Genomic DNA, 72,089 nt, shown 5'->3' with positions numbered 1-72,089 from the left:
GACAGTGAAACCCTATGTCAGAGACACTGAGAAGAAGCCCCAACGTTCCTTCCAGTCATTTTCAGTGTGGGTGCCTTCTCCACGTGGTTCCTGGTTTCACTGCAGCTCTGAAGAGAATGTTAGCAAAGAGGTAACCGGGACACTGAAAACTGTACTCAAAGACAGGGAGAGCAAGCTCTACATTACTTTCTTGGCACTTTGGATGTGGGACATACAGCGAGATGTTTGCTGCTTTTGCGTTTGTCTGTTGGGAGATTTACAGCACAAAGATATCTAGTTGATTTGAAGCAGTTCCGAGAAAGTCTAAACATAATCCCCACTTTTGCCTCCTGGCATTTTCCATGTGGGAGATATAGCAGGATGTATATTGGTTTTGAGGACAACTCAATGGACAGTGTGGGCAGAAAAGTTCCTGGCTCCTTGAATGCCGTTTCTGGAGACACTGCGATCAATGCGGGAGATATGTCAAGATGTGTGTTGGTTTTGAGGACGGCTCTCTGGAGAGTCTTAGCAAAGAGGTCACACGGATAATCAGAGCAATTCTCAGAGACACTGAGACCAAGCTCCACAATTCCTCCTGGCACTTTCCCTGTAGGAGATACCGCAAGATGTTTCTGTATATTGGGCACTGCGCTCTGCAGGGTGTTAGCAGAGACTTTCCCGGGACAGTGAAACCCGACATCAGAGACACTGAGAAGAAGCCCCAATGTTCCTTCCAGGCATTTTCAGTGTGGGTGCCTTCTCCACGTGGTTCCTGGTTTCACTGCAGCTCTGAAGAGAATGTTAGCAAAGAGGTAACCGGGACACTGAAAACTGTACTCAAAGACAGGGAGAGCAAGCTCTACATTACTCTCTTGGCACTTTGGATGTGGGACATACAGCGAGATGTTTGCTGCTCTTACATTTGTCTGTTGGGAGATTTACAGCACAAAGATATCTAGTTGATTTGAAGCAGTTCCGAGAAAGTCTAAACATAATCCCCACTTTTGCCTCCTGGCATTTTCCATGTGGGAGATATAGCAGGATGTATATTGGTTTTGAGGACAACTCAATGGACAGTGTGGGCAGAAAAGTTCCTGGCTCCTTGAATGCCGTTTCTGGAGACACTGCGATCAATGTGGGAGATATGTCAAGATGTGTGTTGGTTTTGAGGACGGCTCTCTGGAGAGTCTTAGCAAAGAGGTCACACGGATAATCAGAGCAATTCTCAGAGACACTGAGAACAAGATCGAGAATTCCCTCTTGGCACTTTCCCTGTAGGAGATACCGCAAGACGTTTCTGTATATTGGGCACTGCGCTCTGCAGGCTGTTAGCAGAGACTTTCCCGGGACAGTGAAACCCGACATCAGAGACACTGAGAAGAAGCCCCAATGTTCCTTCCAGGCATTTTCAGTGTGGGTGCCTTCTCCACGTGGTTCCTGGTTTCACTGCAGCTCTGAAGAGAATGTTAGCAAAGAGGTAACCGGGACACTGAAAACTGTACTCAAAGACAGGGAGAGCAAGCTCTACATTACTCTCTTGGCACTTTGGATGTGGGACATACAGTGAGATGTTTGCTGCTTTTGCGTTTGTCTGTTGGGAGATTTACAGCACAAAGATATCTAGTTGATTTGAAGCAGTTCCGAGAAAGTCTAAACATAATCCCCACTTTTCCCTCCTGGCATTTTCCATGTGGGAGATATAGCAGGATGTATATTGGTTTTGAGGACAACTCAATGGACAGTGTGGGCAGAAAAGTTCCTGGCTCCTTGAATGCCGTTTCTGGAGACACTGCGATCAATGCGGGAGATATGTCAAGATGTGTGTTGGTTTTGAGGACGGCTCTCTGGAGAGTCTTAGCAAAGAGGTCACATGGATAATCAGAGCAATTCTCAGAGACACTGAGAACAAGCTCCACAATTCCTCCTGGCACTTTCCCTGTAGGAGATACCGCAAGATGTTTCTGTATATTGGGCACTGCGCTCTGCAGGGTGTTAGCAGAGACTTTCCCGGGACAGTGAAACCCTATGTCAGAGACACTGAGAAGAAGCCCCAATGTTCCTTCCAGTCATTTTCAGTGTGGGTGCCTTCTCCACGTGGTTCCTGGTTTCACTGCAGCTCTGAAGAGAATGTTAGCAAAGAGGTAACCGGGACACTGAAAACTGTACTCAAAGACAGGGAGAGCAAGCTCTACATTACTCTCTTGGCACTTTGGATGTGGGACATACAGCGAGATGTTTGCTGCTTTTGCGTTTGTCTGTTGGGAGATTTACAGCACAAAGATATCTAGTTGATTTGAAGCAGTTCCGAGAAAGTCTAAACATAATCCCCACTTTTGCCTCCTGGCATTTTCCATGTGGGAGATATAGCAGGATGTATATTGGTTTTGAGGACAACTCAATGGACAGTGTGGGCAGAAAAGTTCCTGGCTCCTTGAATGCCGTTTCTGGAGACACTGCGATCAATGAGGGAGATATGTCAAGATGTGTGTTGGTTTTGAGGACGGCTCTCTGGAGAGTCTTAGCAAAGAGGTCACATGGATAATCAGAGCAATTCTCAGAGACACTGAGAACAAGCTCCACAATTCCTCCTGGCACTTTCCCTGTAGGAGATACCGCAAGATGTTTCTGTATATTGGGCACTGCGCTCTGCAGGGTGTTAGCAGAGACTTTCCCGGGACAGTGAAACCCTATGTCAGAGACACTGAGAAGAAGCCCCAATGTTCCTTCCAGTCATTTTCAGTGTGGGTGCCTTCTCCACGTGGTTCCTGGTTTCACTGCAGCTCTGAAGAGAATGTTAGCAAAGAGGTAACCGGGACACTGAAAACTGTACTCAAAGACAGGGAGAGCAAGCTCTACATTACTCTCTTGGCACTTTGGATGTGGGACATACAGCGAGATGTTTGCTGCTTTTACATTTGTCTGTTGGGAGATTTACAGCACAAAGATATCTAGTTGATTTGAAGCAGTTCCGAGAAAGTCTAAACATAATCCCCACTTTTCCCTCCTGGCATTTTCCATGTGGGAGATATAGCAGGATGTATATTGGTTTTGAGGACAACTCAATGGACAGTGTGGGCAGAAAAGTTCCTGGCTCCTTGAATGCCGTTTCTGGAGACACTGCGATCAATGAGGGAGATATGTCAAGATGTGTGTTGGTTTTGAGGACGGCTCTCTGGAGAGTCTTAGCAAAGAGGTCACACGGATAATCAGAGCAATTCTCAGAGACACTGAGACCAAGCTCCACAATTCCTCCTGGCACTTTCCCTGTAGGAGATACCGCAAGATGTTTCTGTATATTGGGCACTGCGCTCTGCAGGGTGTTAGCAGAGACTTTCCCGGGACAGTGAAACCCGACATCAGAGACACTGAGAAGAAGCCCCAATGTTCCTTCCAGTCATTTTCAGTGTGGGTGCCTTCTCCACGTGGTTCCTGGTTTCACTGCAGCTCTGAAGAGAATGTTAGCAAAGAGGTAACCGGGACACTGAAAACTGTACTCAAAGACAGGGAGAGCAAGCTCTACATTACTCTCTTGGCACTTTGGATGTGGGACATACAGCGAGATGTTTGCTGCTTTTGCGTTTGTCTGTTGGGAGATTAACAGCACAAAGATATCTAGTTGATTTGAAGCAGTTCCGAGAAAGTCTAAACATAATCCCCACTTTTGCCTCCTGGCATTTTCCATGTGGGAGATATAGCAGGATGTATATTGGTTTTGAGGACAACTCAATGGACAGTGTGGGCAGAAAAGTTCCTGGCTCCTTGAATGCCGTTTCTGGAGACACTGCGATCAATGAGGGAGATATGTCAAGATGTGTGTTGGTTTTGAGGACGGCTCTCTGGAGAGTCTTAGCAAAGAGGTCACACGGATAATCAGAGCAATTCTCAGAGACACTGAGACCAAGCTCCACAATTCCTCCTGGCACTTTCCCTGTAGGAGATACCGCAAGATGTTTCTGTATATTGGGCACTGCGCTCGGCAGGGTGTTAGCAGAGACTTTCCCGGGACAGTGAAACCCGACATCAGAGACACTGAGAAGAAGCCCCAATGTTCCTTCCAGGCATTTTCAGTGTGGGTGCCTTCTCCACGTGGTTCCTGGTTTCACTGCAGCTCTGAAGAGAATGTTAGCAAAGAGGTAACCGGGACACTGAAAACTGTACTCAAAGACAGGGAGAGCAAGCTCTACATTACTCTCTTGGCACTTTGGATGTGGGACATACAGCGAGATGTTTGCTGCTTTTGCGTTTGTCTGTTGGGAGATTTACAGCACAAAGATATCTAGTTGATTTGAAGCAGTTCCGAGAAAGTCTAAACATAATCCCCACTTTTGCCTCCTGGCATTTTCCATGTGGGAGATATAGCAGGATGTATATTGGTTTTGAGGACAACTCAATGGACAGTGTGGGCAGAAAAGTTCCTGGCTCCTTGAATGCCGTTTCTGGAGACACTGCGATCAATGTGGGAGATATGTCAAGATGTGTGTTGGTTTTGAGGACGGCTCTCTGGAGAGTCTTAGCAAAGAGGTCACACGGATAATCAGAGCAATTCTCAGAGACACTGAGAACAAGATCGAGAATTCCTCCTGGCACTTTCCCTGTAGGAGATACCGCAAGATGTTTCTGTATATTGGGCACTGCGCTCTGCAGGGTGTTAGCAGAGACTTTCCCGGGACAGTGAAACCCTATGTCAGAGACACTGAGAAGAAGCCCCAACGTTCCTTCCAGTCATTTTCAGTGTGGGTGCCTTCTCCACGTGGTTCCTGGTTTCACTGCAGCTCTGAAGAGAATGTTAGCAAAGAGGTAACCGGGACACTGAAAACTGTACTCAAAGACAGGGAGAGCAAGCTCTACATTACTTTCTTGGCACTTTGGATGTGGGACATACAGCGAGATGTTTGCTGCTTTTACATTTGGCTGTTGGGAGATTTACAGCACAAAGATATCTAGTTGATTTGAAGCAGTTCCGAGAAAGTCTAAACATAATCCCCACTTTTGCCTCCTGGCATTTTCCATGTGGGAGATATAGCAGGATGTATATTGGTTTTGAGGACAACTCAATGGACAGTGTGGGCAGAAAAGTTCCTGGCTCCTTGAATGCCGTTTCTGGAGACACTGCGATCAATGCGGGAGATATGTCAAGATGTGTGTTGGTTTTGAGGACGGCTCTCTGGAGAGTCTTAGCAAAGAGGTCACACGGATAATCAGAGCAATTCTCAGAGACACTGAGACCAAGCTCCACAATTCCTCCTGGCACTTTCCCTGTAGGAGATACCGCAAGACGTTTCTGTATATTGGGCACTGCGCTCTGCAGGGTGTTAGCAGAGACTTTCCCGGGACAGTGAAACCCGACATCAGAGACACTGAGAAGAAGCCCCAATGTTCCTTCCAGGCATTTTCAGTGTGGGTGCCTTCTCCACGTGGTTCCTGGTTTCACTGCAGCTCTGAAGAGAATGTTAGCAAAGAGGTAACCGGGACACTGAAAACTGTACTCAAAGACAGGGAGAGCAAGCTCTACATTACTTTCTTGGCACTTTGGATGTGGGACATACAGCGAGATGTTTGCTGCTTTTGCGTTTGTCTGTTGGGAGATTTACAGCACAAAGATATCTAGTTGATTTGAAGCAGTTCCAAGAAAGTCTAAACATAATCCCCACTTTTGCCTCCTGGCATTTTCCATGTGGGAGATATAGCAGGATGTATATTGGTTTTGAGGACAACTCAATGGACAGTGTGGGCAGAAAAGTTCCTGGCTCCTTGAATGCCGTTTCTGGAGACACTGCGATCAATGCGGGAGATATGTCAAGATGTGTGTTGGTTTTGAGGACGGCTCTCTGGAGAGTCTTAGCAAAGAGGTCACACGGATAATCAGAGCAATTCTCAGAGACACTGAGACCAAGCTCCACAATTCCTCCTGGCACTTTCCCTGTAGGAGATACCGCAAGATGTTTCTGTATATTGGGCACTGCGCTCTGCAGGGTGTTAGCAGAGACTTTCCCGGGACAGTGAAACCCTATGTCAGAGACACTGAGAAGAAGCCCCAATGTTCCTTCCAGTCATTTTCAGTGTGGGTGCCTTCTCCACGTGGTTCCTGGTTTCACTGCAGCTCTGAAGAGAATGTTAGCAAAGAGGTAACCGGGACACTGAAAACTGTACTCAAAGACAGGGAGAGCAAGCTCTACATTACTCTCTTGGCACTTTGGATGTGGGACATACAGCGAGATGTTTGCTGCTTTTGCGTTTGTCTGTTGGGAGATTTACAGCACAAAGCTATCTAGTTGATTTGAAGCAGTTCCGAGAAAGTCTAAACATAATCCCCACTTTTGCCTCCTGGCATTTTCCATGTGGGAGATATAGCAGGATGTATATTGGTTTTGAGGACAACTCAATGGACAGTGTGGGCAGAAAAGTTCCTGGCTCCTTGAATGCCGTTTCTGGAGACACTGCGATCAATGCGGGAGATATGTCAAGATGTGTGTTGGTTTTGAGGACGGCTCTCTGGAGAGTCTTAGCAAAGAGGTCACACGGATAATCAGAGCAATTCTCAGAGACACTGAGACCAAGCTCCACAATTCCTCCTGGCACTTTCCCTGTAGGAGATACCGCAAGATGTTTCTGTATATTGGGCACTGCGCTCTGCAGGGTGTTAGCAGAGACTTTCCCGGGACAGTGAAACCCGACATCAGAGACACTGAGAAGAAGCCCCAATGTTCCTTCCAGTCATTTTCAGTGTGGGTGCCTTCTCCACGTGGTTCCTGGTTTCACTGCAGCTCTGAAGAGAATGTTAGCAAAGAGGTAACCGGGACACTGAAAACTGTACTCAAAGACAGGGAGAGCAAGCTCTACATTACTTTCTTGGCACTTTGGATGTGGGACATACAGCGAGATGTTTGCTGCTTTTGCGTTTGTCTGTTGGGAGATTTACAGCACAAAGATATCTAGTTGATTTGAAGCAGTTCCGAGAAAGTCTAAACATAATCCCCACTTTTGCCTCCTGGCATTTTCCATGTGGGAGATATAGCAGGATGTATATTGGTTTTGAGGACAACTCAATGGACAGTGTGGGCAGAAAAGTTCCTGGCTCCTTGAATGCCGTTTCTGGAGACACTGCGATCAATGCGGGAGATATGTCAAGATGTGTGTTGGTTTTGAGGACGGCTCTCTGGAGAGTCTTAGCAAAGAGGTCACACGGATAATCAGAGCAATTCTCAGAGACACTGAGAACAAGATCGAGAATTCCTCCTGGCACTTTCCCTGTAGGAGATACCGCAAGATGTTTCTGTATATTGGGCACTGCGCTCTGCAGGCTGTTAGCAGAGACTTTCCCGGGACAGTGAAACCCGACATCAGAGACACTGAGAAGAAGCCCCAATGTTCCTTCCAGGCATTTTCAGTGTGGGTGCCTTCTCCACGTGGTTCCTGGTTTCACTGCAGCTCTGAAGAGAATGTTAGCAAAGAGGTAACCGGGACACTGAAAACTGTACTCAAAGACAGGGAGAGCAAGCTCTACATTACTCTCTTGGCACTTTGGATGTGGGACATACAGCGAGATGTTTGCTGCTCTTACATTTGTCTGTTGGGAGATTTACAGCACAAAGATATCTAGTTGATTTGAAGCAGTTCCGAGAAAGTCTAAACATAATCCCCACTTTTGCCTCCTGGCATTTTCCATGTGGGAGATATAGCAGGATGTATATTGGTTTTGAGGACAACTCAATGGACAGTGTGGGCAGAAAAGTTCCTGGCTCCTTGAATGCCGTTTCTGGAGACACTGCGATCAATGTGGGAGATATGTCAAGATGTGTGTTGGTTTTGAGGACGGCTCTCTGGAGAGTCTTAGCAAAGAGGTCACACGGATAATCAGAGCAATTCTCAGAGACACTGAGAACAAGATCGAGAATTCCCTCTTGGCACTTTCCCTGTAGGAGATACTGCAAGACGTTTCTGTATATTGGGCACTGCGCTCTGCAGGGTGTTAGCAGAGACTTTCCCGGGACAGTGAAACCCGACATCAGAGACACTGAGAAGAAGCCCCAATGTTCCTTCCAGGCATTTTCAGTGTGGGTGCCTTCTCCACGTGGTTCCTGGTTTCACTGCAGCTCTGAAGAGAATGTTAGCAAAGAGGTAACCGGGACACTGAAAACTGTACTCAAAGACAGGGAGAGCAAGCTCTACATTACTCTCTTGGCACTTTGGATGTGGGACATACAACGAGATGTTTGCTGCTTTTGCGTTTGTCTGTTGGGAGATTTACAGCACAAAGATATCTAGTTGATTTGAAGCAGTTCCGAGAAAGTCTAAACATAATCCCCACTTTTGCCTCCTGGCATTTTCCATGTGGGAGATATAGCAGGATGTATATTGGTTTTGAGGACAACTCAATGGACAGTGTGGGCAGAAAAGTTCCTGGCTCCTTGAATGCCGTTTCTGGAGACACTGCAATCAATGTGGGAGATATGTCAAGATGTGTGTTGGTTTTGAGGAAGGCTCTCTGGAGAGTCTTAGCAAAGAGGTCACACGGATAATCAGAGCAATTCTCAGAGACACTGAGAACAAGATCGAGAATTCCCTCTTGGCACTTTCCCTGTAGGAGATACCGCAAGATGTTTCTGTATATTGGGCACTGCGCTCTGCAGGGTGTTAGCAGAGACTTTCCCGGGACAGTGAAACCCGACATCAGAGACACTGAGAAGAAGCCCCAATGTTCCTTCCAGTCATTTTCAGTGTGGGTGCCTTCTCCACGTGGTTCCTGGTTTCACTGCAGCTCTGAAGAGAATGTTAGCAAAGAGGTAACCGGGACACTGAAAACTGTACTCAAAGACAGGGAGAGCAAGCTCTACATTACTCTCTTGGCACTTTGGATGTGGGACATACAGTGAGATGTTTGCTGCTTTTGCGTTTGTCTGTTGGGAGATTTACAGCACAAAGATATCTAGTTGATTTGAAGCAGTTCCGAGAAAGTCTAAACATAATCCCCACTTTTCCCTCCTGGCATTTTCCATGTGGGAGATATAGCAGGATGTATATTGGTTTTGAGGACAACTCAATGGACAGTGTGGGCAGAAAAGTTCCTGGCTCCTTGAATGCCGTTTCTGGAGACACTGCGATCAATGAGGGAGATATGTCAAGATGTGTGTTGGTTTTGAGGACGGCTCTCTGGAGAGTCTTAGCAAAGAGGTCACATGGATAATCAGAGCAATTCTCAGAGACACTGAGAACAAGCTCCACAATTCCTCCTGGCACTTTCCCTGTAGGAGATACCGCAAGATGTTTCTGTATATTGGGCACTGCGCTCGGCAGGGTGTTAGCAGAGACTTTCCCGGGACAGTGAAACCCGACATCAGAGACACTGAGAAGAAGCCCCAATGTTCCTTCCAGGCATTTTCAGTGTGGGTGCCTTCTCCACGTGGTTCCTGGTTTCACTGCAGCTCTGAAGAGAATGTTAGCAAAGAGGTAACCGGGACACTGAAAACTGTACTCAAAGACAGGGAGAGCAAGCTCTACATTACTCTCTTGGCACTTTGGATGTGGGACATACAGCGAGACGTTTGCTGCTTTTGCGTTTGTCTGTTGGGAGATTAACAGCACAAAGATATCTAGTTGATTTGAAGCAGTTCTGAGAAAGTCTAAACATAATCCCCACTTTTGCCTCCTGGCATTTTCCATGTGGGAGATATAGCAGGATGTATATTGGTTTTGAGGACAACTCAATGGACAGTGTGGGCAGAAAAGTTCCTGGCTCCTTGAATGCCGTTTCTGGAGACACTGCGATCAATGAGGGAGATATGTCAAGATGTGTGTTGGTTTTGAGGACGGCTCTCTGGAGAGTCTTAGCAAAGAGGTCACACGGATAATCAGAGCAATTCTCAGAGACACTGAGACCAAGCTCCACAATTCCTCCTGGCACTTTCCCTGTAGGAGATACCGCAAGATGTTTCTGTATATTGGGCACTGCGCTCGGCAGGGTGTTAGCAGAGACTTTCCCGGGACAGTGAAACCCGACATCAGAGACACTGAGAAGAAGCCCCAATGTTCCTTCCAGTCATTTTCAGTGTGGGTGCCTTCTCCACGTGGTTCCTGGTTTCACTGCAGCTCTGAAGAGAATGTTAGCAAAGAGGTAACCGGGACACTGAAAACTGTACTCAAAGACAGGGAGAGCAAGCTCTACATTACTCTCTTGGCACTTTGGATGTGGGACATACAGCGAGATGTTTGCTGCTTTTGCGTTTGTCTGTTGGGAGATTTACAGCACAAAGATATCTAGTTGATTTGAAGCAGTTCCGAGAAAGTCTAAACATAATCCCCACTTTTGCCTCCTGGCATTTTCCATGTGGGAGATATAGCAGGATGTATATTGGTTTTGAGGACAACTCAATGGACAGTGTGGGCAGAAAAGTTCCTGGCTCCTTGAATGCCGTTTCTGGAGACACTGCGATCAATGAGGGAGATATGTCAAGATGTGTGTTGGTTTTGAGGACGGCTCTCTGGAGAGTCTTAGCAAAGAGGTCACACGGATAATCAGAGCAATTCTCAGAGAAACTGAGAACAAGATCGAGAATTCCCTCTTGGCACTTTCCCTGTAGGAGATACCGCAAGACGTTTCTGTATATTGGGCACTGCGCTCTGCAGGCTGTTAGCAGAGACTTTCCCGGGACAGTGAAACCCTATGTCAGAGACACTGAGAAGAAGCCCCAATGTTCCTTCCAGTCATTTTCAGTGTGGGTGCCTTCTCCACGTGGTTCCTGGTTTCACTGCAGCTCTGAAGAGAATGTTAGCAAAGAGGTAACCGGGACACTGAAAACTGTACTCAAAGACAGGGAGAGCAAGCTCTACATTACTCTCTTGGCACTTTGGATGTGGGACATACAGTGAGATGTTTGCTGCTTTTGCGTTTGTCTGTTGGGAGATTTACAGCACAAAGCTATCTAGTTGATTTGAAGCAGTTCCGAGAAAGTCTAAACATAATCCCCACTTTTGCCTCCTGGCATTTTCCATGTGGGAGATATAGCAGGATGTATATTGGTTTTGAGGACAACTCAATGGACAGTGTGGGCAGAAAAGTTCCTGGCTCCTTGAATGCCGTTTCTGGAGACACTGCGATCAATGCGGGAGATATGTCAAGATGTGAGTTGGTTTTGAGGACGGCTCTCTGGAGAGTCTTAGCAAAGAGGTCACACGGATAATCAGAGCAATTCTCAGAGACACTGAGAACAAGCTCCACAATTCCTCCTGGCACTTTCCCTGTAGGAGATACCGCAAGACGTTTCTGTATATTGGGCACTGCGCTCTGCAGGGTGTTAGCAGAGACTTTCCCGGGACAGTGAAACCCGACATCAGAGACACTGAGAAGAAGCCCCAATGTTCCTTCCAGTCATTTTCAGTGTGGGTGCCTTCTCCACGTGGTTCCTGGTTTCACTGCAGCTCTGAAGAGAATGTTAGCAAAGAGGTAACCGGGACACTGAAAACTGTACTCAAAGACAGGGAGAGCAAGCTCTACATTACTCTCTTGGCACTTTGGATGTGGGACATACAGCGAGATGTTTGCTGCTTTTGCGTTTGTCTGTTGGGAGATTTACAGCACAAAGATATCTAGTTGATTTGAAGCAGTTCCGAGAAAGTCTAAACATAATCCCCACTTTTCCCTCCTGGCATTTTCCATGTGGGAGATATAGCAGGATGTATATTGGTTTTGAGGACAACTCAATGGACAGTGTGGGCAGAAAAGTTCCTGGCTCCTTGAATGCCGTTTCTGGAGACACTGCGATCAATGAGGGAGATATGTCAAGATGTGTGTTGGTTTTGAGGACGGCTCTCTGGAGAGTCTTAGCAAAGAGGTCACATGGATAATCAGAGCAATTCTCAGAGACACTGAGAACAAGCTCCACAATTCCTCCTGGCACTTTCCCTGTAGGAGATACCGCAAGATGTTTCTGTATATTGGGCACTGCGCTCGGCAGGGTGTTAGCAGAGACTTTCCCGGGACAGTGAAACCCGACATCAGAGACACTGAGAAGAAGCCCCAATGTTCCTTCCAGGCATTTTCAGTGTGGGTGCCTTCTCCACGTGGTTCCTGGTTTCACTGCAGCTCTGAAGAGAATGTTAGCAAAGAGGTAACCGGGACACTGAAAACTGTACTCAAAGACAGGGAGAGCAAGCTCTACATTACTCTCTTGGCACTTTGGATGTGGGACATACAGCGAGACGTTTGCTGCTTTTGCGTTTGTCTGTTGGGAGATTAACAGCACAAAGATATCTAGTTGATTTGAAGCAGTTCTGAGAAAGTCTAAACATAATCCCCACTTTTGCCTCCTGGCATTTTCCATGTGGGAGATATAGCAGGATGTATATTGGTTTTGAGGACAACTCAATGGACAGTGTGGGCAGAAAAGTTCCTGGCTCCTTGAATGCCGTTTCTGGAGACACTGCGATCAATGAGGGAGATATGTCAAGATGTGTGTTGGTTTTGAGGACGGCTCTCTGGAGAGTCTTAGCAAAGAGGTCACACGGATAATCAGAGCAATTCTCAGAGACACTGAGACCAAGCTCCACAATTCCTCCTGGCACTTTCCCTGTAGGAGATACCGCAAGATGTTTCTGTATATTGGGCACTGCGCTCGGCAGGGTGTTAGCAGAGACTTTCCCGGGACAGTGAAACCCGACATCAGAGACACTGAGAAGAAGCCCCAATGTTCCTTCCAGTCATTTTCAGTGTGGGTGCCTTCTCCACGTGGTTCCTGGTTTCACTGCAGCTCTGAAGAGAATGTTAGCAAAGAGGTAACCGGGACACTGAAAACTGTACTCAAAGACAGGGAGAGCAAGCTCTACATTACTCTCTTGGCACTTTGGATGTGGGACATACAGCGAGATGTTTGCTGCTTTTGCGTTTGTCTGTTGGGAGATTTACAGCACAAAGATATCTAGTTGATTTGAAGCAGTTCCGAGAAAGTCTAAACATAATCCCCACTTTTGCCTCCTGGCATTTTCCATGTGGGAGATATAGCAGGATGTATATTGGTTTTGAGGACAACTCAATGGACAGTGTGGGCAGAAAAGTTCCTGGCTCCTTGAATGCCGTTTCTGGAGACACTGCGATCAATGAGGGAGATATGTCAAGATGTGTGTTGGTTTTGAGGACGGCTCTCTGGAGAGTCTTAGCAAAGAGGTCACACGGATAATCAGAGCAATTCTCAGAGAAACTGAGAACAAGATCGAGAATTCCCTCTTGGCACTTTCCCTGTAGGAGATACCGCAAGACGTTTCTGTATATTGGGCACTGCGCTCTGCAGGCTGTTAGCAGAGACTTTCCCGGGACAGTGAAAACCTATGTCAGAGACACTGAGAAGAAGCCCCAATGTTCCTTCCAGTCATTTTCAGTGTGGGTGCCTTCTCCACGTGGTTCCTGGTTTCACTGCAGCTCTGAAGAGAATGTTAGCAAAGAGGTAACCGGGACACTGAAAACTGTACTCAAAGACAGGGAGAGCAAGCTCTACATTACTCTCTTGGCACTTTGGATGTGGGACATACAGTGAGATGTTTGCTGCTTTTGCGTTTGTCTGTTGGGAGATTTACAGCACAAAGCTATCTAGTTGATTTGAAGCAGTTCCGAGAAAGTCTAAACATAATCCCCACTTTTGCCTCCTGGCATTTTCCATGTGGGAGATATAGCAGGATGTATATTGGTTTTGAGGACAACTCAATGGACAGTGTGGGCAGAAAAGTTCCTGGCTCCTTGAATGCCGTTTCTGGAGACACTGCGATCAATGCGGGAGATATGTCAAGATGTGAGTTGGTTTTGAGGACGGCTCTCTGGAGAGTCTTAGCAAAGAGGTCACACGGATAATCAGAGCAATTCTCAGAGACACTGAGAACAAGCTCCACAATTCCTCCTGGCACTTTCCCTGTAGGAGATACCGCAAGACGTTTCTGTATATTGGGCACTGCGCTCTGCAGGGTGTTAGCAGAGACTTTCCCGGGACAGTGAAACCCGACATCAGAGACACTGAGAAGAAGCCCCAATGTTCCTTCCAGTCATTTTCAGTGTGGGTGCCTTCTCCACGTGGTTCCTGGTTTCACTGCAGCTCTGAAGAGAATGTTAGCAAAGAGGTAACCGGGACACTGAAAACTGTACTCAAAGACAGGGAGAGCAAGCTCTACATTACTTTCTTGGCACTTTGGATGTGGGACATACAGCGAGATGTTTGCTGCTTTTGCGTTTGTCTGTTGGGAGATTTACAGCACAAAGATATCTAGTTGATTTGAAGCAGTTCCGAGAAAGTCTAAACATAATCCCCACTTTTGCCTCCTGGCATTTTCCATGTGGGAGATATAGCAGGATGTATATTGGTTTTGAGGACAACTCAATGGACAGTGTGGGCAGAAAAGTTCCTGGCTCCTTGAATGCCGTTTCTGGAGACACTGCGATCAATGCGGGAGATATGTCAAGATGTGTGTTGGTTTTGAGGACGGCTCTCTGGAGAGTCTTAGCAAAGAGGTCACACGGATAATCAGAGCAATTCTCAGAGACACTGAGACCAAGCTCCACAATTCCTCCTGGCACTTTCCCTGTAGGAGATACCGCAAGATGTTTCTGTATATTGGGCACTGCGCTCTGCAGGGTGTTAGCAGAGACTTTCCCGGGACAGTGAAACCCTATGTCAGAGACACTGAGAAGAAGCCCCAATGTTCCTTCCAGTCATTTTCAGTGTGGGTGCCTTCTCCACGTGGTTCCTGGTTTCACTGCAGCTCTGAAGAGAATGTTAGCAAAGAGGTAACCGGGACACTGAAAACTGTACTCAAAGACAGGGAGAGCAAGCTCTACATTACTCTCTTGGCACTTTGGATGTGGGACATACAGCGAGATGTTTGCTGCTTTTGCGTTTGTCTGTTGGGAGATTTACAGCACAAAGCTATCTAGTTGATTTGAAGCAGTTCCGAGAAAGTCTAAACATAATCCCCACTTTTGCCTCCTGGCATTTTCCATGTGGGAGATATAGCAGGATGTATATTGGTTTTGAGGACAACTCAATGGACAGTGTGGGCAGAAAAGTTCCTGGCTCCTTGAATGCCGTTTCTGGAGACACTGCGATCAATGCGGGAGATATGTCAAGATGTGTGTTGGTTTTGAGGACGTCTCTCTGGAGAGTCTTAGCAAAGAGGTCACACGGATAATCAGAGCAATTCTCAGAGACACTGAGACCAAGCTCCACAATTCCTCCTGGCACTTTCCCTGTAGGAGATACCGCAAGATGTTTCTGTATATTGGGCACTGCGCTCTGCAGGGTGTTAGCAGAGACTTTCCCGGGACAGTGAAACCCGACATCAGAGACACTGAGAAGAAGCCCCAATGTTCCTTCCAGTCATTTTCAGTGTGGGTGCCTTCTCCACGTGGTTCCTGGTTTCACTGCAGCTCTGAAGAGAATGTTAGCAAAGAGGTAACCGGGACACTGAAAACTGTACTCAAAGACAGGGAGAGCAAGCTCTACATTACTTTCTTGGCACTTTGGATGTGGGACATACAGCGAGATGTTTGCTGCTTTTGCGTTTGTCTGTTGGGAGATTTACAGCACAAAGATATCTAGTTGATTTGAAGCAGTTCCGAGAAAGTCTAAACATAATCCCCACTTTTGCCTCCTGGCATTTTCCATGTGGGAGATATAGCAGGATGTATATTGGTTTTGAGGACAACTCAATGGACAGTGTGGGCAGAAAAGTTCCTGGCTCCTTGAATGCCGTTTCTGGAGACACTGCGATCAATGCGGGAGATATGTCAAGATGTGTGTTGGTTTTGAGGACGGCTCTCTGGAGAGTCTTAGCAAAGAGGTCACACGGATAATCAGAGCAATTCTCAGAGACACTGAGACCAAGCTCCACAATTCCTCCTGGCACTTTCCCTGTAGGAGATACCGCAAGATGTTTCTGTATATTGGGCACTGCGCTCTGCAGGGTGTTAGCAGAGACTTTCCCGGGACAGTGAAACCCGACATCAGAGACACTGAGAAGAAGCCCCAATGTTCCTTCCAGGCATTTTCAGTGTGGGTGCCTTCTCCACGTGGTTCCTGGTTTCACTGCAGCTCTGAAGAGAATGTTAGCAAAGAGGTAACCGGGACACTGAAAACTGTACTCAAAGACAGGGAGAGCAAGCTCTACATTACTCTCTTGGCACTTTGGATGTGGGACATACAGCGAGATGTTTGCTGCTCTTACATTTGTCTGTTGGGAGATTTACAGCACAAAGATATCTAGTTGATTTGAAGCAGTTCCGAGAAAGTCTAAACATAATCCCCACTTTTGCCTCCTGGCATTTTCCATGTGGGAGATATAGCAGGATGTATATTGGTTTTGAGGACAACTCAATGGACAGTGTGGGCAGAAAAGTTCCTGGCTCCTTGAATGCCGTTTCTGGAGACACTGCGATCAATGTGGGAGATATGTCAAGATGTGTGTTGGTTTTGAGGACGGCTCTCTGGAGAGTCTTAGCAAAGAGGTCACACGGATAATCAGAGCAATTCTCAGAGACACTGAGAACAAGATCGAGAATTCCCTCTTGGCACTTTCCCTGTAGGAGATACCGCAAGACGTTTCTGTATATTGGGCACTGCGCTCTGCAGGCTGTTAGCAGAGACTTTCCCGGGACAGTGAAACCCGACATCAGAGACACTGAGAAGAAGCCCCAATGTTCCTTCCAGGCATTTTCAGTGTGGGTGCCTTCTCCACGTGGTTCCTGGTTTCACTGCAGCTCTGAAGAGAATGTTAGCAAAGAGGTAACCGGGACACTGAAAACTGTACTCAAAGACAGGGAGAGCAAGCTCTACATTACTCTCTTGGCACTTTGGATGTGGGACATACAGCGAGATGTTTGCTGCTTTTGCGTTTGTCTGTTGGGAGATTTACAGCACAAAGATATCTAGTTGATTTGAAGCAGTTCCGAGAAAGTCTAAACATAATCCCCACTTTTGCCTCCTGGCATTTTCCATGTGGGAGATATAGCAGGATGTATATTGGTTTTGAGGACAACTCAATGGACAGTGTGGGCAGAAAAGTTCCTGGCTCCTTGAATGCCGTTTCTGGAGACACTGCAATCAATGTGGGAGATATGTCAAGATGTGTGTTGGTTTTGAGGAAGGCTCTCTGGAGAGTCTTAGCAAAGAGGTCACACGGATAATCAGAGCAATTCTCAGAGACACTGAGAACAAGATCGAGAATTCCCTCTTGGCACTTTCCCTGTAGGAGATACCGCAAGATGTTTCTGTATATTGGGCACTGCGCTCTGCAGGGTGTTAGCAGAGACTTTCCCGGGACAGTGAAACCCGACATCAGAGACACTGAGAAGAAGCCCCAATGTTCCTTCCAGTCATTTTCAGTGTGGGTGCCTTCTCCACGTGGTTCCTGGTTTCACTGCAGCTCTGAAGAGAATGTTAGCAAAGAGGTAACCGGGACACTGAAAACTGTACTCAAAGACAGGGAGAGCAAGCTCTACATTACTCTCTTGGCACTTTGGATGTGGGACATACAGTGAGATGTTTGCTGCTTTTGCGTTTGTCTGTTGGGAGATTTACAGCACAAAGATATCTAGTTGATTTGAAGCAGTTCCGAGAAAGTCTAAACATAATCCCCACTTTTGCCTCCTGGCATTTTCCATGTGGGAGATATAGCAGGATGTATATTGGTTTTGAGGACAACTCAATGGACAGTGTGGGCAGAAAAGTTCCTGGCTCCTTGAATGCCGTTTCTGGAGACACTGCGATCAATGAGGGAGATATGTCAAGATGTGTGTTGGTTTTGAGGACGGCTCTCTGGAGAGTCTTAGCAAAGAGGTCACATGGATAATCAGAGCAATTCTCAGAGACACTGAGAACAAGCTCCACAATTCCTCCTGGCACTTTCCCTGTAGGAGATACCGCAAGATGTTTCTGTATATTGGGCACTGCGCTCTGCAGGGTGTTAGCAGAGACTTTCCCGGGACAGTGAAACCCTATGTCAGAGACACTGAGAAGAAGCCCCAATGTTCCTTCCAGTCATTTTCAGTGTGGGTGCCTTCTCCACGTGGTTCCTGGTTTCACTGCAGCTCTGAAGAGAATGTTAGCAAAGAGGTAACCGGGACACTGAAAACTGTACTCAAAGACAGGGAGAGCAAGCTCTACATTACTCTCTTGGCACTTTGGATGTGGGACATACAGCGAGATGTTTGCTGCTTTTGCGTTTGGCTGTTGGGAGATTTACAGCACAAAGATATCTAGTTGATTTGAAGCAGTTCCGAGAAAGTCTAAACATAATCCCCACTTTTGCCTCCTGGCATTTTCCATGTGGGAGATATAGCAGGATGTATATTGGTTTTGAGGACAACTCAATGGACAGTGTGGGCAGAAAACTTCCTGGCTCCTTGAATGCCGTTTCTGGAGACACTGCGATCAATGCGGGAGATATGTCAAGATGTGTGTTGGTTTTGAGGACGGCTCTCTGGAGAGTCTTAGCAAAGAGGTCACACGGATAATCAGAGCAATTCTCAGAGACACTGAGAACAAGATCGAGAATTCCCTCTTGGCACTTTCCCTGTAGGAGATACCGCAAGACGTTTCTGTATATTGGGCACTGCGCTCTGCAGGCTGTTAGCAGAGACTTTCCCGGGACAGTGAAACCCGACATCAGAGACACTGAGAAGAAGCCCCAATGTTCCTTCCAGGCATTTTCAGTGTGGGTGCCTTCTCCACGTGGTTCCTGGTTTCACTGCAGCTCTGAAGAGAATGTTAGCAAAGAGGTAACCGGGACACTGAAAACTGTACTCAAAGACAGGGAGAGCAAGCTCTACATTACTCTCTTGGCACTTTGGATGTGGGACATACAGCGAGATGTTTGCTGCTTTTGCGTTTGTCTGTTGGGAGATTTACAGCACAAAGCTATCTAGTTGATTTGAAGCAGTTCCGAGAAAGTCTAAACATAATCCCCACTTTTGCCTCCTGGCATTTTCCATGTGGGAGATATAGCAGGATGTATATTGGTTTTGAGGACAACTCAATGGACAGTGTGGGCAGAAAAGTTCCTGGCTCCTTGAATGCCGTTTCTGGAGACACTGCGATCAATGCGGGAGATATGTCAAGATGTGTGTTGGTTTTGAGGACGGCTCTCTGGAGAGTCTTAGCAAAGAGGTCACACGGATAATCAGAGCAATTCTCAGAGACACTGAGACCAAGCTCCACAATTCCTCCTGGCACTTTCCCTGTAGGAGATACCGCAAGATGTTTCTGTATATTGGGCACTGCGCTCTGCAGGCTGTTAGCAGAGACTTTCCCGGGACAGTGAAACCCGACATCAGAGACACTGAGAAGAAGCCCCAATGTTCCTTCCAGGCATTTTCAGTGTGGGTGCCTTCTCCACGTGGTTCCTGGTTTCACTGCAGCTCTGAAGAGAATGTTAGCAAAGAGGTAACCGGGACACTGAAAACTGTACTCAAAGACAGGGAGAGCAAGCTCTACATTACTCTCTTGGCACTTTGGATGTGGGACATACAGCGAGATGTTTGCTGCTTTTGCGTTTGTCTGTTGGGAGATTTACAGCACAAAGCTATCTAGTTGATTTGAAGCAGTTCCGAGAAAGTCTAAACATAATCCCCACTTTTGCCTCCTGGCATTTTCCATGTGGGAGATATAGCAGGATGTATATTGGTTTTGAGGACAACTCAATGGACAGTGTGGGCAGAAAAGTTCCTGGCTCCTTGAATGCCGTTTCTGGAGACACTGCGATCAATGCGGGAGATATGTCAAGATGTGTGTTGGTTTTGAGGACGGCTCTCTGGAGAGTCTTAGCAAAGAGGTCACACGGATAATCAGAGCAATTCTCAGAGACACTGAGAACAAGATCGAGAATTCCCTCTTGGCACTTTCCCTGTAGGAGATACCGCAAGACGTTTCTGTATATTGGGCACTGCGCTCTGCAGGCTGTTAGCAGAGACTTTCCCGGGACAGTGAAACCCGACATCAGAGACACTGAGAAGAAGCCCCAATGTTCCTTCCAGGCATTTTCAGTGTGGGTGCCTTCTCCACGTGGTTCCTGGTTTCACTGCAGCTCTGAAGAGAATGTTAGCAAAGAGGTAACCGGGACACTGAAAACTGTACTCAAAGACAGGGAGAGCAAGCTCTACATTACTCTCTTGGCACTTTGGATGTGGGACATACAGCGAGATGTTTGCTGCTTTTGCGTTTGTCTGTTGGGAGATTTACAGCACAAAGCTATCTAGTTGATTTGAAGCAGTTCCGAGAAAGTCTAAACATAATCCCCACTTTTGCCTCCTGGCATTTTCCATGTGGGAGATATAGCAGGATGTATATTGGTTTTGAGGACAACTCAATGGACAGTGTGGGCAGAAAAGTTCCTGGCTCCTTGAATGCCGTTTCTGGAGACACTGCGATCAATGTGGGAGATATGTCAAGATGTGTGTTGGTTTTGAGGAAGGCTCTCTGGAGAGTCTTAGCAAAGAGGTCACACGGATAATCAGAGCAATTCTCAGAGACACTGAGAACAAGATCGAGAATTCCCTCTTGGCACTTTCCCTGTAGGAGATACCGCAAGATGTTTCTGTATATTGGGCACTGCGCTCTGCAGGCTGTTAGCAGAGACTTTCCCGGGACAGTGAAACCCTATGTCAGAGACACTGAGAAGAAGCCCCAATGTTCCTTCCAGTCATTTTCAGTGTGGGTGCCTTCTCCACGTGGTTCCTGGTTTCACTGCAGCTCTGAAGAGAATGTTAGCAAAGAGGTAACCGGGACACTGAAAACTGTACTCAAAGACAGGGAGAGCAAGCTCTACATTACTCTCTTGGCACTTTGGATGTGGGACATACAGTGAGATGTTTGCTGCTTTTGCGTTTGTCTGTTGGGAGATTTACAGCACAAAGATATCTAGTTGATTTGAAGCAGTTCCGAGAAAGTCTAAACATAATCCCCACTTTTGCCTCCTGGCATTTTCCATGTGGGAGATATAGCAGGATGTATATTGGTTTTGAGGACAACTCAATGGACAGTGTGGGCAGAAAAGTTCCTGGCTCCTTGAATGCCGTTTCTGGAGACACTGCGATCAATGAGGGAGATATGTCAAGATGTGTGTTGGTTTTGAGGACGGCTCTCTGGAGAGTCTTAGCAAAGAGGTCACATGGATAATCAGAGCAATTCTCAGAGACACTGAGAACAAGCTCCACAATTCCTCCTGGCACTTTCCCTGTAGGAGATACCGCAAGATGTTTCTGTATATTGGGCACTGCGCTCTGCAGGGTGTTAGCAGAGACTTTCCCGGGACAGTGAAACCCTATGTCAGAGACACTGAGAAGAAGCCCCAATGTTCCTTCCAGTCATTTTCAGTGTGGGTGCCTTCTCCACGTGGTTCCTGGTTTCACTGCAGCTCTGAAGAGAATGTTAGCAAAGAGGTAACCGGGACACTGAAAACTGTACTCAAAGACAGGGAGAGCAAGCTCTACATTACTCTCTTGGCACTTTGGATGTGGGACATACAGCGAGATGTTTGCTGCTTTTGCGTTTGGCTGTTGGGAGATTTACAGCACAAAGATATCTAGTTGATTTGAAGCAGTTCCGAGAAAGTCTAAACATAATCCCCACTTTTGCCTCCTGGCATTTTCCATGTGGGAGATATAGCAGGATGTATATTGGTTTTGAGGACAACTCAATGGACAGTGTGGGCAGAAAAGTTCCTGGCTCCTTGAATGCCGTTTCTGGAGACACTGCGATCAATGCGGGAGATATGTCAAGATGTGTGTTGGTTTTGAGGACGGCTCTCTGGAGAGTCTTAGCAAAGAGGTCACACGGATAATCAGAGCAATTCTCAGAGACACTGAGAACAAGATCGAGAATTCCCTCTTGGCACTTTCCCTGTAGGAGATACCGCAAGACGTTTCTGTATATTGGGCACTGCGCTCTGCAGGCTGTTAGCAGAGACTTTCCCGGGACAGTGAAACCCGACATCAGAGACACTGAGAAGAAGCCCCAATGTTCCTTCCAGGCATTTTCAGTGTGGGTGCCTTCTCCACGTGGTTCCTGGTTTCACTGCAGCTCTGAAGAGAATGTTAGCAAAGAGGTAACCGGGACACTGAAAACTGTACTCAAAGACAGGGAGAGCAAGCTCTACATTACTCTCTTGGCACTTTGGATGTGGGACATACAGCGAGATGTTTGCTGCTTTTGCGTTTGTCTGTTGGGAGATTTACAGCACAAAGCTATCTAGTTGATTTGAAGCAGTTCCGAGAAAGTCTAAACATAATCCCCACTTTTGCCTCCTGGCATTTTCCATGTGGGAGATATAGCAGGATGTATATTGGTTTTGAGGACAACTCAATGGACAGTGTGGGCAGAAAAGTTCCTGGCTCCTTGAATGCCGTTTCTGGAGACACTGCGATCAATGCGGGAGATATGTCAAGATGTGTGTTGGTTTTGAGGACGGCTCTCTGGAGAGTCTTAGCAAAGAGGTCACACGGATAATCAGAGCAATTCTCAGAGACACTGAGACCAAGCTCCACAATTCCTCCTGGCACTTTCCCTGTAGGAGATACCGCAAGATGTTTCTGTATATTGGGCACTGCGCTCTGCAGGGTGTTAGCAGAGACTTTCCCGGGACAGTGAAACCCGACATCAGAGACACTGAGAAGAAGCCCCAATGTTCCTTCCAGTCATTTTCAGTGTGGGTGCCTTCTCCACGTGGTTCCTGGTTTCACTGCAGCTCTGAAGAGAATGTTAGCAAAGAGGTAACCGGGACACTGAAAACTGTACTCAAAGACAGGGAGAGCAAGCTCTACATTACTTTCTTGGCACTTTGGATGTGGGACATACAGCGAGATGTTTGCTGCTTTTGCATTTGTCTGTTGGGAGATTTACAGCACAAAGATATCTAGTTGATTTGAAGCAGTTCCGAGAAAGTCTAAACATAATCCCCACTTTTGCCTCCTGGCATTTTCCATGTGGGAGATATAGCAGGATGTATATTGGTTTTGAGGACAACTCAATGGACAGTGTGGGCAGAAAAGTTCCTGGCTCCTTGAATGCCGTTTCTGGAGACACTGCGATCAATGCGGGAGATATGTCAAGATGTGTGTTGGTTTTGAGGACGGCTCTCTGGAGAGTCTTAGCAAAGAGGTCACACGGATAATCAGAGCAATTCTCAGAGACACTGAGACCAAGCTCCACAATTCCTCCTGGCACTTTCCCTGTAGGAGATACCGCAAGATGTTTCTGTATATTGGGCACTGCGCTCTGCAGGGTGTTAGCAGAGACTTTCCCGGGACAGTGAAACCCGACATCAGAGACACTGAGAAGAAGCCCCAATGTTCCTTCCAGTCATTTTCAGTGTGGGTGCCTTCTCCACGTGGTTCCTGGTTTCACTGCAGCTCTGAAGAGAATGTTAGCAAAGAGGTAACCGGGACACTGAAAACTGTACTCAAAGACAGGGAGAGCAAGCTCTACATTACTTTCTTGGCACTTTGGATGTGGGACATACAGCGAGATGTTTGCTGCTTTTGCGTTTGTCTGTTGGGAGATTTACAGCACAAAGATATCTAGTTGATTTGAAGCAGTTCCGAGAAAGTCTAAACATAATCCCCACTTTTGCCTCCTGGCATTTTCCATGTGGGAGATATAGCAGGATGTATATTGGTTTTGAGGACAACTCAATGGACAGTGTGGGCAGAAAAGTTCCTGGCTCCTTGAATGCCGTTTCTGGAGACACTGCGATCAATGAGGGAGATATGTCAAGATGTGTGTTGGTTTTGAGGACGGCTCTCTGGAGAGTCTTAGCAAAGAGGTCACACGGATAATCAGAGCAATTCTCAGAGACACTGAGACCAAGCTCCACAATTCCTCCTGGCACTTTCCCTGTAGGAGATACCGCAAGATGTTTCTGTATATTGGGCACTGCGCTCTGCAGGCTGTTAGCAGAGACTTTCCCGGGACAGTGAAACCCGACATCAGAGACACTGAGAAGAAGCCCCAATGTTCCTTCCAGGCATTTTCAGTGTGGGTGCCTTCTCCACGTGGTTCCTGGTTTCACTGCAGCTCTGAAGAGAATGTTAGCAAAGAGGTAACCGGGACACTGAAAACTGTACTCAAAGACAGGGAGAGCAAGCTCTACATTACTCTCTTGGCACTTTGGATGTGGGACATACAGCGAGATGTTTGCTGCTCTTACATTTGTCTGTTGGGAGATTTACAGCACAAAGATATCTAGTTGATTTGAAGCAGTTCCGAGAAAGTCTAAACATAATCCCCACTTTTGCCTCCTGGCATTTTCCATGTGGGAGATATAGCAGGATGTATATTGGTTTTGAGGACAACTCAATGGACAGTGTGGGCAGAAAAGTTCCTGGCTCCTTGAATGCCGTTTCTGGAGACACTGCGATCAATGTGGGAGATATGTCAAGATGTGTGTTGGTTTTGAGGACGGCTCTCTGGAGAGTCTTAGCAAAGAGGTCACACGGATAATCAGAGCAATTCTCAGAGACACTGAGAACAAGATCGAGAATTCCCTCTTGGCACTTTCCCTGTAGGAGATACCGCAAGACGTTTCTGTATATTGGGCACTGCGCTCTGCAGGCTGTTAGCAGAGACTTTCCCGGGACAGTGAAACCCGACATCAGAGACACTGAGAAGAAGCCCCAATGTTCCTTCCAGGCATTTTCAGTGTGGGTGCCTTCTCCACGTGGTTCCTGGTTTCACTGCAGCTCTGAAGAGAATGTTAGCAAAGAGGTAACCGGGACACTGAAAACTGTACTCAAAGACAGGGAGAGCAAGCTCTACATTACTCTCTTGGCACTTTGGATGTGGGACATACAGCGAGATGTTTGCTGCTTTTGCGTTTGTCTGTTGGGAGATTTACAGCACAAAGCTATCTAGTTGATTTGAAGCAGTTCCGAGAAAGTCTAAACATAATCCCCACTTTTGCCTCCTGGCATTTTCCATGTGGGAGATATAGCAGGATGTATATTGGTTTTGAGGACAACTCAATGGACAGTGTGGGCAGAAAAGTTCCTGGCTCCTTGAATGCCGTTTCTGGAGACACTGCGATCAATGCGGGAGATATGTCAAGATGTGTGTTGGTTTTGAGGACGGCTCTCTGGAGAGTCTTAGCAAAGAGGTCACACGGATAATCAGAGCAATTCTCAGAGACACTGAGACCAAGCTCCACAATTCCTCCTGGCACTTTCCCTGTAGGAGATACCGCAAGATGTTTCTGTATATTGGGCACTGCGCTCGGCAGGGTGTTAGCAGAGACTTTCCCGGGACAGTGAAACCCGACATCAGAGACACTGAGAAGAAGCCCCAATGTTCCTTCCAGGCATTTTCAGTGTGGGTGCCTTCTCCACGTGGTTCCTGGTTTCACTGCAGCTCTGAAGAGAATGTTAGCAAAGAGGTAACCGGGACACTGAAAACTGTACTCAAAGACAGGGAGAGCAAGCTCTACATTACTTTCTTGGCACTTTGGATGTGGGACATACAGCGAGATGTTTGCTGCTTTTGCGTTTGTCTGTTGGGAGATTTACAGCACAAAGATATCTAGTTGATTTGAAGCAGTTCCGAGAAAGTCTAAACATAATCCCCACTTTTGCCTCCTGGCATTTTCCATGTGGGAGATATAGCAGGATGTATATTGGTTTTGAGGACAACTCAATGGACAGTGTGGGCAGAAAAGTTCCTGGCTCCTTGAATGCCGTTTCTGGAGACACTGCGATCAATGAGGGAGATATGTCAAGATGTGTGTTGGTTTTGAGGACGGCTCTCTGGAGAGTCTTAGCAAAGAGGTCACACGGATAATCAGAGCAATTCTCAGAGACACTGAGACCAAGCTCCACAATTCCTCCTGGCACTTTCCCTGTAGGAGGTACCGCAAGATGTTTCTGTATATTGGGCACTGCGCTCTGCAGGCTGTTAGCAGAGACTTTCCCGGGACAGTGAAACCCGACATCAGAGACACTGAGAAGAAGCCCCAAGGTTCCTTCCAGGCATTTTCAGTGTGGGTGCCTTCTCCACGTGGTTCCTGGTTTCACTGCAGCTCTGAAGAGAATGTTAGCAAAGAGGTAACCGGGACACTGAAAACTGTACTCAAAGACAGGGAGAGCAAGCTCTACATTACTCTCTTGGCACTTTGGATGTGGGACATACAGCGAGATGTTTGCTGCTCTTACATTTGTCTGTTGGGAGATTTACAGCACAAAGATATCTAGTTGATTTGAAGCAGTTCCGAGAAAGTCTAAACATAATCCCCACTTTTGCCTCCTGGCATTTTCCATGTGGGAGATATAGCAGGATGTATATTGGTTTTGAGGACAACTCAATGGACAGTGTGGGCAGAAAAGTTCCTGGCTCCTTGAATGCCGTTTCTGGAGACACTGCGATCAATGTGGGAGATATGTCAAGATGTGTGTTGGTTTTGAGGACGGCTCTCTGGAGAGTCTTAGCAAAGAGGTCACACGGATAATCAGAGCAATTCTCAGAGACACTGAGAACAAGATCGAGAATTCCCTCTTGGCACTTTCCCTGTAGGAGATACCGCAAGACGTTTCTGTATATTGGGCACTGCGCTCTGCAGGCTGTTAGCAGAGACTTTCCCGGGACAGTGAAACCCGACATCAGAGACACTGAGAAGAAGCCCCAATGTTCCTTCCAGGCATTTTCAGTGTGGGTGCCTTCTCCACGTGGTTCCTGGTTTCACTGCAGCTCTGAAGAGAATGTTAGCAAAGAGGTAACCGGGACACTGAAAACTGTACTCAAAGACAGGGAGAGCAAGCTCTACATTACTCTCTTGGCACTTTGGATGTGGGACATACAGCGAGATGTTTGCTGCTTTTGCGTTTGTCTGTTGGGAGATTTACAGCACAAAGCTATCTAGTTGATTTGAAGCAGTTCCGAGAAAGTCTAAACATAATCCCCACTTTTGCCTCCTGGCATTTTCCATGTGGGAGATATAGCAGGATGTATATTGGTTTTGAGGACAACTCAATGGACAGTGTGGGCAGAAAAGTTCCTGGCTCCTTGAATGCCGTTTCTGGAGACACTGCGATCAATGAGGGAGATATGTCAAGATGTGTGTTGGTTTTGAGGACGGCTCTCTGGAGAGTCTTAGCAAAGAGGTCACATGGATAATCAGAGCAATTCTCAGAGACACTGAGAACAAGCTCCACAATTCCTCCTGGCACTTTCCCTGTAGGAGATACCGCAAGATGTTTCTGTATATTGGGCACTGCGCTCTGCAGGGTGTTAGCAGAGACTTTCCCGGGACAGTGAAACCCTATGTCAGAGACACTGAGAAGAAGCCCCAATGTTCCTTCCAGTCATTTTCAGTGTGGGTGCCTTCTCCACGTGGTTCCTGGTTTCACTGCAGCTCTGAAGAGAATGTTAGCAAAGAGGTAACCGGGACACTGAAAACTGTACTCAAAGACAGGGAGAGCAAGCTCTACATTACTCTCTTGGCACTTTGGATGTGGGACATACAGCGAGATGTTTGCTGCTTTTGCGTTTGTCTGTTGGGAGATTTACAGCACAAAGATATCTAGTTGATTTGAAGCAGTTCCGAGAAAGTCTAAACATAATCCCCACTTTTGCCTCCTGGCATTTTCCATGTGGGAGATATAGCAGGATGTATATTGGTTTTGAGGACAACTCAATGGACAGTGTGGGCAGAAAACTTCCTGGCTCCTTGAATGCCGTTTCTGGAGACACTGCGATCAATGCGGGAGATATGTCAAGATGTGTGTTGGTTTTGAGGACGGCTCTCTGGAGAGTCTTAGCAAAGAGGTCACACGGATAATCAGAGCAATTCTCAGAGACACTGAGAACAAGATCGAGAATTCCCTCTTGGCACTTTCCCTGTAGGAGATACCGCAAGACGTTTCTGTATATTGGGCACTGCGCTCTGCAGGCTGTTAGCAGAGACTTTCCCGGGACAGTGAAACCCGACATCAGAGACACTGAGAAGAAGCCCCAATGTTCCTTCCAGGCATTTTCAGTGTGGGTGCCTTCTCCACGTGGTTCCTGGTTTCACTGCAGCTCTGAAGAGAATGTTAGCAAAGAGGTAACCGGGACACTGAAAACTGTACTCAAAGACAGGGAGAGCAAGCTCTACATTACTCTCTTGGCACTTTGGATGTGGGACATACAGCGAGATGTTTGCTGCTTTTGCGTTTGTCTGTTGGGAGATTTACAGCACAAAGCTATCTAGTTGATTTGAAGCAGTTCCGAGAAAGTCTAAACATAATCCCCACTTTTGCCTCCTGGCATTTTCCATGTGGGAGATATAGCAGGATGTATATTGGTTTTGAGGACAACTCAATGGACAGTGTGGGCAGAAAAGTTCCTGGCTCCTTGAATGCCGTTTCTGGAGACACTGCGATCAATGCGGGAGATATGTCAAGATGTGTGTTGGTTTTGAGGACGTCTCTCTGGAGAGTCTTAGCAAAGAGGTCACACGGATAATCAGAGCAATTCTCAGAGACACTGAGAACAAGATCGAGAATTCCCTCTTGGCACTTTCCCTGTAGGAGATACCGCAAGATGTTTCTGTATATTGGGCACTGCGCTCTGCAGGGTGTTAGCAGAGACTTTCCCGGGACAGTGAAACCCTATGTCAGAGACACTGAGAAGAAGCCCCAATGTTCCTTCCAGTCATTTTCAGTGTGGGTGCCTTCTCCACGTGGTTCCTGGTTTCACTGCAGCTCTGAAGAGAATGTTAGCAAAGAGGTAACCGGGACACTGAAAACTGTACTCAAAGACAGGGAGAGCAAGCTCTACATTACTTTCTTGGCACTTTGGATGTGGGACATACAGCGAGATGTTTGCTGCTTTTACATTTGTCTGTTGGGAGATTTACAGCACAAAGATATCTAGTTGATTTGAAGCAGTTCCGAGAAAGTCTAAACATAATCCCCACTTTTGCCTCCTGGCATTTTCCATGTGGGAGATATAGCAGGATGTATATTGGTTTTGAGGACAACTCAATGGACAGTGTGGGCAGAAAAGTTCCTGGCTCCTTGAATGCCGTTTCTGGAGACACTGCGATCAATGAGGGAGATATGTCAAGATGTGTGTTGGTTTTGAGGACGGCTCTCTGGAGAGTCTTAGCAAAGAGGTCACATGGATAATCAGAGCAATTCTCAGAGACACTGAGAACAAGCTCCACAATTCCTCCTGGCACTTTCCCTGTAGGAGATACCGCAAGATGTTTCTGTATATTGGGCACTGCGCTCTGCAGGCTGTTAGCAGAGACTTTCCCGGGACAGTGAAACCCTATGTCAGAGACACTGAGAAGAAGCCCCAATGTTCCTTCCAGTCATTTTCAGTGTGGGTGCCTTCTCCACGTGGTTCCTGGTTTCACTGCAGCTCTGAAGAGAATGTTAGCAAAGAGGTAACCGGGACACTGAAAACTGTACTCAAAGACAGGGAGAGCAAGCTCTACATTACTCTCTTGGCACTTTGGATGTGGGACATACAGCGAGATGTTTGCTGCTTTTGCGTTTGTCTGTTGGGAGATTTACAGCACAAAGATATCTAGTTGATTTGAAGCAGTTCCGAGAAAGTCTAAACATAATCCCCACTTTTGCCTCCTGGCATTTTCCATGTGGGAGATATAGCAGGATGTATATTGGTTTTGAGGACAACTCAATGGACAGTGTGGGCAGAAAAGTTCCTGGCTCCTTGAATGCCGTTTCTGGAGACACTGCGATCAATGCGGGAGATATGTCAAGATGTGTGTTGGTTTTGAGGACGTCTCTCTGGAGAGTCTTAGCAAAGAGGTCACACGGATAATCAGAGCAATTCTCAGAGACACTGAGAACAAGATCGAGAATTCCCTCTTGGCACTTTCCCTGTAGGAGATACCGCAAGATGTTTCTGTATATTGGGCACTGCGCTCTGCAGGGTGTTAGCAGAGACTTTCCCGGGACAGTGAAACCCTATGTCAGAGACACTGAGAAGAAGCCCCAATGTTCCTTCCAGGCATTTTCAGTGTGGGTGCCTTCTCCACGTGGTTCCTGGTTTCACTGCAGCTCTGAAGAGAATGTTAGCAAAGAGGTAACCGGGACACTGAAAACTGTACTCAAAGACAGGGAGAGCAAGCTCTACATTACTCTCTTGGCACTTTGGATGTGGGACATACAGCGAGATGTTTGCTGCTTTTGCGTTTGTCTGTTGGGAGATTAACAGCACAAAGATATCTAGTTGATTTGAAGCAGTTCCGAGAAAGTCTAAACATAATCCCCACTTTTGCCTCCTGGCATTTTCCATGTGGGAGATATAGCAGGATGTATATTGGTTTTGAGGACAACTCAATGGACAGTGTGGGCAGAAAAGTTCCTGGCTCCTTGAATGCCGTTTCTGGAGACACTGCGATCAATGAGGGAGATATGTCAAGATGTGTGTTGGTTTTGAGGACGGCTCTCTGGAGAGTCTTAGCAAAGAGGTCACATGGATAATCAGAGCAATTCTCAGAGACACTGAGAACAAGCTCCACAATTCCTCCTGGCACTTTCCCTGTAGGAGATACCGCAAGATGTTTCTGTATATTGGGCACTGCGCTCTGCAGGGTGTTAGCAGAGACTTTCCCGGGACAGTGAAACCCTATGTCAGAGACACTGAGAAGAAGCCCCAATGTTCCTTCCAGTCATTTTCAGTGTGGGTGCCTTCTCCACGTGGTTCCTGGTTTCACTGCAGCTCTGAAGAGAATGTTAGCAAAGAGGTAACCGGGACACTGAAAACTGTACTCAAAGACAGGGAGAGCAAGCTCTACATTACTCTCTTGGCACTTTGGATGTGGGACATACAGCGAGATGTTTGCTGCTTTTGCGTTTGTCTGTTGGGAGATTTACAGCACAAAGCTATCTAGTTGATTTGAAGCAGTTCCGAGAAAGTCTAAACATAATCCCCACTTTTGCCTCCTGGCATTTTCCATGTGGGAGATATAGCAGGATGTATATTGGTTTTGAGGACAACTCAATGGACAGTGTGGGCAGAAAACTTCCTGGCTCCTTGAATGCCGTTTCTGGAGACACTGCGATCAATGCGGGAGATATGTCAAGATGTGTGTTGGTTTTGAGGACGGCTCTCTGGAGAGTCTTAGCAAAGAGGTCACACGGATAATCAGAGCAATTCTCAGAGACACTGAGAACAAGATCGAGAATTCCCTCTTGGCACTTTCCCTGTAGGAGATACCGCAAGACGTTTCTGTATATTGGGCACTGCGCTCTGCAGGCTGTTAGCAGAGACTTTCCCGGGACAGTGAAACCCGACATCAGAGACACTGAGAAGAAGCCCCAATGTTCCTTCCAGGCATTTTCAGTGTGGGTGCCTTCTCCACGTGGTTCCTGGTTTCACTGCAGCTCTGAAGAGAATGTTAGCAAAGAGGTAACCGGGACACTGAAAACTGTACTCAAAGACAGGGAGAGCAAGCTCTACATTACTCTCTTGGCACTTTGGATGTGGGACATACAGCGAGATGTTTGCTGCTTTTGCGTTTGTCTGTTGGGAGATTTACAGCACAAAGATATCTAGTTGATTTGAAGCAGTTCCGAGAAAGTCTAAACATAATCCCCACTTTTGCCTCCTGGCATTTTCCATGTGGGAGATATAGCAGGATGTATATTGGTTTTGAGGACAACTCAATGGACAGTGTGGGCAGAAAACTTCCTGGCTCCTTGAATGCCGTTTCTGGAGACACTGCGATCAATGCGGGAGATATGTCAAGATGTGTGTTGGTTTTGAGGACGGCTCTCTGGAGAGTCTTAGCAAAGAGGTCACACGGATAATCAGAGCAATTCTCAGAGACACTGAGACCAAGCTCCACAATTCCTCCTGGCACTTTCCCTGTAGGAGATACCGCAAGATGTTTCTGTATATTGGGCACTGCGCTCTGCAGGGTGTTAGCAGAGACTTTCCCGGGACAGTGAAACCCGACATCAGAGACACTGAGAAGAAGCCCCAATGTTCCTTCCAGGCATTTTCAGTGTGGGTGCCTTCTCCACGTGGTTCCTGGTTTCACTGCAGCTCTGAAGAGAATGTTAGCAAAGAGGTAACCGGGACACTGAAAACTGTACTCAAAGACAGGGAGAGCAAGCTCTACATTACTCTCTTGGCACTTTGGATGTGGGACATACAGCGAGATGTTTGCTGCTTTTGCGTTTGTCTGTTGGGAGATTAACAGCACAAAGATATCTAGTTGATTTGAAGCAGTTCCGAGAAAGTCTAAACATAATCCCCACTTTTGCCTCCTGGCATTTTCCATGTGGGAGATATAGCAGGATGTATATTGGTTTTGAGGACAACTCAATGGACAGTGTGGGCAGAAAAGTTCCTGGCTCCTTGAATGCCGTTTCTGGAGACACTGCGATCAATGAGGGAGATATGTCAAGATGTGTGTTGGTTTTGAGGACGGCTCTCTGGAGAGTCTTAGCAAAGAGGTCACATGGATAATCAGAGCAATTCTCAGAGACACTGAGAACAAGCTCCACAATTCCTCCTGGCACTTTCCCTGTAGGAGATACCGCAAGATGTTTCTGTATATTGGGCACTGCGCTCTGCAGGGTGTTAGCAGAGACTTTCCCGGGACAGTGAAACCCTATGTCAGAGACACTGAGAAGAAGCCCCAATGTTCCTTCCAGGCATTTTCAGTGTGGGTGCCTTCTCCACGTGGTTCCTGGTTTCACTGCAGCTCTGAAGAGAATGTTAGCAAAGAGGTAACCGGGACACTGAAAACTGTACTCAAAGACAGGGAGAGCAAGCTCTACATTACTCTCTTGGCACTTTGGATGTGGGACATACAGCGAGATGTTTGCTGCTTTTGCGTTTGTCTGTTGGGAGATTTACAGCACAAAGATATCTAGTTGATTTGAAGCAGTTCCGAGAAAGTCTAAACATAATCCCCACTTTTGCCTCCTGGCATTTTCCATGTGGGAGATATAGCAGGATGTATATTGGTTTTGAGGACAACTCAATGGACAGTGTGGGCAGAAAACTTCCTGGCTCCTTGAATGCCGTTTCTGGAGACACTGCGATCAATGCGGGAGATATGTCAAGATGTGTGTTGGTTTTGAGGACGGCTCTCTGGAGAGTCTTAGCAAAGAGGTCACACGGATAATCAGAGCAATTCTCAGAGACACTGAGACCAAGCTCCACAATTCCTCCTGGCACTTTCCCTGTAGGAGATACCGCAAGATGTTTCTGTATATTGGGCACTGCGCTCTGCAGGGTGTTAGCAGAGACTTTCCCGGGACAGTGAAACCCTATGTCAGAGACACTGAGAAGAAGCCCCAATGTTCCTTCCAGTCATTTTCAGTGTGGGTGCCTTCTCCACGTGGTTCCTGGTTTCACTGCAGCTCTGAAGAGAATGTTAGCAAAGAGGTAACCGGGACACTGAAAACTGTACTCAAAGACAGGGAGAGCAAGCTCTACATTACTCTCTTGGCACTTTGGATGTGGGACATACAGCGAGATGTTTGCTGCTTTTGCGTTTGTCTGTTGGGAGATTTACAGCACAAAGCTATCTAGTTGATTTGAAGCAGTTCCGAGAAAGTCTAAACATAATCCCCACTTTTGCCTCCTGGCATTTTCCATGTGGGAGATATAGCAGGATGTATATTGGTTTTGAGGACAACTCAATGGACAGTGTGGGCAGAAAACTTCCTGGCTCCTTGAATGCCGTTTCTGGAGACACTGCGATCAATGCGGGAGATATGTCAAGATGTGTGTTGGTTTTGAGGACGGCTCTCTGGAGAGTCTTAGCAAAGAGGTCACACGGATAATCAGAGCAATTCTCAGAGACACTGAGAACAAGATCGAGAATTCCCTCTTGGCACTTTCCCTGTAGGAGATACCGCAAGACGTTTCTGTATATTGGGCACTGCGCTCTGCAGGCTGTTAGCAGAGACTTTCCCGGGACAGTGAAACCCGACATCAGAGACACTGAGAAGAAGCCCCAATGTTCCTTCCAGGCATTTTCAGTGTGGGTGCCTTCTCCACGTGGTTCCTGGTTTCACTGCAGCTCTGAAGAGAATGTTAGCAAAGAGGTAACCGGGACACTGAAAACTGTACTCAAAGACAGGGAGAGCAAGCTCTACATTACTCTCTTGGCACTTTGGATGTGGGACATACAGCGAGATGTTTGCTGCTTTTGCGTTTGTCTGTTGGGAGATTAACAGCACAAAGATATCTAGTTGATTTGAAGCAGTTCCGAGAAAGTCTAAACATAATCCCCACTTTTGCCTCCTGGCATTTTCCATGTGGGAGATATAGCAGGATGTATATTGGTTTTGAGGACAACTCAATGGACAGTGTGGGCAGAAAAGTTCCTGGCTCCTTGAATGCCGTTTCTGGAGACACTGCGATCAATGAGGGAGATATGTCAAGATGTGTGTTGGTTTTGAGGACGGCTCTCTGGAGAGTCTTAGCAAAGAGGTCACATGGATAATCAGAGCAATTCTCAGAGACACTGAGAACAAGCTCCACAATTCCTCCTGGCACTTTCCCTGTAGGAGATACCGCAAGATGTTTCTGTATATTGGGCACTGCGCTCTGCAGGGTGTTAGCAGAGACTTTCCCGGGACAGTGAAACCCTATGTCAGAGACACTGAGAAGAAGCCCCAATGTTCCTTCCAGTCATTTTCAGTGTGGGTGCCTTCTCCACGTGGTTCCTGGTTTCACTGCAGCTCTGAAGAGAATGTTAGCAAAGAGGTAACCGGGACACTGAAAACTGTACTCAAAGACAGGGAGAGCAAGCTCTACATTACTCTCTTGGCACTTTGGATGTGGGACATACAGCGAGATGTTTGCTGCTTTTGCGTTTGTCTGTTGGGAGATTTACAGCACAAAGATATCTAGTTGATTTGAAGCAGTTCCGAGAAAGTCTAAACATAATCCCCACTTTTGCCTCCTGGCATTTTCCATGTGGGAGATATAGCAGGATGTATATTGGTTTTGAGGACAACTCAATGGACAGTGTGGGCAGAAAACTTCCTGGCTCCTTGAATGCCGTTTCTGGAGACACTGCGATCAATGCGGGAGATATGTCAAGATGTGTGTTGGTTTTGAGGACGGCTCTCTGGAGAGTCTTAGCAAAGAGGTCACACGGATAATCAGAGCAATTCTCAGAGACACTGAGAACAAGATCGAGAATTCCCTCTTGGCACTTTCCCTGTAGGAGATACCGCAAGACGTTTCTGTATATTGGGCACTGCGCTCTGCAGGCTGTTAGCAGAGACTTTCCCGGGACAGTGAAACCCGACATCAGAGACACTGAGAAGAAGCCCCAATGTTCCTTCCAGGCATTTTCAGTGTGGGTGCCTTCTCCACGTGGTTCCTGGTTTCACTGCAGCTCTGAAGAGAATGTTAGCAAAGAGGTAACCGGGACACTGAAAACTGTACTCAAAGACAGGGAGAGCAAGCTCTACATTACTCTCTTGGCACTTTGGATGTGGGACATACAGCGAGATGTTTGCTGCTTTTGCGTTTGTCTGTTGGGAGATTTACAGCACAAAGCTATCTAGTTGATTTGAAGCAGTTCCGAGAAAGTCTAAACATAATCCCCACTTTTGCCTCCTGGCATTTTCCATGTGGGAGATATAGCAGGATGTATATTGGTTTTGAGGACAACTCAATGGACAGTGTGGGCAGAAAAGTTCCTGGCTCCTTGAATGCCGTTTCTGGAGACACTGCGATCAATGCGGGAGATATGTCAAGATGTGTGTTGGTTTTGAGGACGTCTCTCTGGAGAGTCTTAGCAAAGAGGTCACACGGATAATCAGAGCAATTCTCAGAGACACTGAGAACAAGATCGAGAATTCCCTCTTGGCACTTTCCCTGTAGGAGATACCGCAAGATGTTTCTGTATATTGGGCACTGCGCTCTGCAGGGTGTTAGCAGAGACTTTCCCGGGACAGTGAAACCCTATGTCAGAGACACTGAGAAGAAGCCCCAATGTTCCTTCCAGTCATTTTCAGTGTGGGTGCCTTCTCCACGTGGTTCCTGGTTTCACTGCAGCTCTGAAGAGAATGTTAGCAAAGAGGTAACCGGGACACTGAAAACTGTACTCAAAGACAGGGAGAGCAAGCTCTACATTACTTTCTTGGCACTTTGGATGTGGGACATACAGCGAGATGTTTGCTGCTTTTACATTTGTCTGTTGGGAGATTTACAGCACAAAGATATCTAGTTGATTTGAAGCAGTTCCGAGAAAGTCTAAACATAATCCCCACTTTTGCCTCCTGGCATTTTCCATGTGGGAGATATAGCAGGATGTATATTGGTTTTGAGGACAACTCAATGGACAGTGTGGGCAGAAAAGTTCCTGGCTCCTTGAATGCCGTTTCTGGAGACACTGTGATCAATGAGGGAGATATGTCAAGATGTGTGTTGGTTTTGAGGACGGCTCTCTGGAGAGTCTTAGCAAAGAGGTCACATGGATAATCAGAGCAATTCTCAGAGACACTGAGAACAAGCTCCACAATTCCTCCTGGCACTTTCCCTGTAGGAGATACCGCAAGATGTTTCTGTATATTGGGCACTGCGCTCTGCAGGGTGTTAGCAGAGACTTTCCCGGGACAGTGAAACCCTATGTCAGAGACACTGAGAAGAAGCCCCAATGTTCCTTCCAGTCATTTTCAGTGTGGGTGCCTTCTCCACGTGGTTCCTGGTTTCACTGCAGCTCTGAAGAGAATGTTAGCAAAGAGGTAACCGGGACACTGAAAACTGTACTCAAAGACAGGGAGAGCAAGCTCTACATTACTCTCTTGGCACTTTGGATGTGGGACATACAGCGAGATGTTTGCTGCTTTTGCGTTTGTCTGTTGGGAGATTTACAGCACAAAGATATCTAGTTGATTTGAAGCAGTTCCGAGAAAGTCTAAACATAATCCCCACTTTTGCCTCCTGGCATTTTCCATGTGGGAGATATAGCAGGATGTATATTGGTTTTGAGGACAACTCAATGGACAGTGTGGGCAGAAAACTTCCTGGCTCCTTGAATGCCGTTTCTGGAGACACTGCGATCAATGCGGGAGATATGTCAAGATGTGTGTTGGTTTTGAGGACGGCTCTCTGGAGAGTCTTAGCAAAGAGGTCACACGGATAATCAGAGCAATTCTCAGAGACACTGAGACCAAGCTCCACAATTCCTCCTGGCACTTTCCCTGTAGGAGATACCGCAAGATGTTTCTGTATATTGGGCACTGCGCTCTGCAGGGTGTTAGCAGAGACTTTCCCGGGACAGTGAAACCCGACATCAGAGACACTGAGAAGAAGCCCCAATGTTCCTTCCAGGCATTTTCAGTGCGGGTGCCTTCTCCACGTGGTTCCTGGTTTCACTGCAGCTCTGAAGAGAATGTTAGCAAAGAGGTAACCGGGACACTGAAAACTGTACTCAAAGACAGGGAGAGCAAGCTCTACATTACTCTCTTGGCACTTTGGATGTGGGACATACAGCGAGATGTTTGCTGCTTTTGCGTTTGTCTGTTGGGAGATTAACAGCACAAAGATATCTAGTTGATTTGAAGCAGTTCCGAGAAAGTCTAAACATAATCCCCACTTTTGCCTCCTGGCATTTTCCATGTGGGAGATATAGCAGGATGTATATTGGTTTTGAGGACAACTCAATGGACAGTGTGGGCAGAAAAGTTCCTGGCTCCTTGAATGCCGTTTCTGGAGACACTGCGATCAATGAGGGAGATATGTCAAGATGTGTGTTGGTTTTGAGGACGGCTCTCTGGAGAGTCTTAGCAAAGAGGTCACATGGATAATCAGAGCAATTCTCAGAGACACTGAGAACAAGCTCCACAATTCCTCCTGGCACTTTCCCTGTAGGAGATACCGCAAGATGTTTCTGTATATTGGGCACTGCGCTCTGCAGGGTGTTAGCAGAGACTTTCCCGGGACAGTGAAACCCTATGTCAGAGACACTGAGAAGAAGCCCCAATGTTCCTTCCAGTCATTTTCAGTGTGGGTGCCTTCTCCACGTGGTTCCTGGTTTCACTGCAGCTCTGAAGAGAATGTTAGCAAAGAGGTAACCGGGACACTGAAAACTGTACTCAAAGACAGGGAGAGCAAGCTCTACATTACTCTCTTGGCACTTTGGATGTGGGACATACAGCGAGATGTTTGCTGCTTTTGCGTTTGTCTGTTGGGAGATTTACAGCACAAAGATATCTAGTTGATTTGAAGCAGTTCCGAGAAAGTCTAAACATAATCCCCACTTTTGCCTCCTGGCATTTTCCATGTGGGAGATATAGCAGGATGTATATTGGTTTTGAGGACAACTCAATGGACAGTGTGGGCAGAAAACTTCCTGGCTCCTTGAATGCCGTTTCTGGAGACACTGCGATCAATGCGGGAGATATGTCAAGATGTGTGTTGGTTTTGAGGACGGCTCTCTGGAGAGTCTTAGCAAAGAGGTCACACGGATAATCAGAGCAATTCTCAGAGACACTGAGAACAAGATCGAGAATTCCCTCTTGGCACTTTCCCTGTAGGAGATACCGCAAGACGTTTCTGTATATTGGGCACTGCGCTCTGCAGGCTGTTAGCAGAGACTTTCCCGGGACAGTGAAACCCGACATCAGAGACACTGAGAAGAAGCCCCAATGTTCCTTCCAGGCATTTTCAGTGTGGGTGCCTTCTCCACGTGGTTCCTGGTTTCACTGCAGCTCTGAAGAGAATGTTAGCAAAGAGGTAACCGGGACACTGAAAACTGTACTCAAAGACAGGGAGAGCAAGCTCTACATTACTCTCTTGGCACTTTGGATGTGGGACATACAGCGAGATGTTTGCTGCTTTTGCGTTTGTCTGTTGGGAGATTTACAGCACAAAGCTATCTAGTTGATTTGAAGCAGTTCCGAGAAAGTCTAAACATAATCCCCACTTTTGCCTCCTGGCATTTTCCATGTGGGAGATATAGCAGGATGTATATTGGTTTTGAGGACAACTCAATGGACAGTGTGGGCAGAAAAGTTCCTGGCTCCTTGAATGCCGTTTCTGGAGACACTGCGATCAATGCGGGAGATATGTCAAGATGTGTGTTGGTTTTGAGGACGTCTCTCTGGAGAGTCTTAGCAAAGAGGTCACACGGATAATCAGAGCAATTCTCAGAGACACTGAGAACAAGATCGAGAATTCCCTCTTGGCACTTTCCCTGTAGGAGATACCGCAAGATGTTTCTGTATATTGGGCACTGCGCTCTGCAGGGTGTTAGCAGAGACTTTCCCGGGACAGTGAAACCCTATGTCAGAGACACTGAGAAGAAGCCCCAATGTTCCTTCCAGTCATTTTCAGTGTGGGTGCCTTCTCCACGTGGTTCCTGGTTTCACTGCAGCTCTGAAGAGAATGTTAGCAAAGAGGTAACCGGGACACTGAAAACTGTACTCAAAGACAGGGAGAGCAAGCTCTACATTACTCTCTTGGCACTTTGGATGTGGGACATACAGCGAGATGTTTGCTGCTTTTGCGTTTGTCTGTTGGGAGATTTACAGCACAAAGATATCTAGTTGATTTGAAGCAGTTCCGAGAAAGTCTAAACATAATCCCCACTTTTGCCTCCTGGCATTTTCCATGTGGGAGATATAGCAGGATGTATATTGGTTTTGAGGACAACTCAATGGACAGTGTGGGCAGAAAACTTCCTGGCTCCTTGAATGCCGTTTCTGGAGACACTGCGATCAATGCGGGAGATATGTCAAGATGTGTGTTGGTTTTGAGGACGGCTCTCTGGAGAGTCTTAGCAAAGAGGTCACACGGATAATCAGAGCAATTCTCAGAGACACTGAGAACAAGATCGAGAATTCCCTCTTGGCACTTTCCCTGTAGGAGATACCGCAAGACGTTTCTGTATATTGGGCACTGCGCTCTGCAGGCTGTTAGCAGAGACTTTCCCGGGACAGTGAAACCCGACATCAGAGACACTGAGAAGAAGCCCCAATGTTCCTTCCAGGCATTTTCAGTGTGGGTGCCTTCTCCACGTGGTTCCTGGTTTCACTGCAGCTCTGAAGAGAATGTTAGCAAAGAGGTAACCGGGACACTGAAAACTGTACTCAAAGACAGGGAGAGCAAGCTCTACATTACTCTCTTGGCACTTTGGATGTGGGACATACAGCGAGATGTTTGCTGCTTTTGCGTTTGTCTGTTGGGAGATTTACAGCACAAAGCTATCTAGTTGATTTGAAGCAGTTCCGAGAAAGTCTAAACATAATCCCCACTTTTGCCTCCTGGCATTTTCCATGTGGGAGATATAGCAGGATGTATATTGGTTTTGAGGACAACTCAATGGACAGTGTGGGCAGAAAAGTTCCTGGCTCCTTGAATGCCGTTTCTGGAGACACTGCGATCAATGCGGGAGATATGTCAAGATGTGTGTTGGTTTTGAGGACGTCTCTCTGGAGAGTCTTAGCAAAGAGGTCACACGGATAATCAGAGCAATTCTCAGAGACACTGAGAACAAGATCGAGAATTCCCTCTTGGCACTTTCCCTGTAGGAGATACCGCAAGATGTTTCTGTATATTGGGCACTGCGCTCTGCAGGCTGTTAGCAGAGACTTTCCCGGGACAGTGAAACCCTATGTCAGAGACACTGAGAAGAAGCCCCAATGTTCCTTCCAGTCATTTTCAGTGTGGGTGCCTTCTCCACGTGGTTCCTGGTTTCACTGCAGCTCTGAAGAGAATGTTAGCAAAGAGGTAACCGGGACACTGAAAACTGTACTCAAAGACAGGGAGAGCAAGCTCTACATTACTCTCTTGGCACTTTGGATGTGGGACATACAGCGAGATGTTTGCTGCTTTTGCGTTTGTCTGTTGGGAGATTTACAGCACAAAGATATCTAGTTGATTTGAAGCAGTTCCGAGAAAGTCTAAACATAATCCCCACTTTTGCCTCCTGGCATTTTCCATGTGGGAGATATAGCAGGATGTATATTGGTTTTGAGGACAACTCAATGGACAGTGTGGGCAGAAAACTTCCTGGCTCCTTGAATGCCGTTTCTGGAGACACTGCGATCAATGCGGGAGATATGTCAAGATGTGTGTTGGTTTTGAGGACGGCTCTCTGGAGAGTCTTAGCAAAGAGGTCACACGGATAATCAGAGCAATTCTCAGAGACACTGAGAACAAGATCGAGAATTCCCTCTTGGCACTTTCCCTGTAGGAGATACCGCAAGACGTTTCTGTATATTGGGCACTGCGCTCTGCAGGCTGTTAGCAGAGACTTTCCCGGGACAGTGAAACCCGACATCAGAGACACTGAGAAGAAGCCCCAATGTTCCTTCCAGGCATTTTCAGTGTGGGTGCCTTCTCCACGTGGTTCCTGGTTTCACTGCAGCTCTGAAGAGAATGTTAGCAAAGAGGTAACCGGGACACTGAAAACTGTACTCAAAGACAGGGAGAGCAAGCTCTACATTACTCTCTTGGCACTTTGGATGTGGGACATACAGCGAGATGTTTGCTGCTTTTGCGTTTGTCTGTTGGGAGATTTACAGCACAAAGCTATCTAGTTGATTTGAAGCAGTTCCGAGAAAGTCTAAACATAATCCCCACTTTTGCCTCCTGGCATTTTCCATGTGGGAGATATAGCAGGATGTATATTGGTTTTGAGGACAACTCAATGGACAGTGTGGGCAGAAAAGTTCCTGGCTCCTTGAATGCCGTTTCTGGAGACACTGCGATCAATGCGGGAGATATGTCAAGATGTGTGTTGGTTTTGAGGACGTCTCTCTGGAGAGTCTTAGCAAAGAGGTCACACGGATAATCAGAGCAATTCTCAGAGACACTGAGAACAAGATCGAGAATTCCCTCTTGGCACTTTCCCTGTAGGAGATACCGCAAGATGTTTCTGTATATTGGGCACTGCGCTCTGCAGGGTGTTAGCAGAGACTTTCCCGGGACAGTGAAACCCTATGTCAGAGACACTGAGAAGAAGCCCCAATGTTCCTTCCAGTCATTTTCAGTGTGGGTGCCTTCTCCACGTGGTTCCTGGTTTCACTGCAGCTCTGAAGAGAATGTTAGCAAAGAGGTAACCGGGACACTGAAAACTGTACTCAAAGACAGGGAGAGCAAGCTCTACATTACTTTCTTGGCACTTTGGATGTGGGACATACAGCGAGATGTTTGCTGCTTTTACATTTGTCTGTTGGGAGATTTACAGCACAAAGATATCTAGTTGATTTGAAGCAGTTCCGAGAAAGTCTAAACATAATCCCCACTTTTGCCTCCTGGCATTTTCCATGTGGGAGATATAGCAGGATGTATATTGGTTTTGAGGACAACTCAATGGACAGTGTGGGCAGAAAAGTTCCTGGCTCCTTGAATGCCGTTTCTGGAGACACTGCGATCAATGAGGGAGATATGTCAAGATGTGTGTTGGTTTTGAGGACGGCTCTCTGGAGAGTCTTAGCAAAGAGGTCACACGGATAATCAGAGCAATTCTCAGAGACACTGAGACCAAGCTCCACAATTCCTCCTGGCACTTTCCCTGTAGGAGATACCGCAAGATGTTTCTGTATATTGGGCACTGCGCTCTGCAGGGTGTTAGCAGAGACTTTCCCGGGACAGTGAAACCCTATGTCAGAGACACTGAGAAGAAGCCCCAATGTTCCTTCCAGTCATTTTCAGTGTGGGTGCCTTCTCCACGTGGTTCCTGGTTTCACTGCAGCTCTGAAGAGAATGTTAGCAAAGAGGTAACCGGGACACTGAAAACTGTACTCAAAGACAGGGAGAGCAAGCTCTACATTACTCTCTTGGCACTTTGGATGTGGGACATACAGCGAGATGTTTGCTGCTTTTGCGTTTGTCTGTTGGGAGATTTACAGCACAAAGATATCTAGTTGATTTGAAGCAGTTCCGAGAAAGTCTAAACATAATCCCCACTTTTGCCTCCTGGCATTTTCCATGTGGGAGATATAGCAGGATGTATATTGGTTTTGAGGACAACTCAATGGACAGTGTGGGCAGAAAACTTCCTGGCTCCTTGAATGCCGTTTCTGGAGACACTGCGATCAATGCGGGAGATATGTCAAGATGTGTGTTGGTTTTGAGGACGGCTCTCTGGAGAGTCTTAGCAAAGAGGTCACACGGATAATCAGAGCAATTCTCAGAGACACTGAGAACAAGATCGAGAATTCCCTCTTGGCACTTTCCCTGTAGGAGATACCGCAAGACGTTTCTGTATATTGGGCACTGCGCTCTGCAGGCTGTTAGCAGAGACTTTCCCGGGACAGTGAAACCCGACATCAGAGACACTGAGAAGAAGCCCCAATGTTCCTTCCAGGCATTTTCAGTGTGGGTGCCTTCTCCACGTGGTTCCTGGTTTCACTGCAGCTCTGAAGAGAATGTTAGCAAAGAGGTAACCGGGACACTGAAAACTGTACTCAAAGACAGGGAGAGCAAGCTCTACATTACTCTCTTGGCACTTTGGATGTGGGACATACAGCGAGATGTTTGCTGCTTTTGCGTTTGTCTGTTGGGAGATTTACAGCACAAAGCTATCTAGTTGATTTGAAGCAGTTCCGAGAAAGTCTAAACATAATCCCCACTTTTGCCTCCTGGCATTTTCCATGTGGGAGATATAGCAGGATGTATATTGGTTTTGAGGACAACTCAATGGACAGTGTGGGCAGAAAAGTTCCTGGCTCCTTGAATGCCGTTTCTGGAGACACTGCGATCAATGCGGGAGATATGTCAAGATGTGTGTTGGTTTTGAGGACGTCTCTCTGGAGAGTCTTAGCAAAGAGGTCACACGGATAATCAGAGCAATTCTCAGAGACACTGAGAACAAGATCGAGAATTCCCTCTTGGCACTTTCCCTGTAGGAGATACCGCAAGATGTTTCTGTATATTGGGCACTGCGCTCTGCAGGGTGTTAGCAGAGACTTTCCCGGGACAGTGAAACCCTATGTCAGAGACACTGAGAAGAAGCCCCAATGTTCCTTCCAGTCATTTTCAGTGTGGGTGCCTTCTCCACGTGGTTCCTGGTTTCACTGCAGCTCTGAAGAGAATGTTAGCAAAGAGGTAACCGGGACACTGAAAACTGTACTCAAAGACAGGGAGAGCAAGCTCTACATTACTTTCTTGGCACTTTGGATGTGGGACATACAGCGAGATGTTTGCTGCTTTTACATTTGTCTGTTGGGAGATTTACAGCACAAAGATATCTAGTTGATTTGAAGCAGTTCCGAGAAAGTCTAAACATAATCCCCACTTTTGCCTCCTGGCATTTTCCATGTGGGAGATATAGCAGGATGTATATTGGTTTTGAGGACAACTCAATGGACAGTGTGGGCAGAAAAGTTCCTGGCTCCTTGAATGCCGTTTCTGGAGACACTGCGATCAATGAGGGAGATATGTCAAGATGTGTGTTGGTTTTGAGGACGGCTCTCTGGAGAGTCTTAGCAAAGAGGTCACATGGATAATCAGAGCAATTCTCAGAGACACTGAGAACAAGCTCCACAATTCCTCCTGGCACTTTCCCTGTAGGAGATACCGCAAGATGTTTCTGTATATTGGGCACTGCGCTCTGCAGGCTGTTAGCAGAGACTTTCCCGGGACAGTGAAACCCTATGTCAGAGACACTGAGAAGAAGCCCCAATGTTCCTTCCAGTCATTTTCAGTGTGGGTGCCTTCTCCACGTGGTTCCTGGTTTCACTGCAGCTCTGAAGAGAATGTTAGCAAAGAGGTAACCGGGACACTGAAAACTGTACTCAAAGACAGGGAGAGCAAGCTCTACATTACTCTCTTGGCACTTTGGATGTGGGACATACAGCGAGATGTTTGCTGCTTTTGCGTTTGTCTGTTGGGAGATTTACAGCACAAAGCTATCTAGTTGATTTGAAGCAGTTCCGAGAAAGTCTAAACATAATCCCCACTTTTGCCTCCTGGCATTTTCCATGTGGGAGATATAGCAGGATGTATATTGGTTTTGAGGACAACTCAATGGACAGTGTGGGCAGAAAAGTTCCTGGCTCCTTGAATGCCGTTTCTGGAGACACTGCGATCAATGCGGGAGATATGTCAAGATGTGTGTTGGTTTTGAGGACGTCTCTCTGGAGAGTCTTAGCAAAGAGGTCACACGGATAATCAGAGCAATTCTCAGAGACACTGAGAACAAGATCGAGAATTCCCTCTTGGCACTTTCCCTGTAGGAGATACCGCAAGATGTTTCTGTATATTGGGCACTGCGCTCTGCAGGGTGTTAGCAGAGACTTTCCCGGGACAGTGAAACCCTATGTCAGAGACACTGAGAAGAAGCCCCAATGTTCCTTCCAGTCATTTTCAGTGTGGGTGCCTTCTCCACGTGGTTCCTGGTTTCACTGCAGCTCTGAAGAGAATGTTAGCAAAGAGGTAACCGGGACACTGAAAACTGTACTCAAAGACAGGGAGAGCAAGCTCTACATTACTTTCTTGGCACTTTGGATGTGGGACATACAGCGAGATGTTTGCTGCTTTTACATTTGTCTGTTGGGAGATTTACAGCACAAAGATATCTAGTTGATTTGAAGCAGTTCCGAGAAAGTCTAAACATAATCCCCACTTTTGCCTCCTGGCATTTTCCATGTGGGAGATATAGCAGGATGTATATTGGTTTTGAGGACAACTCAATGGACAGTGTGGGCAGAAAAGTTCCTGGCTCCTTGAATGCCGTTTCTGGAGACACTGCGATCAATGCGGGAGATATGTCAAGATGTGTGTTGGTTTTGAGGACGGCTCTCTGGAGAGTCTTAGCAAAGAGGTCACATGGATAATCAGAGCAATTCTCAGAGACACTGAGAACAAGCTCCACAATTCCTCCTGGCACTTTCCCTGTAGGAGATACCGCAAGATGTTTCTGTATATTGGGCACTGCGCTCTGCAGGGTGTTAGCAGAGACTTTCCCGGGACAGTGAAACCCTATGTCAGAGACACTGAGAAGAAGCCCCAATGTTCCTTCCAGTCATTTTCAGTGTGGGTGCCTTCTCCACGTGGTTCCTGGTTTCACTGCAGCTCTGAAGAGAATGTTAGCAAAGAGGTAACCGGGACACTGAAAACTGTACTCAAAGACAGGGAGAGCAAGCTCTACATTACTCTCTTGGCACTTTGGATGTGGGACATACAGCGAGATGTTTGCTGCTTTTGCGTTTGTCTGTTGGGAGATTTACAGCACAAAGATATCTAGTTGATTTGAAGCAGTTCCGAGAAAGTCTAAACATAATCCCCACTTTTGCCTCCTGGCATTTTCCATGTGGGAGATATAGCAGGATGTATATTGGTTTTGAGGACAACTCAATGGACAGTGTGGGCAGAAAACTTCCTGGCTCCTTGAATGCCGTTTCTGGAGACACTGCGATCAATGCGGGAGATATGTCAAGATGTGTGTTGGTTTTGAGGACGGCTCTCTGGAGAGTCTTAGCAAAGAGGTCACACGGATAATCAGAGCAATTCTCAGAGACACTGAGACCAAGCTCCACAATTCCTCCTGGCACTTTCCCTGTAGGAGATACCGCAAGATGTTTCTGTATATTGGGCACTGCGCTCTGCAGGGTGTTAGCAGAGACTTTCCCGGGACAGTGAAACCCGACATCAGAGACACTGAGAAGAAGCCCCAATGTTCCTTCCAGGCATTTTCAGTGTGGGTGCCTTCTCCACGTGGTTCCTGGTTTCACTGCAGCTCTGAAGAGAATGTTAGCAAAGAGGTAACCGGGACACTGAAAACTGTACTCAAAGACAGGGAGAGCAAGCTCTACATTACTCTCTTGGCACTTTGGATGTGGGACATACAGCGAGATGTTTGCTGCTTTTGCGTTTGTCTGTTGGGAGATTAACAGCACAAAGATATCTAGTTGATTTGAAGCAGTTCCGAGAAAGTCTAAACATAATCCCCACTTTTGCCTCCTGGCATTTTCCATGTGGGAGATATAGCAGGATGTATATTGGTTTTGAGGACAACTCAATGGACAGTGTGGGCAGAAAAGTTCCTGGCTCCTTGAATGCCGTTTCTGGAGACACTGCGATCAATGAGGGAGATATGTCAAGATGTGTGTTGGTTTTGAGGACGGCTCTCTGGAGAGTCTTAGCAAAGAGGTCACATGGATAATCAGAGCAATTCTCAGAGACACTGAGAACAAGCTCCACAATTCCTCCTGGCACTTTCCCTGTAGGAGATACCGCAAGATGTTTCTGTATATTGGGCACTGCGCTCTGCAGGGTGTTAGCAGAGACTTTCCCGGGACAGTGAAACCCTATGTCAGAGACACTGAGAAGAAGCCCCAATGTTCCTTCCAGTCATTTTCAGTGTGGGTGCCTTCTCCACGTGGTTCCTGGTTTCACTGCAGCTCTGAAGAGAATGTTAGCAAAGAGGTAACCGGGACACTGAAAACTGTACTCAAAGACAGGGAGAGCAAGCTCTACATTACTCTCTTGGCACTTTGGATGTGGGACATACAGCGAGATGTTTGCTGCTTTTGCGTTTGTCTGTTGGGAGATTTACAGCACAAAGCTATCTAGTTGATTTGAAGCAGTTCCGAGAAAGTCTAAACATAATCCCCACTTTTGCCTCCTGGCATTTTCCATGTGGGAGATATAGCAGGATGTATATTGGTTTTGAGGACAACTCAATGGACAGTGTGGGCAGAAAACTTCCTGGCTCCTTGAATGCCGTTTCTGGAGACACTGCGATCAATGCGGGAGATATGTCAAGATGTGTGTTGGTTTTGAGGACGGCTCTCTGGAGAGTCTTAGCAAAGAGGTCACACGGATAATCAGAGCAATTCTCAGAGACACTGAGAACAAGATCGAGAATTCCCTCTTGGCACTTTCCCTGTAGGAGATACCGCAAGACGTTTCTGTATATTGGGCACTGCGCTCTGCAGGCTGTTAGCAGAGACTTTCCCGGGACAGTGAAACCCGACATCAGAGACACTGAGAAGAAGCCCCAATGTTCCTTCCAGGCATTTTCAGTGTGGGTGCCTTCTCCACGTGGTTCCTGGTTTCACTGCAGCTCTGAAGAGAATGTTAGCAAAGAGGTAACCGGGACACTGAAAACTGTACTCAAAGACAGGGAGAGCAAGCTCTACATTACTCTCTTGGCACTTTGGATGTGGGACATACAGCGAGATGTTTGCTGCTTTTGCGTTTGTCTGTTGGGAGATTTACAGCACAAAGCTATCTAGTTGATTTGAAGCAGTTCCGAGAAAGTCTAAACATAATCCCCACTTTTGCCTCCTGGCATTTTCCATGTGGGAGATATAGCAGGATGTATATTGGTTTTGAGGACAACTCAATGGACAGTGTGGGCAGAAAAGTTCCTGGCTCCTTGAATGCCGTTTCTGGAGACACTGCGATCAATGAGGGAGATATGTCAAGATGTGTGTTGGTTTTGAGGACGGCTCTCTGGAGAGTCTTAGCAAAGAGGTCACATGGATAATCAGAGCAATTCTCAGAGACACTGAGAACAAGCTCCACAATTCCTCCTGGCACTTTCCCTGTAGGAGATACCGCAAGATGTTTCTGTATATTGGGCACTGCGCTCTGCAGGCTGTTAGCAGAGACTTTCCCGGGACAGTGAAACCCTATGTCAGAGACACTGAGAAGAAGCCCCAATGTTCCTTCCAGTCATTTTCAGTGTGGGTGCCTTCTCCACGTGGTTCCTGGTTTCACTGCAGCTCTGAAGAGAATGTTAGCAAAGAGGTAACCGGGACACTGAAAACTGTACTCAAAGACAGGGAGAGCAAGCTCTACATTACTCTCTTGGCACTTTGGATGTGGGACATACAGCGAGATGTTTGCTGCTTTTGCGTTTGTCTGTTGGGAGATTTACAGCACAAAGCTATCTAGTTGATTTGAAGCAGTTCCGAGAAAGTCTAAACATAATCCCCACTTTTGCCTCCTGGCATTTTCCATGTGGGAGATATAGCAGGATGTATATTGGTTTTGAGGACAACTCAATGGACAGTGTGGGCAGAAAACTTCCTGGCTCCTTGAATGCCGTTTCTGGAGACACTGCGATCAATGCGGGAGATATGTCAAGATGTGTGTTGGTTTTGAGGACGGCTCTCTGGAGAGTCTTAGCAAAGAGGTCACACGGATAATCAGAGCAATTCTCAGAGACACTGAGACCAAGCTCCACAATTCCTCCTGGCACTTTCCCTGTAGGAGATACCGCAAGATGTTTCTGTATATTGGGCACTGCGCTCTGCAGGGTGTTAGCAGAGACTTTCCCGGGACAGTGAAACCCGACATCAGAGACACTGAGAAGAAGCCCCAATGTTCCTTCCAGGCATTTTCAGTGTGGGTGCCTTCTCCACGTGGTTCCTGGTTTCACTGCAGCTCTGAAGAGAATGTTAGCAAAGAGGTAACCGGGACACTGAAAACTGTACTCAAAGACAGGGAGAGCAAGCTCTACATTACTCTCTTGGCACTTTGGATGTGGGACATACAGCGAGATGTTTGCTGCTTTTGCGTTTGTCTGTTGGGAGATTAACAGCACAAAGATATCTAGTTGATTTGAAGCAGTTCCGAGAAAGTCTAAACATAATCCCCACTTTTGCCTCCTGGCATTTTCCATGTGGGAGATATAGCAGGATGTATATTGGTTTTGAGGACAACTCAATGGACAGTGTGGGCAGAAAAGTTCCTGGCTCCTTGAATGCCGTTTCTGGAGACACTGCGATCAATGTGGGAGATATGTCAAGATGTGTGTTGGTTTTGAGGACGGCTCTCTGGAGAGTCTTAGCAAAGAGGTCACACGGATAATCAGAGCAATTCTCAGAGACACTGAGACCAAGCTCCACAATTCCTCCTGGCACTTTCCCTGTAGGAGATACCGCAAGATGTTTCTGTATATTGGGCACTGCGCTCGGCAGGGTGTTAGCAGAGACTTTCCCGGGACAGTGAAACCCGACATCAGAGACACTGAGAAGAAGCCCCAATGTTCCTTCCAGGCATTTTCAGTGTGGGTGCCTTCTCCACGTGGTTCCTGGTTTCACTGCAGCTCTGAAGAGAATGTTAGCAAAGAGGTAACCGGGACACTGAAAACTGTACTCAAAGACAGGGAGAGCAAGCTCTACATTACTCTCTTGGCACTTTGGATGTGGGACATACAGCGAGATGTTTGCTGCTCTTACATTTGTCTGTTGGGAGATTTACAGCACAAAGATATCTAGTTGATTTGAAGCAGTTCCGAGAAAGTCTAAACATAATCCCCACTTTTGCCTCCTGGCATTTTCCATGTGGGAGATATAGCAGGATGTATATTGGTTTTGAGGACAACTCAATGGACAGTGTGGGCAGAAAAGTTCCTGGCTCCTTGAATGCCGTTTCTGGAGACACTGCGATCAATGTGGGAGATATGTCAAGATGTGTGTTGGTTTTGAGGACGGCTCTCTGGAGAGTCTTAGCAAAGAGGTCACACGGATAATCAGAGCAATTCTCAGAGACACTGAGAACAAGATCGAGAATTCCCTCTTGGCACTTTCCCTGTAGGAGATACCGCAAGATGTTTCTGTATATTGGGCACTGCGCTCTGCAGGCTGTTAGCAGAGACTTTCCCGGGACAGTGAAACCCGACATCAGAGACACTGAGAAGAAGCCCCAATGTTCCTTCCAGGCATTTTCAGTGTGGGTGCCTTCTCCACGTGGTTCCTGGTTTCACTGCAGCTCTGAAGAGAATGTTAGCAAAGAGGTAACCGGGACACTGAAAACTGTACTCAAAGACAGGGAGAGCAAGCTCTACATTACTCTCTTGGCACTTTGGATGTGGGACATACAGCGAGATGTTTGCTGCTTTTGCGTTTGTCTGTTGGGAGATTTACAGCACAAAGCTATCTAGTTGATTTGAAGCAGTTCCGAGAAAGTCTAAACATAATCCCCACTTTTGCCTCCTGGCATTTTCCATGTGGGAGATATAGCAGGATGTATATTGGTTTTGAGGACAACTCAATGGACAGTGTGGGCAGAAAAGTTCCTGGCTCCTTGAATGCCGTTTCTGGAGACACTGCAATCAATGTGGGAGATATGTCAAGATGTGTGTTGGTTTTGAGGACGGCTCTCTGGAGAGTCTTAGCAAAGAGGTCACACGGATAATCAGAGCAATTCTCAGAGACACTGAGAACAAGATCGAGAATTCCCTCTTGGCACTTTCCCTGTAGGAGATACCGCAAGATGTTTCTGTATATTGGGCACTGCGCTCTGCAGGGTGTTAGCAGAGACTTTCCCGGGACAGTGAAACCCTATGTCAGAGACACTGAGAAGAAGCCCCAATGTTCCTTCCAGTCATTTTCAGTGTGGGTGCCTTCTCCACGTGGTTCCTGGTTTCACTGCAGCTCTGAAGAGAATGTTAGCAAAGAGGTAACCGGGACACTGAAAACTGTACTCAAAGACAGGGAGAGCAAGCTCTACATTACTCTCTTGGCACTTTGGATGTGGGACATACAGTGAGATGTTTGCTGCTTTTGCGTTTGTCTGTTGGGAGATTTACAGCACAAAGATATCTAGTTGATTTGAAGCAGTTCCGAGAAAGTCTAAACATAATCCCCACTTTTCCCTCCTGGCATTTTCCATGTGGGAGATATAGCAGGATGTATATTGGTTTTGAGGACAACTCAATGGACAGTGTGGGCAGAAAAGTTCCTGGCTCCTTGAATGCCGTTTCTGGAGACACTGCGATCAATGTGGGAGATATGTCAAGATGTGTGTTGGTTTTGAGGACGGCTCTCTGGAGAGTCTTAGCAAAGAGGTCACATGGATAATCAGAGCAATTCTCAGAGACACTGAGAACAAGCTCCACAATTCCTCCTGGCACTTTCCCTGTAGGAGATACCGCAAGATGTTTCTGTATATTGGGCACTGCGCTCTGCAGGGTGTTAGCAGAGACTTTCCCGGGACAGTGAAACCCTATGTCAGAGACACTGAGAAGAAGCCCCAATGTTCCTTCCAGGCATTTTCAGTGTGGGTGCCTTCTCCACGTGGTTCCTGGTTTCACTGCAGCTCTGAAGAGAATGTTAGCAAAGAGGTAACCGGGACACTGAAAACTGTACTCAAAGACAGGGAGAGCAAGCTCTACATTACTCTCTTGGCACTTTGGATGTGGGACATACAGCGAGATGTTTGCTGCTTTTGCGTTTGTCTGTTGGGAGATTTACAGCACAAAGATATCTAGTTGATTTGAAGCAGTTCCGAGAAAGTCTAAACATAATCCCCACTTTTGCCTCCTGGCATTTTCCATGTGGGAGATATAGCAGGATGTATATTGGTTTTGAGGACAACTCAATGGACAGTGTGGGCAGAAAACTTCCTGGCTCCTTGAATGCCGTTTCTGGAGACACTGCGATCAATGCGGGAGATATGTCAAGATGTGTGTTGGTTTTGAGGACGGCTCTCTGGAGAGTCTTAGCAAAGAGGTCACACGGATAATCAGAGCAATTCTCAGAGACACTGAGACCAAGCTCCACAATTCCTCCTGGCACTTTCCCTGTAGGAGATACCGCAAGATGTTTCTGTATATTGGGCACTGCGCTCTGCAGGGTGTTAGCAGAGACTTTCCCGGGACAGTGAAACCCGACATCAGAGACACTGAGAAGAAGCCCCAATGTTCCTTCCAGGCATTTTCAGTGTGGGTGCCTTCTCCACGTGGTTCCTGGTTTCACTGCAGCTCTGAAGAGAATGTTAGCAAAGAGGTAACCGGGACACTGAAAACTGTACTCAAAGACAGGGAGAGCAAGCTCTACATTACTCTCTTGGCACTTTGGATGTGGGACATACAGCGAGATGTTTGCTGCTTTTGCGTTTGTCTGTTGGGAGATTAACAGCACAAAGATATCTAGTTGATTTGAAGCAGTTCCGAGAAAGTCTAAACATAATCCCCACTTTTGCCTCCTGGCATTTTCCATGTGGGAGATATAGCAGGATGTATATTGGTTTTGAGGACAACTCAATGGACAGTGTGGGCAGAAAAGTTCCTGGCTCCTTGAATGCCGTTTCTGGAGACACTGCGATCAATGAGGGAGATATGTCAAGATGTGTGTTGGTTTTGAGGACGGCTCTCTGGAGAGTCTTAGCAAAGAGGTCACACGGATAATCAGAGCAATTCTCAGAGACACTGAGACCAAGCTCCACAATTCCTCCTGGCACTTTCCCTGTAGGAGATACCGCAAGATGTTTCTGTATATTGGGCACTGCGCTCGGCAGGGTGTTAGCAGAGACTTTCCCGGGACAGTGAAACCCGACATCAGAGACACTGAGAAGAAGCCCCAATGTTCCTTCCAGTCATTTTCAGTGTGGGTGCCTTCTCCACGTGGTTCCTGGTTTCACTGCAGCTCTGAAGAGAATGTTAGCAAAGAGGTAACCGGGACACTGAAAACTGTACTCAAAGACAGGGAGAGCAAGCTCTACATTACTCTCTTGGCACTTTGGATGTGGGACATACAGTGAGATGTTTGCTGCTTTTGCGTTTGTCTGTTGGGAGATTTACAGCACAAAGATATCTAGTTGATTTGAAGCAGTTCCGAGAAAGTCTAAACATAATCCCCACTTTTGCCTCCTGGCATTTTCCATGTGGGAGATATAGCATCATGTATATTGGTTTTGAGGACAACTCAATGGACAGTGTGGGCAGAAAAGTTCCTGGCTCCTTGAATGCCGTTTCTGGAGACACTGCGATCAATGTGGGAGATATGTCAAGATGTGTGTTGGTTTTGAGGACGGCTCTCTGGAGAGTCTTAGCAAAGAGGTCACACGGATAATCAGAGCAATTCTCAGAGACACTGAGAACAAGATCGAGAATTCCTCCTGGCACTTTCCCTGTAGGAGATACCGCAAGATGTTTCTGTATATTGGGCACTGCGCTCTGCAGGGTGTTAGCAGAGACTTTCCCGGGACAGTGAAACCCGACATCAGAGACACTGAGAAGAAGCCCCAACGTTCCTTCCAGTCATTTTCAGTGTGGGTGCCTTCTCCACGTGGTTCCTGGTTTCACTGCAGCTCTGAAGAGAATGTTAGCAAAGAGGTAACCGGGACACTGAAAACTGTACTCAAAGACAGGGAGAGCAAGCTCTACATTACTTTCTTGGCACTTTGGATGTGGGACATACAGCGAGATGTTTGCTGCTTTTACATTTGTCTGTTGGGAGATTTACAGCACAAAGATATCTAGTTGATTTGAAGCAGTTCCGAGAAAGTCTAAACATAATCCCCACTTTTGCCTCCTGGCATTTTCCATGTGGGAGATATAGCAGGATGTATATTGGTTTTGAGGACAACTCAATGGACAGTGTGGGCAGAAAACTTCCTGGCTCCTTGAATGCCGTTTCTGGAGACACTGCGATCAATGAGGGAGATATGTCAAGATGTGTGTTGGTTTTGAGGACGGCTCTCTGGAGAGTCTTAGCAAAGAGGTCACACGGATAATCAGAGCAATTCTCAGAGACACTGAGACCAAGCTCCACAATTCCTCCTGGCACTTTCCCTGTAGGAGATACCGCAAGATGTTTCTGTATATTGGGCACTGCGCTCTGCAGGGTGTTAGCAGAGACTTTCCCGGGACAGTGAAACCCGACATCAGAGACACTGAGAAGAAGCCCCAATGTTCCTTCCAGTCATTTTCAGTGTGGGTGCCTTCTCCACGTGGTTCCTGGTTTCACTGCAGCTCTGAAGAGAATGTTAGCAAAGAGGTAACCGGGACACTGAAAACTGTACTCAAAGACAGGGAGAGCAAGCTCTACATTACTCTCTTGGCACTTTGGATGTGGGACATACAGCGAGATGTTTGCTGCTTTTGCGTTTGTCTGTTGGGAGATTTACAGCACAAAGATATCTAGTTGATTTGAAGCAGTTCCGAGAAAGTCTAAACATAATCCCCACTTTTGCCTCCTGGCATTTTCCATGTGGGAGATATAGCAGGATGTATATTGGTTTTGAGGACAACTCAATGGACAGTGTGGGCAGAAAACTTCCTGGCTCCTTGAATGCCGTTTCTGGAGACACTGCGATCAATGCGGGAGATATGTCAAGATGTGTGTTGGTTTTGAGGACGGCTCTCTGGAGAGTCTTAGCAAAGAGGTCACACGGATAATCAGAGCAATTCTCAGAGACACTGAGACCAAGCTCCACAATTCCTCCTGGCACTTTCCCTGTAGGAGATACCGCAAGATGTTTCTGTATATTGGGCACTGCGCTCTGCAGGGTGTTAGCAGAGACTTTCCCGGGACAGTGAAACCCTATGTCAGAGACACTGAGAAGAAGCCCCAACGTTCCTTCCAGTCATTTTCAGTGTGGGTGCCTTCTCCACGTGGTTCCTGGTTTCACTGCAGCTCTGACGAGAATGTTAGCAAAGAGGTAACCGGGACACTGAAAACTGTACTCAAAGACAGGGAGAGCAAGCTCTACATTACTTTCTTGGCACTTTGGATGTGGGACATACAGCGAGATGTTTGCTGCTTTTGCGTTTGTCTGTTGGGAGATTAACAGCACAAAGATATCTAGTTGATTTGAAGCAGTTCCGAGAAAGTCTAAACATAATCCCCACTTTTGCCTCCTGGCATTTTCCATGTGGGAGATATAGCAGGATGTATATTGGTTTTGAGGACAACTCAATGGACAGTGTGGGCAGAAAACTTCCTGGCTCCTTGAATGCCGTTTCTGGAGACACTGCGATCAATGAGGGAGATATGTCAAGATGTGTGTTGGTTTTGAGGACGGCTCTCTGGAGAGTCTTAGCAAAGAGGTCACACGGATAATCAGAGCAATTCTCAGAGACACTGAGAACAAGATCGAGAATTCCTCCTGGCACTTTCCCTGTAGGAGATACCGCAAGATGTTTCTGTATATTGGGCACTGCGCTCTGCAGGGTGTTAGCAGAGACTTTCCCGGGACAGTGAAACCCGACATCAGAGACACTGAGAAGAAGCCCCAATGTTCCTTCCAGTCATTTTCAGTGTGGGTGCCTTCTCCACGTGGTTCCTGGTTTCACTGCAGCTCTGAAGAGAATGTTAGCAAAGAGGTAACCGGGACACTGAAAACTGTACTCAAAGACAGGGAGAGCAAGCTCTACATTACTTTCTTGGCACTTTGGATGTGGGACATACAGCGAGATGTTTGCTGCTTTTGCGTTTGTCTGTTGGGAGATTTACAGCACAAAGATATCTAGTTGATTTGAAGCAGTTCCGAGAAAGTCTAAACATAATCCCCACTTTTGCCTCCTGGCATTTTCCATGTGGGAGATATAGCAGGATGTATATTGGTTTTGAGGACAACTCAATGGACAGTGTGGGCAGAAAAGTTCCTGGCTCCTTGAATGCCGTTTCTGGAGACACTGCGATCAATGAGGGAGATATGTCAAGATGTGTGTTGGTTTTGAGGACGGCTCTCTGGAGAGTCTTAGCAAAGAGGTCACACGGATAATCAGAGCAATTCTCAGAGACACTGAGAACAAGATCGAGAATTCCCTCTTGGCACTTTCCCTGTAGGAGATACCGCAAGACGTTTCTGTATATTGGGCACTGCGCTCTGCAGGTTGTTAGCAGAGACTTTCCCGGGACAGTGAAACCCTATGTCAGAGACACTGAGAAGAAGCCCCAATGTTCCTTCCAGTCATTTTCAGTGTGGGTGCCTTCTCCACGTGGTTCCTGGTTTCACTGCAGCTCTGAAGAGAATGTTAGCAAAGAGGTAACCGGGACACTGAAAACTGTACTCAAAGACAGGGAGAGCAAGCTCTACATTACTCTCTTGGCACTTTGGATGTGGGACATACAGCGAGATGTTTGCTGCTTTTGCGTTTGTCTGTTGGGAGATTTACAGCACAAAGATATCTAGTTGATTTGAAGCAGTTCCGAGAAAGTCTAAACATAATCCCCACTTTTGCCTCCTGGCATTTTCCATGTGGGAGATATAGCAGGATGTATATTGGTTTTGAGGACAATTCAATGGACAGTGTGGGCAGAAAAGTTCCTGGCTCCTTGAATGCCGTTTCTGGAGACACTGCGATCAATGTGGGAGATATGTCAAGATGTGTGTTGGTTTTGAGGACGGCTCTCTGGAGAGTCTTAGCAAAGAGGTCACACGGATAATCAGAGCAATTCTCAGAGACACTGAGACCAAGCTCCACAATTCCTCCTGGCACTTTCCCTGTAGGAGATACCGCAAGATGTTTCTGTATATTGGGCACTGCGCTCTGCAGGGTGTTAGCAGAGACTTTCCCGGGACAGTGAAACCCGACATCAGAGACACTGAGAAGAAGCCCCAATGTTCCTTCCAGTCATTTTCAGTGTGGGTGCCTTCTCCACGTGGTTCCTGGTTTCACTGCAGCTCTGAAGAGAATGTTAGCAAAGAGGTAACCGGGACACTGAAAACTGTACTCAAAGACAGGGAGAGCAAGCTCTACATTACTCTCTTGGCACTTTGGATGTGGGACATACAGCGAGATGTTTGCTGCTTTTGCGTTTGTCTGTTGGGAGATTTACAGCACAAAGATATCTAGTTGATTTGAAGCAGTTCCGAGAAAGTCTAAACATAATCCCCACTTTTGCCTCCTGGCATTTTCCATGTGGGAGATATAGCAGGATGTATATTGGTTTTGAGGACAATTCAATGGACAGTGTGGGCAGAAAAGTTCCTGGCTCCTTGAATGCCGTTTCTGGAGACACTGCGATCAATGTGGGAGATATGTCAAGATGTGTGTTGGTTTTGAGGACGGCTCTCTGGAGAGTCTTAGCAAAGAGGTCACACGGATAATCAGAGCAATTCTCAGAGACACTGAGACCAAGCTCCACAATTCCTCCTGGCACTTTCCCTGTAGGAGATACCGCAAGATGTTTCTGTATATTGGGCACTGCGCTCTGCAGGGTGTTAGCAGAGACTTTCCCGGGACAGTGAAACCCGACATCAGAGACACTGAGAAGAAGCCCCAATGTTCCTTCCAGGCATTTTCAGTGCGGGTGCCTTCTCCACGTGGTTCCTGGTTTCACTGCAGCTCTGAAGAGAATGTTAGCAAAGAGGTAACCGGGACACTGAAAACTGTACTCAAAGACAGGGAGAGCAAGCTCTACATTACTTTCTTGGCACTTTGGATGTGGGACATACAGCGAGATGTTTGCTGCTTTTGCGTTTGTCTGTTGGGAGATTTACAGCACAAAGATATCTAGTTGATTTGAAGCAGTTCCGAGAAAGTCTAAACATAATCCCCACTTTTGCCTCCTGGCATTTTCCATGTGGGAGATATAGCAGGATGTATATTGGTTTTGAGGACAACTCAATGGACAGTGTGGGCAGAAAAGTTCCTGGCTCCTTGAATGCCGTTTCTGGAGACACTGCAATCAATGTGGGAGATATGTCAAGATGTGTGTTTGTTTTGAGGACGGCTCTCTGGAGAGTCTTAGCAAAGAGGTCACACGGATAATCAGAGCAATTCTCAGAGACACTGAGAACAAGATCGAGAATTCCCTCTTGGCACTTTCCCTGTAGGAGATACCGCAAGACGTTTCTGTATATTGGGCACTGCGCTCTGCAGGCTGTTAGCAGAGACTTTCCCGGGACAGTGAAACCCGACATCAGAGACACTGAGAAGAAGCCCCAATGTTCCTTCCAGGCATTTTCAGTGTGGGTGCCTTCTCCACGTGGTTCCTGGTTTCACTGCAGCTCTGAAGAGAATGTTAGCAAAGAGGTAACCGGGACACTGAAAACTGTACTCAAAGACAGGGGGAGCAAGCTCTACATTACTCTCTTGGCACTTTGGATGTGGGACATACAGCGAGATGTTTGCTGCTTTTGCGTTTGTCTGTTGGGAGATTTACAGCACAAAGATATCTAGTTGATTTGAAGCAGTTCCGAGAAAGTCTAAACATAATCCCCACTTTTGCCTCCTGGCATTTTCCATGTGGGAGATATAGCAGGATGTATATTGGTTTTGAGGACAACTCAATGGACAGTGTGGGCAGAAAAGTTCCTGGCTCCTTGAATGCCGTTTCTGGAGACACTGCGATCAATGTGGGAGATATGTCAAGATGTGTGTTGGTTTTGAGGAAGGCTCTCTGGAGAGTCTTAGCAAAGAGGTCACACGGATAATCAGAGCAATTCTCAGAGACACTGAGACCAAGCTCCACAATTCCTCCTGGCACTTTCCCTGTAGGAGATACCGCAAGATGTTTCTGTATATTGGGCACTGCGCTCTGCAGGGTGTTAGCAGAGACTTTCCCGGGACAGTGAAACCCGACATCAGAGACACTGAGAAGAAGCCCCAATGTTCCTTCCAGGCATTTTCAGTGCGGGTGCCTTCTCCACGTGGTTCCTGGTTTCACTGCAGCTCTGAAGAGAATGTTAGCAAAGAGGTAACCGGGACACTGAAAACTGTACTCAAAGACAGGGAGAGCAAGCTCTACATTACTCTCTTGGCACTTTGGATGTGGGACATACAGCGAGATGTTTGCTGCTTTTGCGTTTGTCTGTTGGGAGATTTACAGCACAAAGATATCTAGTTGATTTGAAGCAGTTCCGAGAAAGTCTAAACATAATCCCCACTTTTGCCTCCTGGCATTTTCCATGTGGGAGATATAGCAGGATGTATATTGGTTTTGAGGACAACTCAATGGACAGTGTGGGCAGAAAAGTTCCTGGCTCCTTGAATGCCGTTTCTGGAGACACTGCGATCAATGCGGGAGATATGTCAAGATGTGTGTTGGTTTTGAGGACGGCTCTCTGGAGAGTCTTAGCAAAGAGGTCACACGGATAATCAGAGCAATTCTCAGAGACACTGAGACCAAGCTCCACAATTCCTCCTGGCACTTTCCCTGTAGGAGATACCGCAAGATGTTTCTGTATATTGGGCACTGCGCTCTGCAGGGTGTTAGCAGAGACTTTCCCGGGACAGTGAAACCCGACATCAGAGACACTGAGAAGAAGCCCCAATGTTCCTTCCAGGCATTTTCAGTGCGGGTGCCTTCTCCACGTGGTTCCTGGTTTCACTGCAGCTCTGAAGAGAATGTTAGCAAAGAGGTAACCGGGACACTGAAAACTGTACTCAAAGACAGGGAGAGCAAGCTCTACATTACTCTCTTGGCACTTTGGATGTGGGACATACAGCGAGATGTTTGCTGCTTTTGCGTTTGTCTGTTGGGAGATTTACAGCACAAAGATATCTAGTTGATTTGAAGCAGTTCCGAGAAAGTCTAAACATAATCCCCACTTTTGCCTCCTGGCATTTTCCATGTGGGAGATATAGCAGGATGTATATTGGTTTTGAGGACAACTCAATGGACAGTGTGGGCAGAAAAGTTCCTGGCTCCTTGAATGCCGTTTCTGGAGACACTGCGATCAATGCGGGAGATATGTCAAGATGTGTGTTGGTTTTGAGGACGGCTCTCTGGAGAGTCTTAGCAAAGAGGTCACACGGATAATCAGAGCAATTCTCAGAGACACTGAGACCAAGCTCCACAATTCCTCCTGGCACTTTCCCTGTAGGAGATACCGCAAGACGTTTCTGTATATTGGGCACTGCGCTCTGCAGGCTGTTAGCAGAGACTTTCCCGGGACAGTGAAACCCGACATCAGAGACACTGAGAAGAAGCCCCAATGTTCCTTCCAGTCATTTTCAGTGTGGGTGCCTTCTCCACGTGGTTCCTGGTTTCACTGCAGCTCTGAAGAGAATGTTAGCAAAGAGGTAACCGGGACACTGAAAACTGTACTCAAAGACAGGGAGAGCAAGCTCTACATTACTCTCTTGGCACTTTGGATGTGGGACATACAGCGAGATGTTTGCTGCTCTTACATTTGTCTGTTGGGAGATTTACAGCACAAAGATATCTAGTTGATTTGAAGCAGTTCCGAGAAAGTCTAAACATAATCCCCACTTTTGCCTCCTGGCATTTTCCATGTGGGAGATATAGCAGGATGTATATTGGTTTTGAGGACAACTCAATGGACAGTGTGGGCAGAAAAGTTCCTGGCTCCTTGAATGCCGTTTCTGGAGACACTGCGATCAATGTGGGAGATATGTCAAGATGTGTGTTGGTTTTGAGGACGGCTCTCTGGAGAGTCTTAGCAAAGAGGTCACACGGATAATCAGAGCAATTCTCAGAGACACTGAGACCAAGCTCCACAATTCCTCCTGGCACTTTCCCTGTAGGAGATACCGCAAGACGTTTCTGTATATTGGGCACTGCGCTCTGCAGGGTGTTAGCAGAGACTTTCCCGGGACAGTGAAACCCGACATCAGAGACACTGAGAAGAAGCCCCAATGTTCCTTCCAGGCATTTTCAGTGCGGGTGCCTTCTCCACGTGGTTCCTGGTTTCACTGCAGCTCTGAAGAGAATGTTAGCAAAGAGGTAACCGGGACACTGAAAACTGTACTCAAAGACAGGGAGAGCAAGCTCTACATTACTTTCTTGGCACTTTGGATGTGGGACATACAGCGAGATGTTTGCTGCTTTTACATTTGTCTGTTGGGAGATTTACAGCACAAAGATATCTAGTTGATTTGAAGCAGTTCCAAGAAAGTCTAAACATAATCCCCACTTTTGCCTCCTGGCATTTTCCATGTGGGAGATATAGCAGGATGTATATTGGTTTTGAGGACAACTCAATGGACAGTGTGGGCAGAAAAGTTCCTGGCTCCTTGAATGCCGTTTCTGGAGACACTGCGATCAATGTGGGAGATATGTCAAGATGTGTGTTGGTTTTGAGGAAGGCTCTCTGGAGAGTCTTAGCAAAGAGGTCACACGGATAATCAGAGCAATTCTCAGAGACACTGAGAACAAGATCGAGAATTCCTCCTGGCACTTTCCCTGTAGGAGATACCGCAAGATGTTTCTGTATATTGGGCACTGCGCTCTGCAGGCTGTTAGCAGAGACTTTCCCGGGACAGTGAAACCCGACATCAGAGACACTGAGAAGAAGCCCCAATGTTCCTTCCAGGCATTTTCAGTGTGGGTGCCTTCTCCACGTGGTTCCTGGTTTCACTGCAGCTCTGAAGAGAATGTTAGCAAAGAGGTAACCGGGACACTGAAAACTGTACTCAAAGACAGGGAGAGCAAGCTCTACATTACTCTCTTGGCACTTTGGATGTGGGACATACAGCGAGATGTTTGCTGCTCTTACATTTGTCTGTTGGGAGATTTACAGCACAAAGATATCTAGTTGATTTGAAGCAGTTCCGAGAAAGTCTAAACATAATCCCCACTTAGGCCTCCTGGCATTTTCCATGTGGGAGATATAGCAGGATGTATATTGGTTTTGAGGACAACTCAATGGACAGTGTGGGCAGAAAAGTTCCTGGCTCCTTGAATGCCGTTTCTGGAGACACTGCGATCAATGTGGGAGATATGTCAAGATGTGTGTTGGTTTTGAGGACGGCTCTCTGGAGAGTCTTAGCAAAGAGGTCACACGGATAATCAGAGCAATTCTCAGAGACACTGAGACCAAGCTCCACAATTCCTCCTGGCACTTTCCCTGTAGGAGATACCGCAAGACGTTTCTGTATATTGGGCACTGCGCTCTGCAGGGTGTTAGCAGAGACTTTCCCGGGACAGTGAAACCCGACATCAGAGACACTGAGAAGAAGCCCCAATGTTCCTTCCGGGCATTTTCAGTGTGGGTGCCTTCTCCACGTGGTTCCTGGTTTCACTGCAGCTCTGAAGAGAATGTTAGCAAAGAGGTAACCGGGACACTGAAAACTGTACTCAAAGACAGGGAGAGCAAGCTCTACATTACTTTCTTGGCACTTTGGATGTGGGACATACAGCGAGATGTTTGCTGCTTTTGCGTTTGTCTGTTGGGAGATTTACAGCACAAAGATATCTAGTTGATTTGAAGCAGTTCCGAGAAAGTCTAAACATAATCCCCACTTTTGCCTCCTGGCATTTTCCATGTGGGAGATATAGCAGGATGTATATTGGTTTTGAGGACAACTCAATGGACAGTGTGGGCAGAAAAGTTCCTGGCTCCTTGAATGCCGTTTCTGGAGACACTGCGATCATTGTGGGAGATATGTCAAGATGTGTGTTGGTTTTGAGGACGGCTCTCTGGAGAGTCTTAGCAAAGAGGTCACACGGATAATCAGAGCAATTCTCAGAGACACTGAGACCAAGCTCCACAATTCCTCCTGGCACTTTCCCTGTAGGAGATACCGCAAGACGTTTCTGTATATTGGGCACTGCGCTCTGCAGGGTGTTAGCAGAGACTTTCCCGGGACAGTGAAACCCGACATCAGAGACACTGAGAAGAAGCCCCAATGTTCCTTCCAGGCATTTTCAGTGCGGGTGCCTTCTCCACGTGGTTCCTGGTTTCACTGCAGCTCTGAAGAGAATGTTAGCAAAGAGGTAACCGGGACACTGAAAACTGTACTCAAAGACAGGGAGAGCAAGCTCTACATTACTCTCTTGGCACTTTGGATGTGGGACATACAGCGAGATGTTTGCTGCTTTTGCGTTTGTCTGTTGGGAGATTTACAGCACAAAGATATCTAGTTGATTTGAAGCAGTTCTGAGAAAGTCTAAACATAATCCCCACTTTTGCCTCCTGGCATTTTCCATGTGGGAGATATAGCAGGATGTATATTGGTTTTGAGGACAACTCAATGGACAGTGTGGGCAGAAAAGTTCCTGGCTCCTTGAATGCCGTTTCTGGAGACACTGCGATCATTGTGGGAGATATGTCAAGATGTGTGTTGGTTTTGAGGACGGCTCTCTGGAGAGTCTTAGCAAAGAGGTCACACGGATAATCAGAGCAATTCTCAGAGACACTGAGACCAAGCTCCACAATTCCTCCTGGCACTTTCCCTGTAGGAGATACCGCAAGACGTTTCTGTATATTGGGCACTGCGCTCTGCAGGGTGTTAGCAGAGACTTTCCCGGGACAGTGAAACCCGACATCAGAGACACTGAGAAGAAGCCCCAATGTTCCTTCCAGGCATTTTCAGTGCGGGTGCCTTCTCCACGTGGTTCCTGGTTTCACTGCAGCTCTGAAGAGAATGTTAGCAAAGAGGTAACCGGGACACTGAAAACTGTACTCAAAGACAGGGAGAGCAAGCTCTACATTACTCTCTTGGCACTTTGGATGTGGGACATACAGCGAGATGTTTGCTGCTTTTGCGTTTGTCTGTTGGGAGATTTACAGCACAAAGATATCTAGTTGATTTGAAGCAGTTCTGAGAAAGTCTAAACATAATCCCCACTTTTGCCTCCTGGCATTTTCCATGTGGGAGATATAGCAGGATGTATATTGGTTTTGAGGACAACTCAATGGACAGTGTGGGCAGAAAAGTTCCTGGCTCCTTGAATGCCGTTTCTGGAGACACTGCGATCATTGTGGGAGATATGTCAAGATGTGTGTTGGTTTTGAGGACGGCTCTCTGGAGAGTCTTAGCAAAGAGGTCACACGGATAATCAGAGCAATTCTCAGAGACACTGAGAACAAGATCGAGAATTCCTCCTGGCACTTTCCCTGTAGGAGATACCGCAAGATGTTTCTGTATATTGGGCACTGCGCTCTGCAGGGTGTTAGCAGAGACTTTCCCGGGACAGTGAAACCCGACATCAGAGACACTGAGAAGAAGCCCCAATGTTCCTTCCAGTCATTTTCAGTGTGGGTGCCTTCTCCACGTGGTTCCTGGTTTCACTGCAGCTCTGAAGAGAATGTTAGCAAAGAGGTAACCGGGACACTGAAAACTGTACTCAAAGACAGGGAGAGCAAGCTCTACATTACTTTCTTGGCACTTTGGATGTGGGACATACAGCGAGATGTTTGCTGCTTTTGCGTTTGTCTGTTGGGAGATTTACAGCACAAAGATATCTAGTTGATTTGAAGCAGTTCCGAGAAAGTCTAAACATAATCCCCACTTTTGCCTCCTGGCATTTTCCATGTGGGAGATATAGCAGGATGTATATTGGTTTTGAGGACAACTCAATGGACAGTGTGGGCAGAAAAGTTCCTGGCTCCTTGAATGCCGTTTCTGGAGACACTGCGATCAATGTGGGAGATATGTCAAGATGTGTGTTGGTTTTGAGGACGGCTCTCTGGAGAGTCTTAGCAAAGAGGTCACACGGATAATCAGAGCAATTCTCAGAGACACTGAGACCAAGCTCCACAATTCCTCCTGGCACTTTCCCTGTAGGAGATACCGCAAGACGTTTCTGTATATTGGGCACTGCGCTCTGCAGGGTGTTAGCAGAGACTTTCCCGGGACAGTGAAACCCGACATCAGAGACACTGAGAAGAAGCCCCAATGTTCCTTCCAGGCATTTTCAGTGCGGGTGCCTTCTCCACGTGGTTCCTGGTTTCACTGCAGCTCTGAAGAGAATGTTAGCAAAGAGGTAACCGGGACACTGAAAACTGTACTCAAAGACAGGGAGAGCAAGCTCTACATTACTTTCTTGGCACTTTGGATGTGGGACATACAGCGAGACGTTTGCTGCTTTTGCGTTTGTCTGTTGGGAGATTTACAGCACAAAGATATCTAGTTGATTTGAAGCAGTTCCGAGAAAGTCTAAACATAATCCCCACTTTTGCCTCCTGGCATTTTCCATGTGGGAGATATAGCAGGATGTATATTGGTTTTGAGGACAACTCAATGGACAGTGTGGGCAGAAAAGTTCCTGGCTCCTTGAATGCCGTTTCTGGAGACACTGCGATCAATGTGGGAGATATGTCAAGATGTGTGTTGGTTTTGAGGACGGCTCTCTGGAGAGTCTTAGCAAAGAGGTCACACGGATAATCAGAGCAATTCTCAGAGACACTGAGAACAAGATCGAGAATTCCCTCTTGGGACTTTCCCTGTAGGAGATACCGCAAGATGTTTCTGTATATTGGGCACTGCGCTCTGCAGGGTGTTAGCAGAGACTTTCCCGGGACAGTGAAACCCGACATCAGAGACACTGAGAAGAAGCCCCAATGTTCCTTCCAGTCATTTTCAGTGTGGGTGCCTTCTCCACGTGGTTCCTGGTTTCACTGCAGCTCTGAAGAGAATGTTAGCAAAGAGGTAACCGGGACACTGAAAACTGTACTCAAAGACAGGGAGAGCAAGCTCTACATTACTTTCTTGGCACTTTGGATGTGGGACATACAGCGAGATGTTTGCTGCTTTTGCGTTTGTCTGTTGGGAGATTTACAGCACAAAGATATCTAGTTGATTTGAAGCAGTTCCGAGAAAGTCTAAACATAATCCCCACTTTTGCCTCCTGGCATTTTCCATGTGGGAGATATAGCAGGATGTATATTGGTTTTGAGGACAACTCAATGGACAGTGTGGGCAGAAAAGTTCCTGGCTCCTTGAATGCCGTTTCTGGAGACACTGCGATCAATGTGGGAGATATGTCAAGATGTGTGTTGGTTTTGAGGACGGCTCTCTGGAGAGTCTTAGCAAAGAGGTCACACGGATAATCAGAGCAATTCTCAGAGACACTGAGACCAAGCTCCACAATTCCTCCTGGCACTTTCCCTGTAGGAGATACCGCAAGACGTTTCTGTATATTGGGCACTGCGCTCTGCAGGGTGTTAGCAGAGACTTTCCCGGGACAGTGAAACCCGACATCAGAGACACTGAGAAGAAGCCCCAATGTTCCTTCCAGGCATTTTCAGTGCGGGTGCCTTCTCCACGTGGTTCCTGGTTTCACTGCAGCTCTGAAGAGAATGTTAGCAAAGAGGTAACCGGGACACTGAAAACTGTACTCAAAGACAGGGAGAGCAAGCTCTACATTACTCTCTTGGCACTTTGGATGTGGGACATACAGCGAGATGTTTGCTGCTTTTGCGTTTGTCTGTTGGGAGATTTACAGCACAAAGATATCTAGTTGATTTGAAGCAGTTCCGAGAAAGTCTAAACATAATCCCCACTTTTGCCTCATGGCATTTTCCATGTGGGAGATATAGCAGGATGTATATTGGTTTTGAGGACAACTCAATGGACAGTGTGGGCAGAAAAGTTCCTGGCTCCTTGAATGCCGTTTCTGGAGACACTGCGATCAATGTGGGAGATATGTCAAGATGTGTGTTGGTTTTGAGGACGGCTCTCTGGAGAGTCTTAGCAAAGAGGTCACACGGATAATCAGAGCAATTCTCAGAGACACTGAGAACAAGATCGAGAATTCCCTCTTGGGACTTTCCCTGTAGGAGATACCGCAAGACGTTTCTGTATATTGGGCACTGCGCTCTGCAGGCTGTTAGCAGAGACTTTCCCGGGACAGTGAAACCCGACATCAGAGACACTGAGAAGAAGCCCCAATGTTCCTTCCAGGCATTTTCAGTGTGGGTGCCTTCTCCACGTGGTTCCTGGTTTCACTGCAGCTCTGAAGAGAATGTTAGCAAAGAGGTAACCGGGACACTGAAAACTGTACTCAAAGACAGGGAGAGCAAGCTCTACATTACTCTCTTGGCACTTTGGATGTGGGACATACAGCGAGATGTTTGCTGCTTTTGCGTTTGTCTGTTGGGAGATTTACAGCACAAAGATATCTAGTTGATTTGAAGCAGTTCCGAGAAAGTCTAAACATAATCCCCACTTTTGCCTCCTGGCATTTTCCATGTGGGAGATATAGCAGGATGTATATTGGTTTTGAGGACAACTCAATGGACAGTGTGGGCAGAAAAGTTCCTGGCTCCTTGAATGCCGTTTCTGGAGACACTGCGATCAATGTGGGAGATATGTCAAGATGTGTGTTGGTTTTGAGGAAGGCTCTCTGGAGAGTCTTAGCAAAGAGGTCACACGGATAATCAGAGCAATTCTCAGAGACACTGAGACCAAGCTCCACAATTCCTCCTGGCACTTTCCCTGTAGGAGATACCGCAAGATGTTTCTGTATATTGGGCACTGCGCTCTGCAGGGTGTTAGCAGAGACTTTCCCGGGACAGTGAAACCCGACATCAGAGACACTGAGAAGAAGCCCCAATGTTCCTTCCAGGCATTTTCAGTGCGGGTGCCTTCTCCACGTGGTTCCTGGTTTCACTGCAGCTCTGAAGAGAATGTTAGCAAAGAGGTAACCGGGACACTGAAAACTGTACTCAAAGACAGGGAGAGCAAGCTCTACATTACTCTCTTGGCACTTTGGATGTGGGACATACAGCGAGATGTTTGCTGCTTTTGCGTTTGTCTGTTGGGAGATTTACAGCACAAAGATATCTAGTTGATTTGAAGCAGTTCCGAGAAAGTCTAAACATAAGCCCCACTTTTCCCTCCTGGCATTTTCCATGTGGGAGATATAGCAGGATGTATATTGGTTTTGAGGACAACTCAATGGACAGTGTGGGCAGAAAAGTTCCTGGCTCCTTGAATGCCGTTTCTGGAGACACTGCGATCAATGCGGGAGATATGTCAAGATGTGTGTTGGTTTTGAGGACGGCTCTCTGGAGAGTCTTAGCAAAGAGGTCACACGGATAATCAGAGCAATTCTCAGAGACACTGAGAACAAGATCGAGAATTCCTCCTGGCACTTTCCCTGTAGGAGATACCGCAAGATGTTTCTGTATATTGGGCACTGCGCTCTGCAGGCTGTTAGCAGAGACTTTCCCGGGACAGTGAAACCCTATGTCAGAGACACTGAGAAGAAGCCCCAATGTTCCTTCCAGGCATTTTCAGTGCGGGTGCCTTCTCCACGTGGTTCCTGGTTTCACTGCAGCTCTGAAGAGAATGTTAGCAAAGAGGTAACCGGGACACTGAAAACTGTACTCAAAGACAGGGAGAGCAAGCTCTACATTACTCTCTTGGCACTTTGGATGTGGGACATACAGCGAGATGTTTGCTGCTTTTGCGTTTGTCTGTTGGGAGATTTACAGCACAAAGATATCTAGTTGATTTGAAGCAGTTCCGAGAAAGTCTAAACATAATCCCCACTTTTGCCTCATGGCATTTTCCATGTGGGAGATATAGCAGGATGTATATTGGTTTTGAGGACAACTCAATGGACAGTGTGGGCAGAAAAGTTCCTGGCTCCTTGAATGCCGTTTCTGGAGACACTGCGATCAATGTGGGAGATATGTCAAGATGTGTGTTGGTTTTGAGGACGGCTCTCTGGAGAGTCTTAGCAAAGAGGTCACACGGATAATCAGAGCAATTCTCAGAGACACTGAGACCAAGCTCCACAATTCCTCCTGGCACTTTCCCTGTAGGAGATACCGCAAGACGTTTCTGTATATTGGGCACTGCGCTCTGCAGGGTGTTAGCAGAGACTTTCCCGGGACAGTGAAACCCGACATCAGAGACACTGAGAAGAAGCCCCAATGTTCCTTCCAGGCATTTTCAGTGCGGGTGCCTTCTCCACGTGGTTCCTGGTTTCACTGCAGCTCTGAAGAGAATGTTAGCAAAGAGGTAACCGGGACACTGAAAACTGTACTCAAAGACAGGGAGAGCAAGCTCTACATTACTTTCTTGGCACTTTGGATGTGGGACATACAGCGAGACGTTTGCTGCTTTTGCGTTTGTCTGTTGGGAGATTTACAGCACAAAGATATCTAGTTGATTTGAAGCAGTTCCGAGAAAGTCTAAACATAATCCCCACTTTTGCCTCCTGGCATTTTCCATGTGGGAGATATAGCAGGATGTATATTGGTTTTGAGGACAACTCAATGGACAGTGTGGGCAGAAAAGTTCCTGGCTCCTTGAATGCCGTTTCTGGAGACACTGCGATCAATGTGGGAGATATGTCAAGATGTGTGTTGGTTTTGAGGACGGCTCTCTGGAGAGTCTTAGCAAAGAGGTCACACGGATAATCAGAGCAATTCTCAGAGACACTGAGAACAAGATCGAGAATTCCCTCTTGGGACTTTCCCTGTAGGAGATACCGCAAGACGTTTCTGTATATTGGGCACTGCGCTCTGCAGGCTGTTAGCAGAGACTTTCCCGGGACAGTGAAACCCGACATCAGAGACACTGAGAAGAAGCCCCAATGTTCCTTCCAGGCATTTTCAGTGTGGGTGCCTTCTCCACGTGGTTCCTGGTTTCACTGCAGCTCTGAAGAGAATGTTAGCAAAGAGGTAACCGGGACACTGAAAACTGTACTCAAAGACAGGGAGAGCAAGCTCTACATTACTCTCTTGGCACTTTGGATGTGGGACATACAGCGAGATGTTTGCTGCTTTTGCGTTTGTCTGTTGGGAGATTTACAGCACAAAGATATCTAGTTGATTTGAAGCAGTTCCGAGAAAGTCTAAACATAATCCCCACTTTTGCCTCCTGGCATTTTCCATGTGGGAGATATAGCAGGATGTATATTGGTTTTGAGGACAACTCAATGGACAGTGTGGGCAGAAAAGTTCCTGGCTCCTTGAATGCCGTTTCTGGAGACACTGCGATCAATGTGGGAGATATGTCAAGATGTGTGTTGGTTTTGAGGAAGGCTCTCTGGAGAGTCTTAGCAAAGAGGTCACACGGATAATCAGAGCAATTCTCAGAGACACTGAGACCAAGCTCCACAATTCCTCCTGGCACTTTCCCTGTAGGAGATACCGCAAGATGTTTCTGTATATTGGGCACTGCGCTCTGCAGGGTGTTAGCAGAGACTTTCCCGGGACAGTGAAACCCGACATCAGAGACACTGAGAAGAAGCCCCAATGTTCCTTCCAGGCATTTTCAGTGCGGGTGCCTTCTCCACGTGGTTCCTGGTTTCACTGCAGCTCTGAAGAGAATGTTAGCAAAGAGGTAACCGGGACACTGAAAACTGTACTCAAAGACAGGGAGAGCAAGCTCTACATTACTCTCTTGGCACTTTGGATGTGGGACATACAGCGAGATGTTTGCTGCTTTTGCGTTTGTCTGTTGGGAGATTTACAGCACAAAGATATCTAGTTGATTTGAAGCAGTTCCGAGAAAGTCTAAACATAAGCCCCACTTTTCCCTCCTGGCATTTTCCATGTGGGAGATATAGCAGGATGTATATTGGTTTTGAGGACAACTCAATGGACAGTGTGGGCAGAAAAGTTCCTGGCTCCTTGAATGCCGTTTCTGGAGACACTGCGATCAATGCGGGAGATATGTCAAGATGTGTGTTGGTTTTGAGGACGGCTCTCTGGAGAGTCTTAGCAAAGAGGTCACACGGATAATCAGAGCAATTCTCAGAGACACTGAGAACAAGATCGAGAATTCCTCCTGGCACTTTCCCTGTAGGAGATACCGCAAGATGTTTCTGTATATTGGGCACTGCGCTCTGCAGGCTGTTAGCAGAGACTTTCCCGGGACAGTGAAACCCTATGTCAGAGACACTGAGAAGAAGCCCCAATGTTCCTTCCAGGCATTTTCAGTGCGGGTGCCTTCTCCACGTGGTTCCTGGTTTCACTGCAGCTCTGAAGAGAATGTTAGCAAAGAGGTAACCGGGACACTGAAAACTGTACTCAAAGACAGGGAGAGCAAGCTCTACATTACTCTCTTGGCACTTTGGATGTGGGACATACAGCGAGATGTTTGCTGCTTTTGCGTTTGTCTGTTGGGAGATTTACAGCACAAAGATATCTAGTTGATTTGAAGCAGTTCCGAGAAAGTCTAAACATAATCCCCACTTTTGCCTCATGGCATTTTCCATGTGGGAGATATAGCAGGATGTATATTGGTTTTGAGGACAACTCAATGGACAGTGTGGGCAGAAAAGTTCCTGGCTCCTTGAATGCCGTTTCTGGAGACACTGCGATCAATGTGGGAGATATGTCAAGATGTGTGTTGGTTTTGAGGACGGCTCTCTGGAGAGTCTTAGCAAAGAGGTCACACGGATAATCAGAGCAATTCTCAGAGACACTGAGACCAAGCTCCACAATTCCTCCTGGCACTTTCCCTGTAGGAGATACCGCAAGACGTTTCTGTATATTGGGCACTGCGCTCTGCAGGGTGTTAGCAGAGACTTTCCCGGGACAGTGAAACCCGACATCAGAGACACTGAGAAGAAGCCCCAATGTTCCTTCCAGGCATTTTCAGTGCGGGTGCCTTCTCCACGTGGTTCCTGGTTTCACTGCAGCTCTGAAGAGAATGTTAGCAAAGAGGTAACCGGGACACTGAAAACTGTACTCAAAGACAGGGAGAGCAAGCTCTACATTACTTTCTTGGCACTTTGGATGTGGGACATACAGCGAGATGTTTGCTGCTTTTGCGTTTGTCTGTTGGGAGATTTACAGCACAAAGATATCTAGTTGATTTGAAGCAGTTCCGAGAAAGTCTAAACATAATCCCCACTTTTGCCTCCTGGCATTTTC

The sequence above is a fragment of the Larus michahellis genome, unplaced genomic scaffold, assembly GCF_964199755.1.
Source record: "Larus michahellis unplaced genomic scaffold, bLarMic1.1 SCAFFOLD_26, whole genome shotgun sequence".
NCBI classification, from domain to species: Eukaryota; Metazoa; Chordata; class Aves; order Charadriiformes; family Laridae; genus Larus; species Larus michahellis.
The sequence above is the reverse complement of the archived record's forward strand: the minus strand, read 5'-3'. Positions refer to the sequence as shown.